Source organism: Schistocerca cancellata, chromosome 1 (genome assembly GCF_023864275.1).
Source record: "Schistocerca cancellata isolate TAMUIC-IGC-003103 chromosome 1, iqSchCanc2.1, whole genome shotgun sequence".
Taxonomy (NCBI): domain Eukaryota; kingdom Metazoa; phylum Arthropoda; class Insecta; order Orthoptera; family Acrididae; genus Schistocerca; species Schistocerca cancellata.
This window is the reverse complement of record NC_064626.1, coordinates 1,262,614,419-1,262,686,507: the sequence shown is the minus strand read 5'-3', so window position 1 is coordinate 1,262,686,507 and position 72,089 is coordinate 1,262,614,419.

The window sequence follows — 72,089 nt, the reverse complement described above, 5'->3', positions numbered from 1 at the left end:
TGTGTCCGTGTGTGTGAATTTCTAAGGGGCCGAACTGCTGAGGTCATCGGTCCCTAGACTTACACACTACTGAAACTAACTTATACTAGGAACAATACACACACCCATGCCCGAGGGAGGACTCGAACCTCCGGCGGGAGGGACCTCGCATTCAGTGACATGGCGCCTCTAACCGCACGGCCACTCCGCGCGGCTGAAGAGAATTTCAAGACTGGTTTGCGGCAGACTACTTGCCGTTGTTTGCATTAGGGTTGTTTCCAACGTCTTGAAACACTGATCTTTAACCACAGTACAACAGAGGGATGTAGAAAGATTTTATTTCGCAGAATTTCTGCAATTGAAGGGTGTTCTGCTAGATTATTGACCTGTTAATTGTAAACAAGGGATGAGCGGTATTTAATATTGTATTGTATGTTAACCGGGGGCCAAGAAACGACGGAGAGGCTCCGTCCTCGCCGCAGCCGCTTTGGTTCACAACCTCATGACAACTACCGCTGTCCACCCCTCCGCCGCCCCACACCGAAACACTCTTTCAGGGTTACGATATTTAATATTAGTATTAATATAACGCTGTTATTAGGCGATACCTATTAAGCAGTTAAATAGTAGAGATCTTTCTGAGTTGGGCGTTAGACGTGCGCCTGCTTAGTTGTTGCTCCTTACTGTAGAGATCTAGTGTTCTACGACTTCTACTTGAAGAGTGGGAAGCCATTCTTCTGCGGTCAGGATGGCTGGGCTGGTCCCTACCAAAACTGGAAATAGGCACGGACTGGAATCATTCAGCGAGATGCCAACAGTTTGGTTGCATTCTTTATTAAAAAAAATGGTTCAAATGGCTCTGAGCACTATGGGACTTAACATCTGAGGTCATCAGTCCCCTAGAACTTAGAACTACTTAAACCTAACTAACCTAAGGACATCACGCACAACCATGCCCGAGGCAGGATTCGAACCTGAGACTGAAGCGCCTAGAACCGCTCGGCCACAACGGCCGGCACACTCTTTATTAACCGCGGGTAGATTTGCCGAAGAAAAGTACGCGTCGTCGTCTCGCAGATGTGGTAAGCCATGGACATCTAGCTCACGAAAAGCAAGACTGTGCTGCACTTCTTGATCAGGCCAATAGCAGAAGTGAGAAAGTGGCATACGCACCCATATGCCAGACGCTGTCTATGTTAACTAGGCACTGGCTCTTCTCCGTATGCCGCAGGCAGTGGCCGTAATACTGGGCAGCTGGAAGCTCTGAACCTGGGGCCTCGACATACGAGTAGCACGTCCTGCAGAGATGGGGGATTCTAACCTCTTCATTTCACAGTAGCACTTGCTCCCTACATCTTCTATTATTGTCAAATTAATTCTGACCTCTGTCTTCCCCATAATTTTCTATACTCTAAAGCTCCCGCCAGTAATGTGCAAATTATTCCCTGGTAGCTTAATACACGTCCTATCATCCTGTCCTTCTTGTCAGCGTCTCTGCATTTTCCTTTAATCGCCTATTGTTTTGAAATTCTCATCATTCCTTGTCTTGTACATCCAAGTTTAAAAACCTGTCTATAGCACCGTTTCTAATACGCTTCGATTTTCTTCATTTCCGGTTCGTCCGCAGTCCATGATTGACTTTCACACATAGCTGTGGTGCAGATGTAAATTCACTGAATTTCTTCCTCAGGTTAACGCTGAAATTTGATACTATCCGACTACTCCTGGAATGAGATAACCTCTCTGTATGTGTCGATCTGCATTCTACAGGGTAGTCCATTGATAGAGACCGGGCCAGATATCTCACGAAATAACCGTCAAACGAAAAATCAACAAAGTACGAAACTCGTCTAGCTTGAAGGGGGAAACCAGATGGCGCTATAGTTGGCCCGCTAGATGGCGCTGGTATAGGTCAAACGGATAACAACTGCGTTTTTTTAAAATAGGAACCTAATTTTTTATTACATATTCGTGTAGTACGTAAAGAAATGTGAATGTTTTAGTTGGACCACTTTTTTCGCTTTGTAATAGATGGCGCTGCAATAGTCACAAACGTATAAGTACGTGGTATCACGTAACATTCCGCCAGTGCGTACGGTAATTGCTTCGTGATACATTACCCGTGTTAAAATGGACCGTTTACCAATTGCGAAAAAGGTCGATATCGTGTTGATGTATGGCTATTGTGATTAAAATGCCCAACGGCCTGTGCTATGTATGCTGCTCGGTATCCTGGACGACATCATCCAAGTGTCAGGACAGTTCGCCGGATAGTTGCGTTATTTAAGGAAACAGGAAGTGTTCAGCCACATGTGAAACGTCAACCACGACCTGCAACAAATGATGGTGCCCAAGTAGGTGTTTTAACTGCTGTCGCGGCTAATCCGCACATCAGTAGCAGAGAAACTGCGCGAGAATCGGGAATCTCAGAAACGTCGGTGTTGAGAATGCTACATCAGCATCGATTGCACCCGTACCATATTTCTATGCACCAGGAATTGCATGCCGACGACTTTGAACGTCGTGTACAGTTCTGCCACTGGGCACAAGAGAAATTACGGGACGATGACAGATTTTTTGCACGCGTTCTATTTAACGACAAAATGTCATTCACAAACAGCGGTAACGTTAACCGGCATAATATGCACTACGAGTATTTGGCACCGGAAAATCCACAATGGCTACGACAAGTGGAACATCAGCGACCTTGGCGGTTTAAGGTATGGAGCGACATTATGGGAGGAAGGATAATTGGCTCCTATTTTATCGATGGAAATCTAAGTGGTGCAATGTATGCTGATTTCCTACGTAATGTTCTACCGATGTTACTACAATATGTTTCACTGCGTGACAGAATGGCGATGTACTTCCAACATGATGGATGTCCGGCACATAGCTCGCGTGTAGTTGACATGGTACTGAATAGCATATTTCATGACAAGTGGATTGGTCATCGAAGCACTATACCGTGACCCGCACGTTCACCGGATCTGACGTCCCCGGATTTCTTTCTGTGGGGAAAGTTGAAGGCTATTTGCTATCGTGATCCACCGACAACGCCTGGCAACATGCGTCAGCGCATTGTCAATGCAGGTGCGAACATTACGGAAGGCGAACTACTCACTGTTGAGAGGAATGTCGTTACACTTATTGCCAAATGCATTGAGGTAGACGGACATCACTTTGAGTATTTATTGCATTAATGTGGCATTTACAGGTAATCACGCTGTAACAGATGCGTTCTCAGAAACGATAAGTTCACAAAGGTATATGTATCACATTTGAACAACCGAAATAAAATGTTCAAACGCACCTACGTTCTGTATTTTAATTTTAAAAAACCTATCTATTACCAACTGTTCGTCTAAAATTGTGAGCCATATGTTTGTGAATATTACAGGGCCATCTATCACAAAGCAAAAAAAGTGGTCCAACTAAAACATTCATATTTCTTTACGTACAACACAAATATGTAATAAATAATGGTGGTTCCTATATAAAAAGCGCAGCTGTTATCCGTTTGACCTATGGCAGTGCCATCTAGCGGGCCAACCATAGCGCCATCTGGTTTCCCCCTTCAAGCTAGACAAGTTTCGTTCTTTGTACTTTTTTCGTTTGATGCTTATTTCGTGAGATATTTGGCCCGGTCACGATCAATGGACCACCCTGTATACTCTCCTTGCTTCGTCCATCATATGTTATTTTTCTTCCAAAGTAGCAGGAATTTCTCAAATCCGTCTTTGGCTTGGTAAGCAACACCGATATTAAGTTCACCGCTAGTTTCATTCCTGCTATTCTTCGTTATTTCAGTCTTTCTTCAATTTACTCTCCACCCGTATTCTGTACTCATTAGGCTGTTTTTTTTTCATTCATTTCCCTGTAAATCTGTTTCACTTTCACATAAGATAATTATGTCATCACTGAATCCTATAACTGACGTCTTTTCATCTTGAATTTTATTCCTGCTATTGTCTATCGCTTTCATTTCCGTCATTGCTTCTTCGACGTATAGATTGAACAGTAGGAGTTAAATATTAAATCCTTATCTTACACCCTTTTTAATCCGAGTTCTTCGTTTTTTCTTCCATTCTTATTGTTTGCTTTGACGTTTTGCATTATCTGTTATGGTATACACGTCTGACATCGTCAGCGTGGGGGTTATCTTTAGTATTATGAACACTGAATAAATTTTCACCTTCGAAGATTACTAAAATAATTTATTCATGTAGACGACTACTTCTTTACCAAATTTTCCTTTATACAAAATCACAACCAATACAAGAACCCATGGCCAGTTAAAAGCTCTCTATGTACAACTAATGAGATCATATATAGGTTGATTTTAATACATCCAAGAATAGCTCGATATCGACAGGCACAGATATCTTTCATTAAGAATACGTTCAAGATGTGTACCAAAAATTCAACCATTTAATGTTTATTTTCAGTTGCCAGTTACGATGTTTATATGCGCTTATCCAAAACAACACGTCACTCGAGGTCTAGATGGAATCTTGTCCTCTGACGCCTACGTGCAATCTGATCACCTGATATCTAAGTGAACTGTCTTCCAAAGTTCAGTACAACCAATTTACAATTATTACACCATGTGACACTGCAGGTGCTCTTAAACTGAGCCTTTGATCTAACATTACCATGTCACTGTTACATGTTCCTATATTTCGTGTGGAATTATTAAGAATGTTTATGAAATGCATTCAAAAAATTCTACAATGATATAAAATTTTATGTATAAATTACGTTTTGTGAATGTTTCACTTGATTTTAGAGGCAATTTTTTCCTCTAAATACTAACTTGACTTACATTTATGATAATAACTCAGGCAAATGTGATTACATGGAATACTAGATCCATGCCTTAATGTAATAAGGTCATAGTATGGATTTGTACTACCACGGCGCCATCTGATGTACTTTGTTCTTAGATCTGTCAGCTGTTAATAAATTTGAGCACTTGCAATCGGCGCAGTAATATGTGTGTAGGTGGCCTTTAATTTAAAATTGACATGCCGACTCCTTATATAGCATACACTGTATAGTACCACTTACTGTACTGAAGAAGAAGAATGTATAATGATGTAAACATTAGTATGTTGCTGTCCCATGTATTATAAATTTTTTATATAATTATGTGTGCTGTTATATTACTTGCTGTATCGTAGCATTTTCGGTTCCATCATTTGAAGATCAAGGATGGCTACAGAGAACTGACGAAACCGGTCATCTATATGAATAGATGATTTTAGCAATCTTGTCAGATGAAAATTTATGCAGTGTTCATGTCAATTATCAGTCTTTCCTTGCATCTTACCACTGTCAGACTATTCTTAAGTGTTGCTTTCGTTATGAAAAACGGTGTTATAAGAGCTTCCCTGATGACCTTACACTTCCTCAAGGATCGTCATCTGACCGATCCTAAAATTTATTTTCCATTCTCCTGTATACTATTCTTGTCAAAAACTTGGATGTATGCGCAGTTAAGCTGATCGTGCGATGGTTCTCGCACTTTTATGTCCTTGCTATCTTCCGGAATTATGAGTCTTGTACCTGCTTCACATCGACATAAACAGTCCTTTTGTTGCCACGTTCCCCAATTATTTCGAAACATCCGAAGGAATGTTATATATCCTTTCTGCCTTATTTGATAGCAAGTCGTCCAAAGTTCTGTTAAACCCTGAGTCCACTATTTCTTCCGTATCATCTTTTATCACATCCTCTCTTAGAGACCTTCAGTGTACAGTTTCCATCGGTCCACTCACTCCACTGCACTTAGCAGTAAATTACCATTGTATTCTTAACGTTGACGCCTTTACTTTTAACTTCACCGAAGGCTGCTTTGACTTTTCAGTATAGTGAATCAGTACTTCAGGCGTGGAAGCGCGGAACGTCAGGAACGAAATGCCCTCAGTCGTTCTCGATGAGCCAAGACCCCTGGATGCAGTCTGTAATGGTTCTTTATTTACGTGACCATTACGGCACTCCAACCCCAGATCTCGATACCAGTAACATCGTACTATTTTTCTGCGAAGTAACAGGCATAATTTTGTGACAATATTCACATTTGGTTTTATTAATGTATAGGTACTCCGATGTATCGATATATTACAGTGATATGGTTCTTGTGTGTATTCATTTCTGTGAGACTGTCATAATCTTTGACTTACTTGTAACCGCACAGGGCAGTCTTTGTTTCACTTTGCAGAAGTTAAGTTGTTTTTTCGCTTTGTAAAAGAACAGTCAAGTCTTGTGTTTGGTTAAAGTGGAAATTAAATATATGAAGATTGATACAAAACTGTTTTCTTTATGATGTGACAATTAAGGAGAAGTATATGTGAATTTACAAGAAGTTTAATAAAAATGTGGATCGTGAACACCAAGTCAAAAATTATTTCTACCATACCAATATTCTGATCTGGGATTGTTTGATCATTAAGAATTTCCTGAAAAACGCATTTGTTGGGTCTTCAAATATTGCTAAAATACAGATCTGGAACTCCTAGGAGTCAAAGTGGAATCACCCTAGAATCAACAAGATGAGCCACAACAACTTCGATGAAATCTACGTGAAATCCATTCTAGATCAGTGCCAAAATTAATGACTTTTTTACAGTGACTTCATTATTTCCATTCTGACGATACCATCCACAGTCAATAACTACTTTGTTGCCGAATAAAGCGAACATATGCTGCGTGAGAAACATTATTAATCTCATTCCTAACCTACTTTGCAATTGGTAGTATTGTTAGAAGTCCTGGTGTCGGCTGAAGTCAGCCTGCAGTGGACTCTCAGCAGGAAGGGCCAAGTTTAGCTGCTGACAGTATCAATACTAGGCAAGGTTCCCAGAGCCATAACTAGTTGAGGAAGCGTCTTGTAGTACTTGAGGCTGGATGACCCCCATCCAGTCGATAGCTGGCATGGAGGAATCAGGAAAGGTTGGGCTCAAAAAGAGATTCTGCTTGATCGGACCGAGTGATATCTACAGCCACTTCTCCTGGCCCTTTCGTGACATGTTATCACATTTTGTTACATAGACCGCAAAGTCAGCTTTCCTCCAGGCCCAGGCTTGGTGTAATCCAGTGTCTGGTCTCTCGTACCATGCTACGTCGACAATGTTTCACCTCTGGCAGCAGCAGGGCTAAATCTGTGGTAAACCACTTTCTTCAGTGCCCGAATGCAGAATTTCTTCATATCAGCACAGCATCTTTCCAGGTTATGCCAGTAGAAAGTTTTTGCTGCCCGCAAGTTATGGACGCCGGTTCGGAAAGGTTATTGAGTAACACACCTTTCGGAACTTTTCATTAGATCCCTTCCGTACAACCCATCGGTCATCAATAGATCCACCCAGATAGGTTGTAACTCACTGCTGAGTGTACTCGTACAAACACAGATTACCGAATGCAGCGTACGTAGGTCCCCCTGCTCAAGCGATGCCATCGTTCCACAATGGAATCTGTGACATGTTTACAGCTCCAAGTGTTTTGACAGTCCTGTACTCGAGAACCATGCGAATGGGATGTATTACACTCAGTTAAAGGAAAGTAAAGCATAGAAATTTTCCTTCAGCATTTAGAAAGTACTGATACAGTAATGCGAAATATTTGGCTGGTTTCCATCTACATCACAGCCTTCGGAAGCTGCTACATGGCTACTAGGTTTCTGAAACCTATAAATTGGTGATAAATGAAATATTGCGATACAACGTTTCCAGAACAGTTTAGTCCATCGCTATTAAAAACCAGCCATACACAAGCTAGTGTCCACTGAAAAAATGAAGTTATTCATTTCATTATTTTATATTTTCGTGGGCGTGTTCACCATGTTCACAATGAAGCGGATCGTACTAGTAAACAACATTGGATTTTCATCTGACTGCCATTTTTTCTTAGTACAAGTTACGTTAAGAGATTCTGACATCCTCTATGCCCCCAAAAATAAATACTTTTTATATCAATGTCCTTCGCAATAAATATTGAATTATTATTGGGAAGTTTGTAACCTCCCCCTCACTTATCGACCTTAATGACAGTGAAAAATTAAACCGCGTGTACCTAATGGAAATTTGGGAAATGCAATCGTCACCGAAGTTAATCTGTCGGTAAAGAGGGAGGAAACGGTTACAACTTAATGAAAGGAAAAATCCAAATGAAACTGGTGGAAATTAATTTTGAAAAGGGGTAAAGTTAATAAAGAAAGTAAATGTGCGGCAGTTACGTTAACAATTAACTAGCGGTAATTAGACATTTGAGATTTGGGGGAAATTACGGTCGCCAGTCCTAAGGACAATTACTATAGTAACTGAAAAAGAAAGTTTATTACACATATAATTAGCACTAGAAGCGTGGCAACTGAAGGTTGACACGTGTAGTGTGAAAACTGAAAGTTTGTCAGAAGTAATAAATTTCGCTACACTCTGACTTAATTTAGCAAAAGAATTAATAAAACCGGAAAATCGAAAGTTAATTTAGTGACTGAAGTTAATAGTGAGCTTTCTTTCTCAAGCACATCGAAATTCAGTAAAATACGGTTAGTCTTGGACTACCTCAACAATCATTTCAAAAGCTACTTGAATCTACGCAATTTAGAAATAAGTGATTTAACTTTGAACTTGAATTAAATAATTCTGAACAATTAACAATAGTAAAATTTAGTACGTACCAAGCTGAGCTGCAGTCACGGGTAACCTAAAATACGGTAACAAAACTCGCACTCTTAATTTGTGCTTGTGTAATCTAAATATTGTAGCCAGCTATGAATACCTTAACTGAACTTTGAAATTAAAGCAGTGAAATCAAATGATGCTGGCGTCTGAATTTCAAGGACACTCGGGTTCATTCCGGAAAAGGAAGGGACCCTGCTTGGTAATGCAATTGGGACAATGAGCAAGGAAGGTTCATGCTAAGTTGCTGTAATTTTGTGATGCAACAATTTTAAAAGTTTGAAAAGCTGAGGTCTGCCATACAGTTCTAAAACTTTACGTGCTTCCAGTCTTCCTTGTTGGTTGATTGAGGGTTTGAAGCCGTCGATCGAGGAGGTGGCGACAGTCGCTCATTGTCGGCCGTCGCTGTTGCAGAAGCTGGATGTTGGCGCGCCTTCTTCTTGACACGGTCACCAGACGAAACGGGCTCTTCAAGTGCGCCAGCTGATGCTTCCCGTCCGCGACACCGTGTCAGAAACTATCATAGCAAGTCGAGCGCAATTACATGCTGCCAAACCCCGAAAGCGCGGCAACTCGCGGGAGCTTCACACAACACACCTGCTCCACTGCACCACCCCAGCCAGACTCTCCCTCTGCCCGCACTCCACGCGACAGAGTTAACGCTACCTACAGACCCTAAACACTTTGGTTCTCCACACGACCTATCGATGTATTCGTTCGATGGCATAGTTTTCCCTAGGCAAGACCCAGCGTAAAAATACAAATAATATTTACAAAACAAACCAATTATATATCGACATAAATGCATATATATACAAATAGTAAAACAATTACAATATACAAAGACACAGAAATGTTATATCTTCAGGTAACAAAATAAGGAAAAAAATTTAGAGTGCAATAGATGGTAATTGGAGGATATGCATTTCCGGCGTTACAAGTTTACATTAGTGATATTGGTTTAAATTAGAACAAAGAACTGCCCAACCTGCGACATCCTGGAATGTGTTTCTATGTAAATTTTTGAGAGGTTTTTGGAGATACGTATTTCATCCACTCTGTAACCCGGTGTTTTCAGGTTCTAATATCTTTAATTTCGTATTATAATAAGATACTCCATGTTATTTAACTGCTATCTGTTCAGTAATTAGAAGAGAACTGCGTAGCATGTTTTTGGATCCGGTGTCTGACGCGTGCTACGGACTAGTCTGCCACTATAAGCTGTAATCTAGATGTCGATACTGCTATAAAGTATACCGATGCACCGTCTTACTGATAGTATACAACAAATGTACTTTCTGCAGTATTTCAAACATATATTCCCGTTCTTCATTACAACGAACTTCTCACGTTAAATATTCTTTCGGTTCTTTAAAGGTGCATACTAAAATTGCGCTCATAAATATGTTGGTTTCTTGTAGCTGCTGTTAAGGTATAGCAAACGCGTCAACACTGCGATTGTATTGGTTTACTAGGGAAAAATATTCTTGGTAATCAGACAAACCACTACAACTCATGAACTCCGTTGTCCGAGAAACTGGCGGTATCGCAATCACGCAGTTCTGTCTGTAATTCCCGTACGACCGCGTCTAATCCACCAGTGGACAGAAACAATTCGCTCCCACTGTGTCCCCTACCTCTGTTCGCTTGTCTGTTCTGCGTCCCAGTAATTACCTGCACCCACTCCACTTGTCCTACCCCGCCCGAGAGGCGGTGGAGGGAACGGCGAGTGACCCCTCATTGATACTTGTTCATCAATACTCCGGAAGCTAATCAATACCTTCAGAGAAACATCGTTACTGAGCAATCTGAACCTCGCCAGGACTGTAGCGTAGAACATTTTCTATAGCAAGGACTCATTGCAGAAGTAGGAAAGTATTACTTGAATCTGCCCTTTCGACATGCAATAACCATCCTGAAAATTCCAAAGAAAACAAGTTCAGAACTACACATCAACGTGGTGGAAGCTGTTGTTTGGACCACCGGCTATGTGTTGCAAAGCATCATCATCATAATATGCAATGAATGAGAAATATTAGTTATCTATGAGGAATACCTTGGTTATGATTTTACATCTCTCTAAGTATTTTGATCTAGTGAACCATGCGCTGCTGCTATGGAAATGGAGGGCATGTAACAGCGGACATAATGGTAAATAATGCACAGATATGTATCATCGAAAATGGTGTGAAGAAAATAAACATTCAGTCTATGACTAACGTCATGACAACGGTCAATACTAGGACCATTTCCTTCATGTGTGTAAGTAACATCATAAAACCTAATTCCCATTCGTTTTCCAATTCAGATGGCATTTCTCTGCTGTTTTATTGTGATGATGACAATGAGATAACACTTTTTCAATGCATATGACTTGGGAAGCTCCTAAACATCTGGTAACCATGGCGTAAAAGCAATACCACAAAATCACAGTTAAATATTGTCGAAACAGGTAACCCACGCCACTAATGTATAAAATATATTGCTAGAGCTTCCTGCACGGGCATTCAAGTCTTATACTTGTACTTTAAGGGGGAATAAAACTTTTGCCCGAAAATGCAACGTTATTTTATTTGACTCGAGGTCAATGCTGCTCTTAGTAAAAATCAGTAATATCTACACAAATTTATTGCTACATTATTCATGACTGATCAAGTTTCCCAACATCGCTAGCAAATCTTTTGATAATGGCCGCTTTCGACAGATCTACGCTGTCATAATCGGAACATGCAAAATAATTAGATGCATTGCTTGTTACAAGATCTGATGATGGCAACGCAGATCTGTCGAAACCAGTCATAGTAATAAAAAGAATTGCTAGCGTTCTGGGCAAATTTGATTCTTCAACAATCATATAACATTCAGATCGTCCCAACGACTGACGCAATGTCAAACGTATATAAAAATTATTGCTGCCGGGCTTAACACAGGTACATAAGAACTAATCACGCGCTCTATAAGCACTAGAAGATTTTATAATAACGTACCTTAATGCACCCAGTTCAAAATAAGAAGCTGGTCTCTGTCACCAAGTCTCGACGTGCACATCGCTCAGTGAAATGATGTACTCTTAAAATGTTTCCGGGGCAATTAAGTGTCTGTACATGGTAACTACAACATTAAAAATGCTTTCATGAAACATTGAGACTGATAAAAAAATTCAATAAGAGGAATCTGTGAAAACATTCAATAAGAAAAGAATTCACAACTATGAATAAAAGATTATAAATCCATATGGTTGGTCTTAAACTCAGCGACGATAAACGATGACAGAACATTGGGTTACAATGACATGTGCATGTAATTCCTATAAGACTAATAATAATTCAATAAATAATACCTTTCTTTAACATTCTGGCAGGTGTGTAATAACCATTACCGCTGAAAACACACTCATAACCAGACTGGAATACGACGACACTGAAAGAGCAAATAATGCTTAGCAAGCTAAATAAGAAGTTAACTGAGGTCAGTCTTGTAACGACCATGAAATGAACACAAAAGTCACTCCACTGTGGTAGCAGGAAATTATAAACGATTTTGCTTTGAAATATTTCTCTCCAGATTAAGATTTCTTCAGTGTTCAACTACGGTGTAGTAAATGAAGAAGACAACTGCTAGTGTTGAACGTGAATCTGGCATCGGTGTGGCACTAGCCCGACTCTTCAGACTGCGGCGTGTTCAGGCTGAGGTTTTCCCAGATGCAATGTGGTGAGTGGGTCGCCTCCAACGGTGCCCCAAGTGTCAGAAGGCAGACAAGAAGCCGGCCGCTGTGACGAGCGGTTCTAGGCGCATCAGTACGGAACCGCGGTGCTGCTACGGTCGCAGGTTCGAATCCTTCCTCGGATGTGGATGTGTGTGATGTCCTTAGGTTAGTTAGGTTTAAGTAGTTCTAAGTCTAGGGCACTGATGACCTCAGATTTTAAGTTCCATAGTGCTTAGAGCCATTTGAACCACTTGCAGACAAGAATATCAGGCTTCAAATCCTACATAGTGAAAACATTACTATGGCTCCAATGCAGGATTTTAATCATGGCAGTTAGACTTAGGGACACTAAGCGAAAAACACACACACAGAATGAGACTGCACACACTGTGCTCTTAAATTTAGCACGTGGGCATGGCACACGTTAAAGGTACACTATAGTACTCATTGCTAGGTAACAACACGAAAAAATACAATAGAGGGAAGACTTCTATCGATAGTATATTAATGAGCCAATAAAAGGTTTGAAAAGCTTGTAAATTCTGTGTGTAACAAAGTAAGAAGACCATTTTAATTGTTTAGCCAGGCGTGCAAGATAGTATATAAGAAGATGCAGACAAATGTATACTATAGAAAATTGACATATTTACGAGTTATGAGATGAAAATGTGAAGTTTGTTATACAGTATACTGCTACTAGCATTTCCACATTTAACTTTGGAATTATGAGAAGACGCTATAGTTAGAGTCCCTTTCTTTTTATGGGCTACATTAATTTATAATTCACCGATTTTTTCACGTTTTCCACGCCGACTATTATTTGTTTGCTAGAGACTGCATTATGACCATAGTGTGCCATGCATACGTGACTGGTATAGATAGTATCTACGCTAGGCATGCCTTTGGCCCATTTCTGGGAAACCAGAAGACACTTCACCGCAAGAATGCACACGTAAACAGTGGTGAACTGGATATAATCCTGACTTCGGCTAGCCGTAAAGTGACTGACTGTTGGCAATGGCGGTTGGACGTCCAAGTTTACCAGAGACGTGCTCCTTTTTCGTCGAATTTTGTTGGAAAGCGGCGGCAGCTGAGAATTTAACTGGCGGCTGCTCAATCGTTGAAGGAAGCGTGTCTGGTTGGGGGAAACGTTGCCTGCCCAGTTTGTGACCCACGGTGAAACCGTTTGACAACAGGCATTGTCTTTCTGCATCCTTGTTCCTTTCGCGCCTTCTTCATATTTGTGTGTTTGGTCTGGTCTGGTAGAGGTGCACGTTGGTGTTGTTCAAGTAATGCACGTTTTCGAAAGTTGTCGCGAACATTCATCAAGTTTGTTGTGTACTCGCCACGTTACTGAACGACTTGCAGTGTCTTTAAGGCGCTTGTTTGTTTTCAGTCTGTTATGTCACTCTTGCCAGTTCTCTTTAAGGTGCTTGTATTTTACCGCCTAATATTTATTGTTTTGCATTTTGTAAAATAATTTGAGGTAGTCTGTCTCTGATCGCATTGTCTGTTCAGTTAAATGCTACTTAGCCCTTAATGCTGGTACAGTTGATTTTACATTTTGACGTACTGAAGCTTGTGTTTTGGCTTATACCTAAGTTGAGTGATATTTAATGCTGTTTATATGTATGTGTTGCAGATTAAGCCATTATGTAATGCGTTGTTTGCCATTGACTCCATTGTCACATTCACCAAATAGTTTCGCAATATGACTTATAAAGAAAGGTACTTAATTTTTTGGTAATTCGACGGGCCAAATGATTACATTAAGTCCACAGCCCTATTACTTGTTATTTGCTACTATGTTAAACTGGCTGTCTGAATGATACTGTTTGTTATGCCTGCATCTACCTTGCTGCCAACCATTTCTTGCCCATTCTGTTTGTAAATTTGTTCGGATACTGTTGTTGTTCGCTTCCTCACTTGAAATTGTTCAGTTGTCTAAATTCTACGTGATTATCCAACATTTTTCTTTCCTTTTGAGGAAAGAGACTCAACTTAGAGGCGAAATTAAATGTAAGTTCTACTGTCGTTTGGTTGAGCATTGTGCCGTAATCTCACTTTAGCTACTAATGGATTCTTTATTCTTTGCGTTGTAGAGCCATTTCAGGCAAATCGTAAAATGGTTTCACATATCACCAATTGTAGACTTACTTACGTGGCCACTGTCTGTTAATTCAGTAGAGGACTTCCATTTAAGATACTTTTGAAGTTCCTTATAAAAGAAATTTTAAGATTTGGTTCTGGCTAGAATTTTAGTTTCAGTATTTACGTTCTTTACTCTTTTCGGTATTCTCACTGCAACCACTTCTATTACTATGATACGCGGATAGTGCAGTTGTTAACAATAATTTTTGTTTTGTGTTGCATGTAACCTTATTATTTGCACTGTATTGTACTGTACTGTACTGTACTACACCTACTTGTAACGTAAAGCTTTTGGTTTACCTATGAAACATACCAGTAATTGGTCCTTAATTCAGTTTAGTAGTTGCTAAGTTTTTCAGACTATTTAACAGCCATTGTCGAGTAACTGTGATTTAATTGACCTTAATTTATAACTTTTTTGTACTGCAACTGTGGAAGCAATTTTTGGCCTTAGGTGTTTCTCCCTTAAGTTCTCGCGAACATAGTCCATAGCTTTTCTTCTTCTTGGTCTCATCTTCCTCTGTCACCTTCTACTACTATTTCTACTACTGCTTTACCTCCATTGCTCTCGCCCCTTCTCATGACGTGTCCGCAGCACTGAAGTCTTCTGTTTGTTTTGAACCTTCTTTGATACCTTTGTCACTTTATGCTGACTTCTAGTCTCTCATTTTTGATCCTATTGCCTCTGGTGACCCCACAAATTCTTAACATTCTCATTCCAGCCACATACACTGCTTTATAATGTGTTTTAGTTGCTGCCAATGTCTCTGCTCCATATTGTATTGCAGGTGTCATTACTGAAAAATTCCATTCCTTTAGTCTTCAAATCTATTCTTCTACCGTACAAAACACCTGACAACGCTTTCTAGTTCATCCAAGCTATCTGCACTCTCCGGGATATGACCATATCTGAATTCGAAAACCTTACGTTGTTGATACAAAGCAGTTACAGCTTTCGACTTTCCTCAAGTGTTCTCCATGCATTTGCAATGTTTCTTTCCTTCGTCCTCATGTGCACATGTACTCCGTTTTATTCCCACGGATTTTCATCCTCCTGTCTTCCTAAGATGTTCTACCTCTTTCCAATCTCGCATCCAACTCATCCGTGTTGGTACTACGTAGCATATATCATCTACGAAAATGACGCATCAAAGAGCTTGCTACCACTACCGATAATATACATCGATACTTTTGTGTGGTACCGTCCGAAAAATATTATCAGAATGGGAAGACTGTTTTATGTATGAATATTTTACTACACTGCTGGCCATTAAAAATGCTACACCACGAAGATGACGTGCTACAGACGCGAAATTTAACCGACGGGAAGAAGATGCTGTGATATGCAAATGATTATATTTTCAGAGCATTTACACAAGGTTGGCTCCGGTGGCGACACCTACAACGTGCACGCATGAGGAAAGTTTCTAAGCGATTTCTCAAACACAAACAGCAGTTGACTGGCGTTGCCTCGTGAAACGTTGTTGTGATGCCTCGTGTAAGGAGGAGAAATGCGTACCATTACGTTTCAGACTTTGATAAAGGTCGGATTGTAGCGGTTTATCGTATCGCGACATTGCTGCTCGCGTTGGTCGAGATCCAATTACTGTTAGCAGAATATGGAATCGGTGGGCTCAGGAAGGTAATACGGAACGCCGTGCTGGATCCCAACGGCGTCTTATCACTAGCAGTCGAGATGACAGGCATCTTATCCGTATGGCTGTCACGGATCATGCAGCCACGTCTCGATCTCTGAGTCAACATGTGGGGACGTCAGCAAGACAAAAACCATCTGTACGAACCGTTCGACGACATTTGCAGCAGCATGGACTATCAGCTCGGAGACCACGGCTGCGGCTACCCTTCACGCTGCATCACAGACAGGAGGGCCTGCGATGGTGTACTCAACGACGAACCTGGCTGCACGAATGGCAAAAAGTCATTTTTTCGGATGAATCCAGATTCTGTTTACAGCATCGTGATGGTCGCATCCGTGTTTGGCGACATCGCGGTGAACGCACATTGGAAGCGTGTATTCATCATCGCCAAACTGGCGTATCACTCGGCGTGATGATATGGGGTGCCATTGGTTACACGTCTCGGTCACCTCTTGTTCGCATTGACGGCACTTTGAACAGTGGACGTTACATTTCAGATGTGTTACGACCCGTGGCTCTACCCTTCATTCGATCCCTGTGAAACCCTACATTTCAGCAGGTTAATGCACGACCGCATGTTGCAGGTCCTGTACGGGCCTTTCTGGATACAGAAAAAGTTCCACTGCAGCCCTGGCCAGCACATTCTACAGATGTTTCACCAACTGAAAAGTTTGGTCAATGGTGGCCGAGCAACTGGCTCGTCACAATACGCCAGTCACTACTCTCGATGCACTGGGGTATCGTGTTGAAGTTGCATGGGCAGCTGTACCTGTACACGCCATCCAAGCTCGGTTTGACTCGATGCCCAGGCGTATCAAGGCCGTTATTACCGCCAGAGGTGGTTGTGCTGGGTACTGATTTCTCAGGATGAATGCACCCAAATTGCGTGAAAATGTAATCACATGTCAGTTCTAGTATAATATATTTGTACTATGAATACCCGTTTATCATCTGCATTTCTTCTTGGTGTCGCAATTTCTATGGCCAGTAGTGTATATTATCACTTTCCGAAACTGTTATTTCCCAGTAACTGACCAGTGCATAATGTGAAGTAATGAGACTTTTATGTTGTATTATCCTTTAAATCGGTGCACAGAAAATGTAAAGGTGTCCTCCAACAAGGAGGATTTTTAATGCAGCAGTGCTTTGTTCCAACGTCGTAAGCCCTTGTCATCTTTTTTTGAGTCTTTTCGTATTGACGTGGACTTAGGACCACAGTTTAATTTAGCATTTTTCACATTAATAAATCAACGTCAGAAGCGAACGAAGCTATTTGATCCCAAGTATGACTGTTGGTCAAACCCTAAAAGATTTACAGATGAAGTCTGCCATTTATCCACAGAATCACTTGTCATTAATTGTGATATTACCTATTTCGACTAGATACATTTATCAGCAGTTTCAGTTCCATTTGTCATGTCAGTAGGTATTTTTCCTATTCAATAAGCTCCAGAGATGATCGTAAAATGCATTTAAGGCCGGACTGTACTCAGCGTTATCTGTGATGTGTGTCCGTTCTTTATTCTCTGACCTTCGGAAAAGAAAGAAACGAGTATTTTGTGAGAATCCGTGGAGAGAGGGAGCGCATGATGTAGAAAAACTCTCAACTGAGAAGAGACGTACATGACTGACTTATCAAGAATATTGTTAAACGGCATTTGATATAATCATTTGATTTAATCTGCATTGAGTCAGTAAGTGCAAGGGAACATGTTGTTGTACTTCTACATCTACATCTACGTGGATACTCTGCAAATCAATTTAAGTGCCTGGCATAGGGTTCATCGAACCACCTTCTCAATTTCTATTATTCCAATCTCGTATAGAGCACGGAAAGAATGAACAACTATATCTTTCCGTACGAGCTCTGATTTCCCTTGTTTTATCGTGGTGATCGTTCCTCCCTATGTAGGTCAGTGCCAACAAAATATTTTCGCATTCGGAGGAGAAAGTTGGTGATTGGAATTTCGTGAGAAGATTCCGTCGCAACGAAAAACACCTTTCTTTTAATGATTTCCAGCTCAGATCCTGTATCATTTCTGTGACACTCTCTCCCACATTTCGTGATAATACAAAACGTGCCGCCTTTCTTTGAACTTTTTCGATGTACTCCGTCAGTCCTATCTGGTAAGGATCCCACACCGCGAAGCAGTATTCTAAAAGACGACAGACAAGCGTAGTGTAGGCAGTCTCCTTAGTAGGTCTGTTACACTTTATAAGTGACCTGCCACTAAATCGCCTTCCCCACAACATTTTCTATGTGTTCCTTCCAATTTAAGTTGTTTGTAATTGTAATGCCTATATATTTAGTTGAATTTACGGCTTTTAGATTAGACTGATTTACCGTGTAACCTACGATTAACGACTTCCTTTTAGCACCCATGTGGATGACCTCACACTTTTCGTTATTTAGGGTCAGTTAAAGCTATAGTAGAAATTTATTGAAAAATAAATTTCCCAAATTACGTCATTCTATGCTAAATTAAACTGAGCTTGCGATTCGGAAGATTTCTTGGTTCTTGGTGAATCAAATCAGAACCTGCACTTCGAAGCCTTGCATCGGGTAACGTTCATTACGATGCCACAGTTGCTAGTCATTATCCATCAAAATTGTAGTGCACTGCACTACGCGCCTTATTCGTCATAGCCGTACTGACGTAGGCTCTGTGTATTGAACGTATAAAATTAACGTCTACTGTTTAAGGTGATTTGCAAGATGGCTTAGGATACGGCGTGTATTTCTAATTATTATTTTGCTGATGATTTAATCTATTGACGTTGTATATAGTAATAAGTTACAATGAGGAGGACAGAGGCTTTAGAATGACTTTCACGACAGGAATGTCTACCTTACATAGTCCATTCATCTTCTTGGTCTTCAGCTTTCTGTGTCACCCTCCGCTACCAGTTGTTCCATTCTCTTACCATAGCAGTCTCTTCCCATGAACCTTCTTTAATATATTACTTTAATGCTGCCTCTTACTTGCTCGTTTACGTACTGCGTAATTGCGTGATTATGCTTGTTTTATATGCGTATTAGTAAAACCCTAGAATCATCCCTTGACGTTTGCAGCAGTAAAAGCAGAAACGGCAGCTATTGACAGCCGGCTGTAATGGAATGAATAACAGAACCGATCTCACCTCTCTTGGTGTGGAAGACTCCGATACATTTCGTGGACTGCAGAAAGGATTCTCTCACAGTTAGTGGCTGTCTGGTAGTTCTGGGGTTGTCGGGAGTTGTGCGCCCGCAATCTAATACAGCTGCCGGGGAGTCAACTGAATCTCTCAGAGGTCGTCTCAGGAAATCACATCCCCCCCCCTCCACGCCTCCTCCTGCGCTGTTGCTCTTCCAGCCCCCCCTCCCCATCTCCCCAGGGAGGACCGTTCTGAGTATTTGCCAGCGAGCTGGCTGGTATTGCGGTTTCTTCCCCTCCAATCTCGCGCGCACGCAAACGGCCTGGAATCGTTTGTCTTCGGACAAAGACATTTCCCGGCTATTAACCCAAAAGACTCGCCTTACTGACAATTACTCCAACCAGTACGCTCTAACTCTTCACGGTGATTCGTACTATAGCACTACTACATAAGACGAATCGTCCAACAAAATACATTGTGCTAGAAACCTTCTTTTGCTGCGACATTGATTTCTCGTCAGAGATTGAATTCGTAATTTATCAAACAAATTTTGAGATTTTATATGAAAACTTAGCAATCGTTTACTGAAAAAGTTTAGTATCAAACAATGCAGAGTTTAGCATTTTCTGTTAAATTATACTAATTGTGAAATGAAGAACTTGGCAAGTGGCATTCTTTAGAATTTGTGGTAGTGATATGAAACCTAACCTAGGTACAATACTGGTCGAAATCTTGATTAGTTATTTTTTGCAATATGTTGTAGCGTACCATCTCGAAGAAATGCTCGCAGAGCACCATCTCGAAAAAATGCTAACTTGCTACATTAATGAAACTGAAGCCATTAATTCCAACATAGTAGATGTATACTTTTTGCCAATGGAAGAGATACTAGTAGCAGCATATTCATCCCATGCCAGACTAATCGTTGGTAATCAGAGAAACACAAAATTTCCAACGAAGGGCTGTTTTATCGAGGCACTGACGTTCATACAGCCCAGGCCCACGATCTAGTACCTCTCATATCTACGCTTTGTGACCGTGACTTTGCCCGCATAGGTAAAAAAAAAAAAAAAAAGATACTGTTTACACACCAGATCAGTGGGCTACGATAAACCAGGAAAATGCTAGTCATATAAGCGTTGCTGACGCTGAATAATCGATCATCAAACGTCACAAAATATTCTTTACCATTTTGAAGCAACCTTCTCACAAATCAAGGAAAGCTGAAAGTGCCGACATATAAAATCACCGAGTACTCTTACAAATACACTCCTGGAAATGGAAAAAAGAACACATTGACACCGGTGTGTCAGACCCACCATACTTGCTCCGGACACTACGAGAGGGCTGTACAAGCAATGATCACACGCACGGCACAGCGGACACACCAGGAACCGCGGTGTTGGCCGTCGAATGGCGCTAGCTGCGCAGCATTTGTGCACCGCCGCCGTCAGTGTCAGCCAGTTTGCCGTGGCATACGGAGCTCCATCGCAGTCTTTAACACTGGTAGCATGCCGCGACAGCGTGGACGTGAACCGTATGTGCAGTTGACGGACTTTGAGCGAGGGCGTATAGTGGGCATGCGGGAGGCCGGGTGGACGTACCGCCGAATTGCTCAACACGTGGGGCGTGAGGTCTCCACAGTACATCGATGTTGTCGCCAGTGGTCGGCGGAAGGTGCACGTGCCCGTCGACCTGGGACCGGACCGCAGCGACGCACGGATGCACACCAAGACCGTAGGATCCTACGCAGTACCGTAGGGGACCGCACCGCCACTTCCCAGCAAATTAGGGACACTGTTGCTCCTGGGGTATCGGCGAGGACCATTCGCAACCGTCTCCATGAAGCTGGGCTACGGTCCCGCACACCGTTAGGCCGTCTTCCGCTCACGCCCCAACATCGTGCAGCCCGCCTCCAGTGGTGTCGCGACAGGCGTGAATGGAGGGACGAATGGAGACGTGTCGTCTTCAGCGACGAGAGTCGCTTCTGCCTTGGTGCCAATGATGGTCGTATGCGTGTTTGGCGCCGTGCAGGTGAGCGCCACAATCAGGACTGCATACGATCGAGGCACACACGGCCAACACCCGGCATCATGGTGTGGGTAGCGATCACCTACACTGGCCGTACACCACTGGTGATCGTCGACGGGACACTGAATAGTGCACGGTACATCCAAACCGTCATCGAACCCATCGTTCTACCATTCCTAGACCGGCAAGGGAACTTGCTGTTCCAACAGGACAATGCACGTCCGCATGTATCCCGTGCCACCCAACGTGCTCTAGAAGGTGTAAGTCAACTATCCTGGCCAGCAAGATCTCCGGATCTGTCCCCCATTGAGCATGTTTGGGACTGGATGAAGCGTCGTCTCACGTGGTCTGCAAGTGCAGCACGAACGCTGGTCCAACTGAGGCGCCAGGTGGAAATGGCATGGCAAGCCGTTCCACAGGACTACATCCAGCATCTCTACGATCGTCTCCATGGGAGAATAGCAGCCTGCATTGCTGCGAAAGGTGGATATACACTGTACTAGTGCCGACATTGTGCATGCTCTGTTGCCTGCGTCTATGTGCCTGTGGTTCTGTCAGTGTGATCATGTGATGTATCTGACCCCAGGAATGTGTCAATAAAGTTTCCCCTTCCTGGGACAATGAATTCACGGTGTTCTTATTTCAATTTCCAGGAGTGTATGTGACTGTAAACAATACTGCAAGTAGTTTGGTCGCCGATACATTTAATTTCAGAAATAAATTGATTATTAATCATCGGATACTTAAATGTGCCTATGAAAAAGACAAAGAACGTTGTGAAGTATGAGCCATCCATTGCTCCCCATCATCGCCGATGTCTTGAAGCGCTGACGCAACGGAAAAGGAGAAACATCCTGATTCGGGGAATGAGATCTGGATTGAGATTGAATGTGCGAAATTCTAAATTAGTTTGCACTCTCTTACAGCGAAGATGCAAAACGCGGTATGCAACTACATCATCATAGCAAATAATGGATTTTTAAATGTTTTTCACACTTAAACTATTCATTGGATTTGACGGACATGAAAGAATGTTAGACATACATATGTTAGTTAGCTGCACACTCGATCTAATTAAATAATTTCAGAGATATATAAAGATAATTGATTTTTTCCGAAGCAATTGTTGGTGTGCTCGTGTTCTTCTGGAAGTCATAGCATAAATAATTTTTCATGAAACGCCTCCGAGGGCGGTCTAAGGGCGGTTCGAAACGTTCAGTAGTTGTCCCACAGTTAACTTATGTCAGATTTCTTGTAGGTCATACGTTAACCTTCGCAGCTTTCCAGTTACCTTTATTTCCGCGTGTTGGATACGTTGCATCTCCAGAACTTCAGGGAAAATACTTTTATACACAGTATCGTGTCAAATGGTATCTATCACAATGTTGATGCTCAATAAAAACTTTTTAACAATAAGTGGTCTCTTGTTATTCGCGATAAAGAAGACTGGCAGACTTTACAAGAGAGGCGTTGTGCATCGCGGAGAAATTTACTATTGAAATTTCGGGGCAGCACGTTTCAGGAGGAGTCAGACAACATATTATTTCCCCCCACATACATCTCGTGTATTGGCCACGACGAGAAAATTCGAGAAATTAGAGCCAATACAGAGGCTTACCGACAATCATTCATCGAACGCGCTATTCGCGAATAGAACAGGGTTGCAGGGATCAGATACTGGTACCGAAAGTACCCTCCGCATCACACCATTAGGTGGCTTGCGGAGTACGATGTAGATGTAGATAAAAGATTTGTTACAGGGACGCAGATCAGTGGACATTTAACAGTCGCAAGACTCCTCCACGAGCTTATAAGTCAAACTATTTATGTCTACGTATCCATATATTTTATTATCATTGTCGCGCAACAAAGCTAGGAGGAAAGCAGTGAAGTGTTATTCAAAGAGAAAGCGTGATACGCTTCAAAACTAATTCGGTTCCAAGATAACTACCAAATGAATCCCCGTAGCTGTGTTGAAGGACTTAAGAAATTTCGCTTACAAACTTCTAGAACTTCCACAGGGAACTGGGTAGACAAATTTTGGAACAGGAACCCATTACTCTAACCATATAGTTCTGTTCTACTGCCTTTCCAAATCAGGCGTTTACTTCATCCGCATCGGAGGAATCTACATTGGTGACGAATGCCATTGGAACCGATGTGCACATGCAGAAGTGACGATAGTATCGTGGACACATCGTGTAAAAGTGGGTTGGCGGAGCTCTCATTTATACTCAGATGATTCATACGAAAAGGTTTCCGACGGGATCTTGGCTGCACGACGGGAATGGTAGCTGGAAGTAGACTCACGGGACATTCCATTTCAGAATTCGATGTTTGAATTCAGTATTCCGCGGTCCACAGTGTCAACAGTGTATCGAGAATACCGAATATCAGGCAATAACTCTCATCACAGACAACGCTGTGACGACAGTCTTCACTTAACGACCCAAAGCAGCGGCGTTTGCGGTAGAGTTTTCAGTTCTAACAGATAAGCAACACCGCATGAAATAACCTCAGAAACCGACCCTTCAGGACAGTGGGGCGAAATACGGCACTTATGAGCTATGGCAGCAGACAACCGATGCGAGTGCCTTTGTTAACAGCACAACATCGCCTCCAGCGCCTCTTCTGGGCTCTTGACTTTATCGGTTGGACCATAGACGATTGGAAAACCTCGTGGACTGGTGAGATGAGTCCTGATTTCAGTTGATAAGAGTCGATGGTAGGGTCAGAGTATGGCGCAGGCACGACGTAGTTGTACGCGTGTGTCAACACCGAAGTTGTCAATAAGCCACTGTGCATGCTGGTCATGGCTCAACACGGTGTAGACTGTGTAAACAAGGAATGGACTGGGTTCTCTGATCCAACTTATCCGACCGATCATTGACTGAAAATGTTCATGTTTACCTACTTCGAGACCACTTTCAGCCATTCATGGACTTCGCGTCCCCAAGCAACAATGAAATTTTTTTGGATAAAAATGCGCCATTTGACTGGGACACAGATGGTCGCGATTTGTTTGAAGAACATTCTGGACGGTTCGACTGAGTGATGTGGCCACTCAGATAGCCCGACATGAATCCCATCAAAAATTTATGGGACGTAATAGAGAAGTCAGTTCATACACAGAGTCCTGCACCGGCAACGTTTCTGCAATTGTGGACTGCTTAGTATTTCTGCAGGGGATTTCCAATGACTTCATGTCACGTCGATTTGCTGCACTATGCCAGTCAAAAGGAGATCCGACATGATATTGAGAGGGATTCCATGACTTTTTCACCTCACTGTAACTAGATGTGATTTAGTCCATTACGTATGCAACATCCAAACTGAATTACGTTCCTTTTCCAAGAAAGAACGCATTCATTTATCATTAAAACACGTTTAGCCACGGTAAAACTTTTTTTACTCTACTCTAAAGGAAAAAAGAAGCAAGTATCTCAATATTAGCACACGGGTCTCCTGCACTATAACAGCTGATCAATGTGGCAATTGCCACCGACGTCACACACATTGTACATGCGAATCAAGTACTGGTTCACTCCCTCCATCGTACCTGGTTTTCTGTCAGTCTATTTTGTGACGACCAGAACCCGTGTCAGCAGACCTTCTTTTGTCTCTGCAAGAATCTCGTACATTGCATGCTTCAGATCACCTGACAAGAAAAATGTCAAATGGAATTAAACATCTGTGGAGTGACCAGAGTACTGGATTTAAAGCAACGAATACAGTTAAGTGTATAGGGATTACGTTCTGTCGTGCTTCAATGCGCTTCGGTACGTGGGAAGTCAGTGTCCCTATCCCAAAATGCATAGGAAATCACTGGATATAGATATAGATATGAGTGAAATAGATATAGATATGAGTGAAATTTATAATGAGCTGCAACTGATCTTTTAGAAGAGGACATGTGATACCGATCTTTCACTGAATGAACAAATTCTGTACCTCATTAACCTAAGGAGGACTGTGAGTGAGGTAACTGACGAGTGGAATCGGGTTAAAGTTTTCTCCATGTACAAGATAGGCAACATAAGAGACATAAATAACTATAGAGAAATTAGCGTCCTTGATACAGAGCATAAAATAGATAGCAGTGTCTTAAATAATAGTCTATCTCCGACACAGTTTTATTAGAACAACGAATAGGCTTTAGGAAAGGACGATTCTACATTGATACTATTTTTAAAATAAACCAACTACACATCGGTCAATAACTGGGTAATAACTATACAAATCATAGAGAAGAGGAGTGAATTTAACTTAAAGAGCGTTTGTAGATTAGGATGTCAACAGACACTTACTATGGCAGATTGTGGAAGACCTATGCTGCCCAATACATCTTATTAACTCTATTAAAGCTTTTTACAAAGAGATAAAAGTTGAATAAACAGCTAACAGCAACACAGTGATTCAAACACCAATGTAGCCTTCCTCCGACTCTTTTCAATATGATCATTGATGATCAAAAGGGCTTGGAAACTTTCGGCAAAAAAAAAAAAATAAACAAAGAGAAATGTTTTAATACTCTTTACGCAGACGATCAAATAATAATTCAGTAAAAATGAAGATTATCTTCTAAGGGTCGTTTTTTCATCTCATTTTAAGCTCCCAAATATAACATGAACATCTCCACTAATAAAACAAAAGTAAAGACATTCAAGGGAAAATCCCTTACAAGATCTAAAATTGTAATAGATAAACTCTTACTGGAACAGGCAGCCCGCTTTCAGTATTTATTTCGGCTGTGCCATAAGATGAAATTTCGACAGTGAAATTGATAACGAGATAAAATTCAACGCAATCTGTGAAACAATTAGAACTCTGCAAAAATAAGCCACGAAAGAGACACGGCTGAAATTCCAAAGTCATGGCTGCACCTACTACGCTCTACGGATCTTAACTTGGGTTCCCAAGCAGCAGGATATTAGGACGATACAAGCTGCTGCTTCCTAGAAAAGATCGCTTCAGAAATACAGACATGAGGAAAGAAGCTGCTTCGATGCACAAGGAAATACATCAAACAGAAACAGTTGGCATAACATGCAGATAGAATGCACGAAAATAGACTACCAAAACAAAATCTTGACTACAGATCTAGAGCGACAAGACAGAGACAAAGAGCATGGAATAAATGGCTGGACCTCGTTGACCGTAACAGGTGAAATTACCCAAACCATGAAGGGAGAAGACGAACAATGAGATTTATGAAACTTCCTGGGAGATTAAAACTCTGTGCCGGACCGAGACTCGAAGTCGGGACCTCATCTGCCAGGAAGTTTCATATCAGCGCACACTCCGCTGCAGAGTGAAAATCTCATACTGGAATGAGATTTATAATTGTGACAGCGTCATGCAGGAAGAATGTGACCATATTGTACATGAATAAGAATAATGCACAATTCTTGTGTTGGTCACGGAGTAAGAAGCCACTATCTGCTAAACTCATGACTTTAATTGATACGTTTTGGGTAGAACCCATTATCAGAACCAGTATCTTGGTAATCAGATATATAAAGACACTATGTAACAAAGAAAACTAGTCTGCCATGAGAGCTTAGTTTGTTACATGCTTTATTTATCTATTTGATCACCAAGATGTTCATGACAAACTGATGATGGGTTCTACCAGAAATACATCAAAAAAAGTCATTAGTTTATCAGCTGATGACTTCGTATTGCGCATTGTTCAGTACTGCTATTGAATACGGAGCTGCTAGTATTAGTGGAACCTGTTAGGGTAGTAAGATACTACAGTCTTTTTGAATTAAACATCAATTGAAGTTTATTTAAAACTGAAGCTGGATTCAATTAGTCCGATCTGCAAGACATTGCACATTTCTGGTATCAAAGGACATAAGCACTTCAGAAGTGATACACCAAACCTCTGGATGAAACCCCTGAAACGCAAAAGCGATCCTCTGCGTTATGATCCAATTGCACTCTTAATGTTGTCAAGGTTATTAGATTTCATCGAAGGTTGTTTTGACTTTTCTACATGTTGAGCCCAACCCTCCTGACGATCATTTCTTTTCCAATTTCTACACTCCTTTCCTGCAGTCATCTCACCCTGGCTGCCCAGCACATCCTGTTTAATTAATTTATTTATGATTCTGTATTCCTGTCTTTCCCTGAACATTTTTATTCTTCCTGCTTCCGTCGGTGATCTGAACCTTTTCTTCTGTTAGCCAAGGTTTCTTCGCAGTCACCTTCCTTGTACCTGTGCCTGTCTGGCCAGCATCTGTGATTGCCTTTTTTATAGATTTACGCTTCTCTTCAACTGAATTGCGACTCTGGTATATCTTATCGCAGTATACACATCCTTAGCGAATTTCAAGCACCTCTCATCCTTCTTCAGTATCCCAATACCTTCCTCACCGATTCTTCCGACGACTCTCTTAAACTTCAGTGTACTCATCGCTACCAAATTGTGATCTGAGTCGGTATCTGCTCCTCGGTATGCCTTACAATCCAACATCTGATTTCTAAATCTCTGTCTGACCACGATGTAATACAGCTTGAATGTTCCCACATCTCCTGGTCTTTCCCAAATAAACCTATTTCTCTTGTGATTCTTGAACAGCGCATTTGCTGTTACCGTCTGAAATTTATTGCAGAACTCAACTAGTTTTTGCTCCTCTCTCACTCCTAATGCCAAGCCTATATTTTCCCGTAACCCTTTCTTCTATTCCTTCCACTACAACTGCGTTCCAATCTCCCCTGATTATTAGATTTCGTCCCCCTTCACGCACTATATTACCCGTTCGATATCCTCATATACTTTCTGTTTCTTTTCATAGCCTACTTGCGACGCCAGCATATATACCTGAACATTGCTGTCAGTGCTGGTTTGTTGTCGATTCTGATAACAACCCATCTCTGGACAGTAACTCACTCTTTGCCCTACCTTCCTGTTCATAATGAAAACTACTCCCGTTGTACATATTCTGCCGCTGTAATATTATCTTGTAATCGTCTAACCATAAATCCTTGTCCTCTTCCCATTTCACTTCTCTGACTCCCACTATATCTAGATCGAGCTTTTGCATTTCGCTTTTCTGATTTGCCAGCTTTCCTACCACGTTCAAACGTCCGACATTCCATGCTCCGACTCGTAGAATATTATCCCTTCGTTGGTTATTGCATCTATTTCTCACGCTTAAGTTATCGCTTGGCAGGCCCTTCCCGGAGATCCGAACGGTGGACTATTCCGGAACCTTTTGCAGCTGGAGAGATCGTCATTACACCTTTTCACTTAGGGCCTACACGCGACATGTCCTGCGGATACAAATTCTGTGTCTTTAATGCGGTGGTTTCCCTTTATTTATGCGAAACACGTCATGGAGACAGACGGTGTTTCGTCACGTGAACAAAAATCGAACGTAAAATACTGGTTCGGAAGATAAAAATCGACGTCTTTTGTAAGAACTGGTTTTAGATCTGGAAAGCAAGCCAAATTTGCGTTACAGACGACTAATGACATTTATTTCAGTAAAACGAAACACTTTTGGTGACAAATACACTCCTGGAAATGGAAAAAAGAACACATTGACACCGGTGTGTCAGACCCACCATACTTGCTCCGGACACTGCGAGAGGGCTGTACAAGCAATGATCACACGCACGGTACAGCAGACACACCAGGAACCGCGGTGTTGGCCGTCGAATGGCGCTAGCTGCGCAGCATTTGTGCACCGCCGCCGTCAGTGTCAGCCAGTTTGCCGTGGCATACGGAGCTCCATCGCAGTCTTTAACACTGGTAGCATGCCGCGACAGCGAGGACGTGAACCGTATGTGCAGTTGACGGACTTTGAGCGAGGGGGTATAGTCGGCATGCGGGAGGCCGGGTGGACGTACCGCCGAATTGCTCAAGACGTGGGGCGTGAGGTCTCCACAGTACATCGATGTTGTCGCCAGTGGTCGGCGGAAGGTGCACGTGCCCGTCGACCTGGGACCGGACCGCAGCGACGCACGGATGCACGCCAAGACCGTAGGATCCTACGCAGTGCCGTAGGGGACCGCACCGCCACTTCCCAGCAAATTAGGGACACTGTTGCTCCTGGGGTATCGGCGAGGACCATTCGCAACCGTCTCCATGAAGCTGGGCTACGGTCCCGCACACCGTTAGGCCGTCTTCCGCTCACGCCCCAACATCGTGCAGCCCGCCTCCAGTGGTGTCGCGACAGGCGTGAATGGAGGGACGAATGGAGACGTGTCGTCTTCAGCGATGAGAGTCGCTTCTGCCTTGGTGCCAATGATGGTCGTATGCGTGTTTGGCGCCGTGCAGGTGAGCGCCACAATCAGGACTGCATACGACCAAGGCACACAGGGCCAACACCCGGCATAATGGTGTGGGGAGCGATCTCCTACACTGGCCGTACACCACTGGTGATCGTCGAGGGGACACTGAATAGTGCACGGTACATCCAAACCGTCATCGAACCTATCGTTCTACCATTCCTAGACCGGCAAGGGAACTTGCTGTTCCAACAGGACAATGCACGTCCGCATGTATCCCATGCCACCCAACGTGCTCTAGAAGGTGTAAGTCAACTACCCTGGCCAGCAAGATCTCCGTATCTGTCCCCCATTGAGCATGTTTGGGACTGGATGAAGCGTCGTCTCACGCGGTCTGCACGTCCAGCACGAACGCTGGTCCAACTGAGGCGCCAGGTGGAAATGGCATGGCAAGCCGTTCCACAGGACTACATCCAGCATCTCTACGATCGTCTCCATGGGAGAATAGCAGCCTGCATTGCTGCGAAAGTTGGATATACACTGTACTAGTGCCGACATTGTTCATGCTGTGTTGCCTGTGTCTATGTGCCTGTGGTTCTGTCAGTGTGATCATGTGATGTATCTGACCCAAGGAATGTGTCAATAAAGTTTCCCCTTCCTGGGACAATGAATTCACGGTGTTCTTATTTCAATTTCCAGGAGTGTACCTTCAATAATTATAGAGCAACAACGTGCAATAAGGCACACAAATGAAGAATTTTTTATACTACATTCCAAATCTTGTGTCTTAGATTTTAGTGCACATTTTTTCACAGTAGGAGTACCGACTATAAATAGTTGAACCATTTCTTTGTATGCCCTATTTCCCACATTCTTGTTTGTACAATGCTCATGTGTCAATTTCCAGAGATTTAGTAGTACAATTGTGTAAGTTTATCGATCGGGCCATTGACCTTCTCCTTCAATATACTCGTAACAACTAAAACTCGCTACTACAACAGAACAACTCATGGGCCACAGCCCGTTACAGATATCCAAAAAAATGGTTCAAATGGTTCTGAGCACTTTGGGACTTAACATCTGAGGTCACCAGTCCCCTGAACTACTTAAACGCAACTAACCTAAGGACATCACACACACATCCATGCCCGAGGCAGGATTCGAACCTGCGACCGCAGCAGCAGCGCGGTTCCGGCCTGAATCGCCTAGAACCGCTCGGCCATCTTACAGAAATCGGCACGTGTGTGTCCAGCCGAGGCAGCCGGTCCCGAGAACTGTGACTGACAGCTTGCTGGTCATGCCTACATAAGATCCTTCGCAACTGAGCGAATATTACGTCTGTCCTCTCGGGCGCTAATCTCGTGGAACCGCTGAATTTCTGCGTGGACGTAAGTATGGCCCTACCTAACCCATCGATTTCGTATTCGCATGACAGTTGTGGGATACCAATCAAAGCGAGCAGCAGTATAGGAGAGCAATAAACTGCACGAATCATAGAACACGTTCCTACAGCTCTCGCATGCTTGCAGGTGCTGTTAAGTGTTTTCGCTTATTACACTATGACGTTGTTTGTTGTTGTGGTCTTCAGTCCTGAGACTGGTTTGATGCAGCTCTCCATGCTAATCTATCCTGTGCAAGCTCCTTCATCTCCCAGTACCTACTGCAACATACATCCTTCTGAATCTGCTTAGTGTATTCATCTCTTCGTCTCCCTCTACGACTTTTACCGTCCACACTGCCGTCCAGTGCTAAATTTGTGATCTTCTGTAGCACCACACTTCCCGACTTAATTCGACTACATTCCATTATCCTCGTTTTGCTTTAGTTGATGTTCATCTTATATCCTCCTTTCAAGACACTGACCATTCCGTTCAACTGCTCTTCCAAGTCCTTTGCTGTCTCTGACAGAATTACAATGTCATCGGCAAACCTCAAAGTTTTTATTTCTTGTCCCTGGATTTTAATACCTACTCCAAATTTTTCTTTTGTTTCCTTTACTGCTTGCTCAATATACAAATTGAATAACATCGGGGAGAGGCTACAACCCTGTCTCACTCCCTTCCCAACCACTGCTTCCCTTTCCTGCCCCTCGACTCTTATAACTGTCATCTGGTTTCTGTACAAATTGTAAATAGCCTTTCGCTCCCTGTATTTTACTCCTGCCACCTTTAGAATTTGAAAGAGAGTATTCCAATCAACATTGTCAAAAGCTTTCTCTAAGTCTACAAATGCTAGAAACATATGTTTGCCTTTCCTTAATCTTCCTTCTAAGATAAGTCGTAAGGTCAGTATTGCCTCACGTGTTCCAACATTTCTACGGAATCCAAACTGATCTTCCCCGAGGTCAGCTTCTACCAGTTTTTCCATTCGTCTGTAAAGAATTCGATTTAGTATTTTGTAGCTGTGACTTATTAAACTGATAGTTCGGTAAGTTTCACATCTGTCAACACCTGCTTTCTTTGGGATTGGAATTATTATATTCTTCTTGAAGTCTGAGGGTATTTCGCCTGTCTCGTACATCTTGCTCACCAGATGGTAGAGTTTTGTCAGGACTGGCTCTCCCAAAGCCGTCAGTAGTTCTAATGGAATGTTGTCTACTCCCGGGACCTTGTTTCGACTCAGGTCTTTCAGTGCTCTGTCAAACTCTTCACGCAGTATCGTATCTTCCATTTCTTCTTCATCTACATCCTCTTCCATTTCCATAATATTGTCCTCAAGTACATCGCCCTTGTATAGACCCTCTATATACTCCGTCCACCTTTCTGCCTTCCCTTCTTTGCTTAGAACTGGGTTTCCATCTGAGCTCTTGATATTCATACAAGTGGCTCTCTTTTCTCCAAAGGTCTCTTTAATTTTCATGTGGGCTGTATATATCTTACCCCTAGTGAAATAAGCCGCTACATCCTTACATTTGTCCTCTAGCCATGCCTGCTTAGCCATTTTGCACTTCCTGTCGATATCATTTTTGAGACGTTTGTATTCCTTTTTGTCTGCTTCATTTACTGCATTTTTATATTTTCTCCTTTCATCAAATAAATTCAATATTTCTTCCGTTACCCAAGGATTTCTACTAGCCCTCGTCTTTTTACCTACTTGATCCTCTGCTGCCTTCACTACTTCATCCCTCAGAGCTACCCATTCGTCTTCTACTGTATTTCTTTCCCCCATTCCTGTCAATTGTTCCCTTTGCTCTCCTTGAAACTCTGTACAACCTCTGGTTTAGTCAGTTTATCCAGGTCCCATCTCCTTAAATTCCCACCTTTTTGCAATTTCTTCGGTTTTAATCTACAGTTCATAACCAATAGATTGTGGTCAGAGTCCACATATGCCCCTGGAAATGTCCAACAATCTAAAACCTGGTCCCTAAATCTCTGTCTTACCATTATATAATCTATGATCTCACAATGAAATGTGGATGCTGTTACTCCTAGCTACTGTGTGCTGTTGCGTTAAAATTCTGAACATTTGCATATCCAAGGTTGAAGTACGTGCCCAGTGGATAATGTGTCGCGCGTTGCCTCTGTCGCATTTAGCCAACAAAGCATAAGGAATGACAACAAGGGGGTGTGAAATTATATGAGGGAGTTCGTGTGTGGTGTGTCGCTCGTGGAATGCGCTTTGTTGTGTCACCTCGCAGTAGCGACCTCTGCATATTCATCGCCGCTCCGAATGCGAGGCCCCGTGTGTAATGAAGAGCTATCCCATCCGCCCGAGGCATCGAGACGGGCCTCGCGCATGCTCCATGAATATGCACAACGGCGCGCAAAGCACACATCGACCACCGGAACACTATCGCCGGCGCTGTTTATGAACATGCAAATCGCTTTCAGATACGGTGCAACCCGTTCCGACGACGCCCAGATTCGAACAGTACCCATTATCGGAATCCACCTGCGTGACTACGGTGTCGTATCTTCTGTGGCTGCCTGAGCTGGTTAGTCGCAGTAGGGAACTAGTTCTGACAACAGCCTCGATTATTGCCACTAAATAAAGAGCTGAGTTGAAACATGGTACCAGCTGCAAAAGGAGTCCATTGATTCAGTCTGTAGCCGGTAATGTTCTGTAGGGACCTGACAATGAATTTCATCAGTTTCCGACATTCACGGTGGCCAAAATTAAATCAGTAAGACAAAAGTTTTTAAATGTAACTATATTTGTTGTTGTGGTGGTCTTCAGTCCTGAGACTGGTTTGATGCAGCTCTCCATGTTACTCTATCCTGTGCAAGTTTCTTCATCTCCAGTACCTGCTGCAACCTACATCCTTCTGAATCTGCTTAGTGTATTCATATCTTGGTCTCCCTCTACGATTTTTACCCTCCACGCTGCCCTCCAATACTAAATTGGTGATCCCTTGATGCCTCAGAACATGTCCTACCAACCGAGTCCTTCTTCTAGTCAAGTTGTGCCACAAACTTCTCTTCTCCCCAATCCTATTCAATACCTCCTCATTAGTTATGTGATCTACCCATCTAATCTTGAGCATTCTTGTGTAGCACCACATTTCGAAAGCTTCTATTCTCTTCTTGTCCAAACTATTTATCATCCATGTTTCACTTTCATACATGGCTACACTCCCTACGAATACTTTCAGAAATGACTTCCTGACACTTAAATCTATACTTGATGTTAACAAATTTCTCTTCTTCAGAATCGATTTCCTTGCCATTGCCAGTCTACATTTTATATCCTCTCTACTTCGACCATCATCAGTTATTTTGCTCCCCAAATAGCAAAACTCCTTTACTACTTTAAGTGTCTCATTTCCTACTCTAATTCCCTCAGCATCACCCGACTTAATTCGACTACATTCCATTATCCTCGTTTTGCTTTTGTTGATGTTCGTCTTATATCCTCCTTTCAAGACAATAATCAATTCCGTTTAACTGCTCTTCCAAGTCCTTTGCTGTCTCTGACAGAATTACAATGTCATCGGCGAACCTCAAAGTTTTTATTTCTTCTCCATGGATTTTAATATCTACTCTGAATTTTTCTTTTGTTTCCTTCACTGCTTGCTCAATATAGAGATTGAATAACATCGGCGAGAGGCTACAACCCTGTCTTACTCCCTTCCCAACCACTGCTTCCCTTTCATACCCCTCGACTCTTAGATACCTTGAGAATGCGAATAATAATCAGTGAATAAGATACTACTAAATCATACTATTTCAATACTAGCAAATTCCATCAGTTAAATTGACAAAAATTACTCTTTCTATGACTATAGTGCTCCATCATTAGTAATCATTTATCTGTAACTATCATAATTCTCCTACTGTAAAGTACAGATAATGTTACTGAGAGCCAGTTGTTGCCTAAACACTTTAATACTTCTCCAGTGTAGTTCAAGTCAATTCACAAGAAAACTAATTGATAAAATGTGCTACTGCCCTGTATCAGCAAAACAGAGGTTTAGTGTCAAATAAAGCCTACCCACATTGTATTGTATGTTAACCGGGGGCGTAGAAACGACGGAGAGGCTCCGTCCCCGCCGCAGCCGCAGTGGTCCACAGCCCTACGACGGCTACCGCAGTTCACTTCACCCCTCCCCCGCTCTACACTGAACCACTCTTTCAGGGTTATTGTGCGGTTCGGTCCCCGGTGGACGCCCCCCCTCCACCCCCACCCCCCCCAGGCAACGTCTCACACCATACGAGTGTAACCCCTATGTTTGCGTGGTAGAGTAATGGTGGTGTCGCTCCGGTCGCAGGTTCGAATCCTGCCTCGGGCATGGATGTGTGTGATGTCCTTAGGTTAGTTAGGTTTAAGTAGTTCTACGTTCTAGGGGACTGATGATCTCAGAAGTTAAGTCCCATAGTGCTCAGAACCATATGAACCATTTTTTTGAATGGTGGTGTACGCGTACGTGTACAACTTGTTTGCCCAGCAACCGCCGACACAGTGTAGCTGAGGCGGAATAAGGAGAACCACGCCGCATTCGCCGAGGCAGATGGAAAACCGCCTAAAAGCCATCCACAGACTGACCGACTCACCGAACCTCGACACAAGTCCGCCGGGCGGATTCGTGCCGGGGACCAGGCGCTCCTTCCCAGTCCGGAAAGCCGTGCGTTAGACCGATCGGCTAACCGGGCGAGCTAGCCTACCCACATAGTTAACTTTCTTTATGAATGATGCTAGTGCCGAGTACAACTTCGTTTAATTAGGCTGACGACATTAGGCTGACGACCGTTCTTGTGGCGTAATTACAGTTTGCTTGATTACTGACAGAACCTTCGTCCGATTCCCGTTTGTTTTTCTCTTGTTTCCTCTCAATAACAATCTTTACGGAATCGAAAAATAGTGTGACACGTTTCCATTACATACACTCATGGTGACAAAAATCCTTTCACAGGGGTAACATTATCGGCACAGTACTAACATAATAGCAGCCGGTAGTGCTATGGGGTGTGCGCCAGAGAGGTGTGTTGGGGCGCTTACTGTTCATGCTGTACATTAATTACCTTGCAGACAATATTGATTGTAACCTCACACTTTTTCCAGATGATGCAGTTATCTGTAATGAAGTACTCCCTGAAAGAAGCTACATAAATATTCAGTCAGATCTTTATGAGATGTCAAATTGTTTTAAATGTTCAGAAATTAAAATTGTGTACTTTAAAAAAACGAAAAAAAAAATATTTCCCTATGCCTGTAATGTCAATGAGTCACCGTTGGAATCGGTGAACTCAGATAAATTTCTGATTGTAACACCTTGACCTCAAATAACGAAAGGTGTGAGGCCATCCACATGAGTGCTAAAAGGAACGCGTTAAACTTCGGTTACACGATAAATCAGTCAAATCTAAAAGCCGTAAATTCAACTAAATACTTAGGTATTACAATAACGAACGATTTCAATTGGGAGGAGCACACAGAAAATGATGTGGGGAAGGCCAACCAAAGACTGCGTTTTATTGGCAGGACACATAGAAAATGTAACAGACCTACAAAGGAGACTGCCTACACTACGCTTGTCCGTCCACTTTTAGAATACTGTTGCGCGGTGTGGGATCCTTACCAGATAGGACTGACTGAGTACATCGAAAAACTTCAAAGGAAGGCAGCACGTTTTGTATTATCGCGAAATATGGGAGACAGTGTCACAGAAATGATACAGGATTTGGGATGGACATCGTTAAAAGAAAGGCGCTTTTCGTTGCGAAGGAATCTTCTCACGAAATTCCAATGACCAACTTACTCCTCCGAATGCGAAAATATTTTGTTGACAACGACCTACATAGAGAGGAACGATCACCAAGATAAAATAAAGGATATCAGAGCTCGTACTGAAAGATATAGGTGTTCATTATTCCCGCGCGCTATATGAGATTGGAATAATAGATAATTGCGAAGGTGGTTCGTTGAACCCTCTGCCAGGCACTTAAATGTGATTTGCAGAGCATCCATGTAGATGTAGATGTATGAAATAGTGATGGGTAAAACAGACCGGTTAAAACCGATACCTATATTTTAGTTCTGATTAACCAGTACTTTTCGGTATTTATTTGGCCTCAGTTATAATGAGTGTTCTTTATTTTTTTACTAATAACTGGGTAAAAAACGAAACATCAGTTAGCCATAGCAGCTGTTGTAAATTTTTTGCTTTTAAATAAATATTTTTTTATAAAACGAGTAATTGTTATTCATAAAATTTCCATTACTTTGAAATATTGCCATTTTGTAGAAAAGCGAAAAAGCAGTCAGTGGAATTTTAATAACAATACTAACGGAAACGAGCAACAAACACATGGGATAAGAACCGACATAGCACTGCTGAGACTATAATGCACCTGTTACCATGTGGTATTGTCTATTAGATGGTACGCGTGTACGTTTAGTCTGCAAACTTGTCCTCACCAGGTCTATATGCTAGTTTCTCACAGTAGTCGCCGCACGTCCTGTGTTTATCACAATGGCACCAACCCTAGTTTGGAAATATTTTACAACGTAACCTAGCAACGAAGTAGATCGCTTCATTTGCATTGGAAGTTTAAACATTTGCCTGTTATTTCTACGAAATAGTAGAAGAGGGTGGAAATTGTGATACCAGTAATAAATTGTAAACTTAACTGATCCGTGGTGACTGGCGATAGTTATGCTCCACTTGTGTCGCTGATACCGACACTCGTCTGTTCCTTCGACCATAGATACTAGTAGACTGGCCTTGCTGTGCAGAAGCTATAGGTCTGGTGTGGCTCCAACATAAACCACGTGACTGTTGGCAAAACGTGGCGGGATTTCAAATCAGCGGTCTGCCATCCTATGTTTGTATCGTATTTTACCCACATATCTCAATTGACTGCCAAACGCTTCCAACAAAAATTACTTTTTTTTTTTGCGAAAAATTACGTCAAAACTACATTTGACCTGGATTTCTTCACAGTGCCATTTATTAAATCTAACAAACACATCGAATCTGGTGGGCAGCGGGACGACATTACTATAAACTATCAATTAAAGTAAAATGTCGTTAAAATTCTTTTAAACAGTAAGAGTGGGCTCGTCTCAAAACTTTAAATATTGGATTCGCCGCGTTTTGAGTTCTAGTCACTTATAAAAGAAAATGGGATATGGGAATTCTGTCAACTATAGGTGCCAAAATTGTCGACTTTAGGAGCAGGTCCATTTCAGAGTATCAATTTTAGGTGCACTTCAAAGGTTCAGTTCCTACTATTTTTACAAACGTTTAAACTATCAGCTTTAAAAAATGATATTTTAGGTGAAAGGTGAGACTTTGAAGTTTCAGAAAATAATTTTGGAACCTACATTTATTTAATAGTATTAGAATGTAGAAAAAGCCGGCCGCGGTGGCCGTGCGGTTCTAGGCGCTCCAGTCCGGAGCCGCGCTGCTGCTACGGTCGCAGGTTCGAATCCTGCCTCGGGCATGGATGTGTGTGATGTCCTTAGGTTAGTTAGGTTTAAGTAGTTCTAAGTTCTAGGGCACTGATGACCACAGCAGTTGAGTCCCATAGTGCTCAGAGCCATTTTTGAATGTAGAAAAAAATTCTCTTCATGTGTCGACTATATGTGCTCTTACCTAATTATAATCTCACTTGTGTATACAAAAAGGCGCGCATGTGCAGATGGCTTAAAGTTTTTCCGTTTCAGGGCCTGTATCCAAAGCTGCCTTCGGTTTTCATTCTTAGGGAACCTATGAGTAGGAACGAGAAACAGTTATACTTACTTCTGTAACCGAATTATCACAGATACTTTCCAAAATGCAATATGAGTCTGACTTTACAGGCATCACTTTCAACACTTTAATTTACGTGATACTCTATCTCAAGTGTAAAAAACATGTAAAAGTCACTTCAGCAGATTTCAATAAACGCATCTGCACTATCATAGAAACACACGTGAAATGTAACGCCATTTCCCCCGACAGAACGCTGAGTACAGCCATTAGCGCAACACGAAACAACCATGTTTTGCTAACATTCACGTGACTTTAGCCCAGAGATGTTGGAGTCACAAAAATGACGTCAGGGCCAGTCTATTACATTTATGGTCGAAGGTCTGGTCTTGTATCTCTGGCCGTTCCGCCTTTGGTTTTCCGGCTTGGCCTGTGGCCGGGGGCGTTCAACGAGGCAACATGTTTTGAAAGCAGGCCCTCGTCTCTATCCGCTGTGTCTGGGCCATCGCCATCCTCGCCGTTTTGCCGCGTGCCGGGTGTTCGGTGCTGATCAGTCGACGCGTTTGCGTGCGAAACGGTGGCGGGTCCGTCATCTCAGGCTGGACATCTTCTCACCACGTTACTGGGAGCATTGAGTTACGCACGATTCATATGCTGCGTTTAACCTGTGAAGATTTGTGATGGTGGCACGTTGATTGCCGGAGCTCAGTTAAGGATGGTTCTGAATAATAAGAGTGTTATACTGAACGGCCTTGGGAGAGCCAGTCCTGACAAAACTCTACCACCTGGTGAGCAAAATGTATGAGACAGGCGAAATACCCTCAGGCTTCAAGAAGAATATAATAATAATTCCAGCACCAAAAAAATCAGGCGTTGACAGATGTGAAAATTACCGAACTATCAGTTTAATAAGTCACGGCTGCAAAATACTAAAGCGAATTCTTTACAGACGAATAGAAAAACTGGTACAAGCCGACCTCGGGGAAGATCAGTTTGGATTCTGTAGAAATATGGGAAGACGTGCGGCAATACTGGCCCAACGACTTATTTTAGAAACTAGATTAAGAAAAGGCAAACCTACGTTTCTAGCATTTGTAGACTTAGAGAAAGCTTATGAATGTTGACTGGAATACTCTCTTTCAAATACTGAAGGTGGCAGGTGTAGAATACAGGGAGCGAAAGGCTATTTACAATTTGTACAGAAAGCAGATGGCAGTTACAAGAGTCGAGGGACATGAAAGGGAAGCAGTGGTTGGGAACGGAGTGAGACAGGGTTGTAGCCTCTCCTCGATGCTATTCAGTCTGTACATTGAGCAAGCAGTAAAGGAAACAAAAGAAAAGTTCGGAGTAGGTATTAAAATCCATGGAGAAGAAATAAAAACTTTTAGGTTCGCCGACGACATTGTAATTCTGTCAGAAACACCAAAGGACTTGGAAGAACAGTTGAACGGAATGGACAGTGTCTTGAAAGGAGGGTATAAGATGAACATCAACAAAAGCAAATCGAGGATAATGGAATGTAGTCGAATTAAGTCGGGTGATGTTGAGGGTATTAGATTAGGAAATGAGACACTTAAAGTAGTAAAGGACTTCTGCTATTTGGGGAGCAAAATAACTGATGATGGTCGAAGTAGAGAGGATATAAAATGTAGACTGGCAATGGCAAGGAAAGCGTTTCTGAAGAAGAGAAATTTGTTAACATCGAGTATAGATTTAAGTCTCAGGAAGTCGTTTCTAAAAGTATTTGTATGAAGTGTAGCCATGTATGGAAGTGAAACATGGACGATAAATAGTTTGGACAAGATGAGAATAGAAGCTTTCGAAATGTGGTGCTACAGAAGAATGCTGAAGATTAGATGGGTAGATCACATAACTAATGAGGAGGTATTGAATAGGACTGGGGAGAAGAGCAGTTTGTGGCACAACTTGACTAGTAGAAGGGATCGGTTAGTAGGATATGTTCTGAGGCATCAAGGGATCACCAATTTAGTATTGGAGGGCAGAGTGGAGGATAAAAATCGTAGAGGGAGATCAAGAGATGAATACACTAAGCAGATTCAGAACGATGTAGGCTGCAGTACGTACTGGGAGATGAAGAAGCTTGCACAGGATAGAGTAGCATGGAGGGCTGCATCAAAACAGTCTCTGGACTGCAGACCACAACAACAACAACATACTGAACTTACGAAGGCTTCGAAGTGTTGTTTTCGCGGAGCGGAGTTTAATTATTTCGGGAAATGCAAAAGGGAATAGAGTTTTACTGCTTGTTTTAAAGGTTCCTTGCAGTGTTAATTTAATGTAGTACGTTAATTAGTGTACTCTTTGCCTGGTTTTGGTTTTAGACTTTCCTTTAATATGAAGGGCAGAGCTTTGTTAAGTCGGTGTAATTTTAGTTGTTCCTTTATTCAGTAAATGTCTCAGTTTGGTTTTCAGTTATGTTGCAGATAGTCACCTAGTTTGTAAGCGTTCCATGGTTTTGAAAAAGGTGAATCACGAGTTGAATTTGTCTGCCGCGTGAATTATTTGCTGTTGCAGAAAGGGCCTGGTATGTGGAGCAGATGGGGTTTGTCGCCTTGGCGTGCAGGCTGAGATCGTGTGTGTGTTGGGCGTGTTTTCTGCCATGGCTTGCAGCCTGATCAACTTCTAAATTGCTTAGCGGTTCCTTTATACTCGTTTGTTCAGAGTACCACCGTGTATAAGTCGCGCTCCCATCTTTTAGTTAATTACCCGGGCTGTCGGCCGGGACGGACGAGATCTTTTCATAAGTAACAGAAGGTGAATCACTAGTGTTGTCGATTTTGGTTACGTAAGCAATGAACTTAACAGTGTGCTTATGGTGGTGACTGTCTGTGATCCTTTTGCAATCAAAGCTAATTATTGTCTTTAAAATACTGTTTGTTATATTAATTCATTATCCAATGATATAGTTTTTCTAAGTTTGGGGAAAGACAAGCGTCCTAAAATTTAAAGACTTGATCTTTGGAGATTCTATTTGGATTAAAAAATGGTGGAGCGGGGGGGGTGGGGGTGGAGGGCAGACGGTTAAGTTCAGTTGTATATTCTATGAAGAGGACAAAAGCCCTATTGAAATTATTATATTTTATTCTGATTCTGTATTTATGAAATTTGTTCTTTAGTTAAAATTAAAATTCTGTACCAACCACAAGTTTGTCCATCAGCAAAGATTCTTAGCTTCCATCACTTTTGAGTATCTGTGGATAAAATGCAGTTTTGGTTTCTCTATGACGTAACTTGAGCAGTCACACAGCTCATTAACAATTCATTATTAATTTGCAATAAAAATAAAAAGTAACTGATCTACTGCTTCCCTCTACCCAGTACGTCTTTATCTTCTTGCAGCCGTTGAAAACGGACTAATTAACACGAAAAATACAAATCTTCAACCTCACTTTTCACCGTTTAACACTAACTACTCGTACTACGCAATTAGCGGCATAATCACCGATTACAATATGATTCTTGAGCAGAGTTTCCAAACAATATGAATGAATAGGAGAATACTGGTGATTTTTTGTAGTATTTAATTACTCCCCAGTATTCGAGAAGAGCAGCACACACTGGATGGATTAAGTTTTCTTTTATTTGCTTACTTAATTAAATATTTTGATTCTATGCAGCCGTGTGGGATTAGCGAGCGGTCTAAGGCGCTGCAGTCATGGACTGTGCAGCTGATCCCGGCGGAGGTTCGAGTCCTCCCTCGGGCATGGGTGTGTGTGTTCGTCCATAGGTTAATTTAGGTTGAGTAGTGTGTAAGCTTAGGGACTGATGACTTCAGCAGTTAAGTCCCATAAGATTTCACGCACATTTCAACATTTGATTCTATGTAAATTGAAATCGAGTGACTTAAAATTATTCGATCTTTATTCGATTCTTATCTTTATTACAGGAAACAATGGAAATAACATATCGAAAGCCAGTTATCTGAGAAACCGTTTACCTGGAGCGGTTTCAACATTGAGGTTAAAATGGCCTGAAAAAACGACATTACCGACAAACGGTTGTTTTAGCGGCAGTTGCCATCCTTAATATGAAGTGTAATGATCAGTCTCATTTGTGAATAAAGCTAGTGGTAGGCTTCGGTTTATTGGTTGAAAAAAATGGTTCAAATGTCTCTGAGCACTATGGGACTCAACGTCTGAGGTCATTAGTCCCCTAGAACTTAGAACTAGTTAAACCTAACTAACCTAAGGACATCACAAACATCCATGCCCGAGGCAGGATTCGAACCTGCGACCGTAGCGGTCTTGCGGTTCCAGACTGCAGCGCCTTTAACCGCACGGCCACTTCGGCCGGCGATTGGTTGAATACTGGGGACGAGCAGTCAGTCTGTGGTGGTACGCCACATAACGTGATAAAAATGATGTTGAATAACTTCGCAAATATAATAAAACTGAAGTGGTAACGAAATAAATATTATCGGAGAAAAATAACAGACTGTAATCAATTAATCTGATCTGCGAACGTAATTGCAGTCTGTTCTATTTGAAAAAGGATCGCTCTCTTTCCCTTCTGTTTCTGCGTAGTGTAAGAAGCCATTTTGAGGCGAGGCACGAAAACGTGTAAGTTACATGTAATACTTGGCCTGTATATAATCAAATATTACTTAAGTGTTGTGTTGTAAAATTTGATGTATACACTCCTGGAAATTGAAATAAGAACACCGTGAATTCATTGTCCCAGGAAGGGGAAACTTTATTGACGCATTCCTGGGGTCAGATACATCACATGATCACACTGACAAAACCACAGGCACATAGACACAGGCAACAGAGCATGCACAATGTCGGCACTAGTACAGTGTATATCCACCTTTCGCAGCAATGCAGGCTGCTATTCTCCCATGGACACGATCGTAGAAATGCTGGATGTAGTCCTGTGAAACGGCTTGCCATGCCATTTCCACCTGGTGCCTCAGTTGGACCAGCGTTCGTGTTGGACGTGCAGACCGCGTGAGACGACGCTTCATCCAGTCCCAAACATGCTCAATGGGGGACAGATCCGGAGATCTTGCTGTCCAGGGTAGTTGACTTACACCTTCTAGAGCACGTTGGGTGGCACGGGATACATGCGGACGTGCATTGTCCTGTTGGAACAGCAAGTTCCCTTGCCGGTCTACGAATGGTAGAACGATGGGTTCGATGACGGTTTGGATGTACCGTGCACTATTCAGTGTCCCCTCGACGATCACCAGTGGTGTACGGCCAGTGTAGGAGATCGCTCCCCACACCATGATGCCGGGTGTTGGCCATGTGTGCCTCGGTCGTATGCAGTCCTGATTGTGGCGCTGACCTGCACGGCGCCAAACACGCATACGACCATCATTGGCACCAAGGCAGAAGCGACTCTCATCGCTGAAGACCACACGTCTCCATCCGTCCCTCCATTCACGCCTGTCGCGACACCACTGGAGGCGGGCTGCACGATGTTGGGGCGTGAGCGGAAGACGGCCTAACGGTGTGCGGGACCGTAGCCCAGCTTCATGGAGACGGTTGCGAATGGTCCTCGCCGATACCCCAGGAGCAACAGTGTCCCTAATTTGCTGGGAAGTGGCCTACGGCATTGTGTAGGATCCTACGGTCTTGGCGTGCATCCGTGCGTCGCTGCGGTCCGGTCCCAGGTCGACGGGCACGTGCACCTTCCGCCGACCACTGGCGACAACATCGATGTACTGTGGAGACCTCACGCCCCACGTGTTGAGCAATTCGGCGGTACGTCCACCCGGCCTCCCGCATGCCCACTATACGCCCTCGCTCAAAGTCCGTCAACTGCACATACGGTTCACGTCCACGCTGTCGCGGCATGCTACCAGTGTTAAAGACTGCGATGGAGCTCCGTATGCCACGGCAAACTGGCTGACACTGACGGCGGCGGTGCACAAATGCTGCGCAGCTAGCGCCATTCGACGGCCAACACCGCGGTTCCTGGTGTGTCCGCTGTGCCGTGCGTGTGATCATTGCTTGTACAGCCCTCTCGCAGTGTCCGGAGCAAGTATGGTGGGTCTGACACACCTGTGTCAATGTGTTCTTTTTTCCATTTCCAGGAGTGTACCAACTCCTATATTCATGAGGCGGCAATAACAATCTTTTATGCAAGTTTTATGGGGGAACATTTTGGACATAAACAATTTTCCAGTTGTGAAGCAGCCAGAACACTAACTTTCCATAATACCGGGTGATCAAAAAGTCAGAATAAATTTGAAAACTTAATAAACCATGGAATAATGTAGATAGAGGTAAAAATATACACACATGCTTAGAATGACATGGGGTTTTATTAGAACCAAAAAAAAAGTATTGCTAGACGCGTGAAAGGTCTCTTGCGCGCGTCGTTTGGTGATGCTCGTGTGCTGAGCCGCCACTTTCGTCATGCTTGGCCTCCCAGGTCCCCAGACGATTATTGGCTTTGGGGTTACCTGAAGTCGCAAGTGTATCGTGATCGACCGACATCTCTAGGGATGCTGAAAGACAACATCCGACGCCAATGCCTCACCATAACTACGGACATGCTTTACAGTGCTGTTCACAACATTATTCCTCGAGTACAGCTATTGTTGAGGAATGATGGTGGACATATTGAGCATTTCCTGTAAAGAACATCATCTTTGCTTTGTCTTACTTTGTTATGCTAATTATTGCTATTCTGATAAGATGAGGCGCCATCTGTCGGACATTTTTTGAACGTTTGTATTTTTCTGGTTCTAATAAAACCCTATGTCATTCCAAGCATGTGTCAATTTGTACCTCTCTATCTCCATTATTCCGTGACTTATTCAGTTTTAAAATTTATACTGACTTTTTGATCACCCGGTATATAAAAAACCAAACATAAAAGAACCATCATAAGTTAACAAACCACTCCTGCGCCATTCTAGAATATTGCTAAAGTGTGTGTGACTCATACTAAACAGGGATAACAGGAGATAGAGAACGTACACTGAACTGGAAGGCTCTTGAAAATAGACGTAAACTATCACGCGAAAGTCTATTAACGAAGTTTGAAGAAATGGCTTTAAATTATGACTCTGCCCCTACGCATCGTTCTCACAGTGATCGTGAGAAAAAAATTAGAATAATTACAGCAGGCGCAGAGGCATTCAGATAATCATTTTCCTCCCCTTATACGTTAATGGAACGGGAAGAAACCATAACGAAGTTCCAACCATAATAACTGTTGCATTGCGACGTACCTCGCGCCATGCACTTCACTGTGCTCTGCGAATTGTAGATGTAGATGCACATGTCGAGACTTAACAGTGAAAAGGCTCGAAAACACAAGTATCCTAAGTGTTCGGAGTTGATTCTGTAGGAACACAAAATTTTCTCGCAGTCACAACTTGGATGATAAACTACACAAACGTAATCAATTTACCAGTAGTTGTTGATTAAATGTCAGTGTTTTTCACACGAAATTGAGCGTCTTTGATGATGACTCTTGAAGTACACGTGTTGTAGATAATTATTCGGTATGCTGGTTAATAATTTATACCTAATGTATCTGTAAACTGTCAATCATTACTTATATTAATCGACATCTCATGACAATATGCCTCATTAAAGTAGATATGGACATCTGCTGAACTAATACTAAGCTAAAGATAAATACAACAGTTGCTGAAAATTTCAACCACGAATAAAATAAAACTTCGTCAAATTCATGTTTGGGTAAATGATTTTTATAAATATTCTCAGTCATTGTGTATTAGCTGTTTCACGTATTACATTACCCAACTGCGTTTGACTTTTGCAATCTGCAAACTGTCAATCATTACTTACATTAATCGACATCTCATGACAATATGCCTCATTAAAGTAGATATTGACATCTGCTGAACTAATACTAAACTAAAGATAAATACAACAGTTGCTGAAAATTTCAACCACGAATAAAATAAAACTTCGTCAAATTCATGTTTGGGTAAATGATTTTTATAAATATTCTCAGTCATTGTGTATTAGCTGTTTCACGTATTACATTACCCAACTGCGTTTGACTTTTGCAATTTTACGACAAGAACTTTGTATTAACGGGATATTTTTATTATTGGCTTATGCTATTTTAATTTTATGAATTTCTGTAATAACTCTCCAACAAACTTAATATGTTAAAGAGAATTTCTGATAGTGGGACTCTCGAAGAGTGCGGAGAGCGCATCTGCGAGTACGTTTATACATCGCTACTTGAGCCAGTTTAGACGGAAAACTATTTACCGTACTGCTGCCCAACTTTACAGGAGTGATGTTGATACTGTGCGCTGCAATCTTCCCGTTGTTAGTAGTGCTACTGATAAAATATTGATGTATCAGTCTATTCTCTTGAAGGTATCGGTATACATGGACAATTTTTTTCTTTTGCGATGTATCGATATCGAAACAGCAATATCGAATGCCGGTATTTTCATTTCATATATTTTTTTCGGGATTTTGGTAACTCATTTGAAAGTGTTCTTCTGAAATTGTAATACAACATAATTTTACTTTCACTGTGTGCAGGAGTCTTTTTGAGCGTACATCACGTCAATTCTTTATCTCTGACTATGTAAAGCAAGTGCAGCTGGCAGAAAGTACTAGTCTGCACTGGGGGAGGGGGAATGGGGGTTGTGGGCGCGGGTCAACAAAAATCTATATGACAAGACTGGTCTTCGCTGTGGGCGGGGAAATGCTGAGGGGAAATGCTGGCAAACGGCGTTCTGCGATCTCAACGGATACTGCAACATATTGTTTTGACATTAGAACTGCTCGGTCGCTGGAGTTTGCGGGAATAAAAAAAAACATGGAAGTCGACGTGAAGTGTTCCGGACAAATCCGATATGTGACGAAACGGAACGGTGGATCCACACCTTTTATTGTACCACTTACACTGAGTTACCATTGGTAGCAATGTGGTTATCGCCAAGTCTGGCCGTGTATCGTTTTCCTTGCGATTCTCGCTGTAAGGGGAATAAGCAGGCTGCTATCTCTCTGATGTACAGAATATCTAATGATAAATCAACACTTACGTATACAACTGTAAGACCGGCAGTAATATGACCAGCCGATATTTACATAGGCTAGTACGTCGATATCTTTTCCGACGATATATCGTCATATTGGCACTGTTTTCACGATATATAGACGGCCGATAATGATATTTTTAAATATCGATATGTCGGATTCTCGATATTTTAAAAAACATAAACAGTGCTGGTTCAAAATGGCTCAAATGGCTCTGAGCAAAATATGGATCAAATGGCTCTGAGCACTATGGGACTTTACATCTGAGGTCGTCAGTCCCCTAGAACTTAGAACTACTTAAACCTGACTAACCGAAGGACATCACACACATCCATGCCCCAGGCAGGATTCGAACCTGCGACCGTCGCAGTCGCGCGGTTCCAGATTGAAGCGCCTTGAAGCGCTCGGCCACAGCGGCCGATAACAGTCCTAGTTATTAGTAGTGTTAGTCATGACTTGCCGTTTGGTGCCAGTGGTACAATGACGTAGGGTTGAAACCCAAGTATCTCTGTACGTCAGCCGCAAGCAGTCAGCATGGACCACGTGAGGATGACGTTACTTCTGAAGCCAATTGTGCCACAAATTGTTGCGGAGGAGCTGTTGACATGGCTGAGGCTGCTGGAAGCAATGAGCGATCATTAAGCAGTGCACGAACCGAACCCCTGACAGCGGAACATACCGTAGTCCACCATCCATAAAGTGCTGCAAACAGTTGTGAAATGGTATCCGTACGAACTTCCAGGCAGTTTTGAATGCAGATGGTCGTCACAATGAGCAACGTTTGAAATCTAGAACGTAAACCCTGTACGCAGTTAACGAATGTAAATCTCCACTATAGTCGACACAATTGTTTTAAGAGCTTCAGAAACTGTATAAATATATAAGGTAATTGTCTCCAGAATGAGATTTTCACTCTGCAGCGGAGTGTGCGCTGATATGAAACGTCCTGGCAGATTAAAACTGTGTGCCCGACCGAGACTCGAACTCGGGCCCTTTGCCTTTCGCGCGCAAGTGCTCTACCATCTGAGCTACCGAAGCACGACTCACGCCCGGTACTCACAGCTTTACTTCTGCCAGTATTTCGTCTCCCACCTTCCAAACTTTACAGAAGCTCTGCTGCGAACCTTGCAGAACTAGCATTGCTGAAAGAAGTGCTTCGGTAGCTCAGATGGCAGAGCACTTGCCCGCGAAAGGCAAAGGTCCCGAGTTCGAGTCTCGGTCGGGCATACAGATTTAATCTGCCAGGAAGTTTCAAGATAATTGTCGTTCATCGTTCCGTCTGAGTTGTAAATTTTTGATTCGTTTACTCGTTTCGATCACTCTGGATCATCCACAGATCTAAAAAATGTGAAACTAAATATGTACCATATAATACTTTGCAATAAGTTGAAAAGAAAAGAATTGTACATAAATGCAGTATCTACCTAGGTACTTGCGTCAGCGACACGTCTTGTCTACTCAGAAGCACATGTAAGACTACTGTGTTTTGCAACTATTGTCAGTGTTTTAAACAGGTATATATTGATAGTAGGGGAAGAGGGGAAAGGGGAAATGGAGTGAGGCTGACTGGGAGAGGGAAAAGGAAGCTAGAAGGTGGCGGTGGGGATATCAAGACATTAACAAGAGAGGTCGTGCTAAAGCTATTGAAAGTATAATTATGTGAAAATTCTCATTGAAACATTAATACTGTAGAATGATAGATGTAAACGGCATAATACAATGAAGTTATAAAATGGGGTAAGGGGGTTGAGAGCAGGCAAGCGAGGGCGAAGGATAGTGGCATGGATGGTATGGGTTTAAGAAACGAGGGTCTTATCCTAAAATTTAAAAAGTTAATAATGTACAAATATCATCTGTTCGGATAGCAGAATGGATGCGTAAAACTTGAAAAGGGGGATGGTTGGTTGGTTGGTTGTTTGGGGAAGGAGACCAGTCAGCGTGGTCATCGGTCTCATCGGATTAGGGAAGGATGGGGAAGGAAGTCGGCCGTGCCCTTTCAGAGGAACCATCCCGGCATTTGCCTGGAGTGATTTAGGGAAGTCACGGAAAACCTAAATCAGGATGGCCGGACGCGGGATTGAACCGTCGTCCTCCCGAAGAAAAGGGGGATGAAATAGCGATTTATAAAAGTGGAAACAATTCGTATACACATATATTTAGACTTCTAGTTAGAGACAATCATTAGATTTACTCCTGGTATAGCATACTTTTTTTACAAATAACTTATTAAATAAAGCAATGCCACATTGTTCACTCATGTCTCACTATCAGTCACTGCACACACTACACACATTGTTTCATAACACATAAGGTGATGAAGTTAAACATCTTGTGATAGACATGATAGTTTATTTCAGTAAATAGTGGTTGAAGGCAGGCCTAGAGAAGCCGCCGGAACTGAATGGGCTGCTGCCCAAGAGAGCAGGAGAGGAGAGCGTCTAACCGGGTCAGGGGCTGCCAGCAGAGGAGGACGGACGCCGTGTCGTCTCCCGGGCGGCTGGCCGCGGCGCCACCCCCGCGTGACCGCCTCCAAGCCTCCCTATCGGACAGCCAAGTTGTAGACGCGCGGTTCGCTAGCGTTACTTCGTCAGCAACACATGAGTTTAGCTGCAGATGGTTCAACACGCGAGTTTCGAAGTGGTGCTGTCCGGTATAATGTAACGTGACTTATACGAGCTGAAACAAGCCACAAGGCTGCTGGCACTGGCGAACATCAATTGAAATATAAAAAATTAAATTTTTGTAATATTACATCTGTTCAATAACGATCCCCACTGAACGTAGTATTTGAAGATATTCAATGTGTGAAACTTTGAAAGAATACAGTCAAGTTCTAAGGCCTCCGACTTTTTTTTCTCCGGACTGGAAAGAGATAGAAACATGCGCATTGTTTTAAAATGAGGCCGCGGTCATTGTCAATACGTCCCAGAGATGGCAGCACCGTACGGCAGATGGAATTTTACCGCCAGCAGCGAGAATGAGAATTGTTTTAAATACTTAAAATGGCGACGTTTTCCTTACTTTGGTAGGCGAGCAATCATTCGTTTTCTGAATTTGCGTAGTGTGAAACCAATTGAAATTCATCGACAGTTGAAGGAGACATGTGGTTATGGAGTTATGGATGTGTCGAAAGTGCGTTCATGGTTGCGACAGTTTAATGAAGGCAGAACATCGCGTGACAACAAACCGAAACAACCTCGGGCTCGTACAAGCCAGTCTGACGACATGATAGAGAAAGTGGAGAGAATTGTTTTGGGGGATCGCCGAATGACTGTTGAACACATCGCCTCCAGAGTTGGCATTTCTGTGGGTCCTGTGAACACAATCCTGCACGACGACCTGAAAATGCGAAAAGTGTCATCCAGGTGGGTGCCACGAATGCTGACGGACGACCACATGGCTGCCCGTGTGGCATGTTGCTAAGGAATGTTGACGCGCAACGACAGCATGAATGGGACTTTCTTTTCGTCGGTTGTGACAATGGATGAGACGTGGATGCCATTTTTCAATCCAGAAACAAAGCGCCAGTCAGCTCAATGGAAGCACACAGATTCACCGCCACCAAAAAAATTTCGGGTAACCGCCAGTGCTGAAAAAATGATGGTGTCCATGTTCTGGGACAGCGAGGGCGTAATCCTTACCCATTGCGTTCCAAGGGGCACTACGGTAACAGTTGCATCCTACGAAAATGTTTTGAAGAACAAATGAAAGACACTCTCCGTGGCCGCACATTCACCAGCCGTGCTGCTATTGCCTCAGCGATTTTCCAGGGGTCAAAGCAGACTCCTAAAGAAGCCTTCGCCGCTGCCATGGAATCATGGCGTCAGCGTTGTGAAAAATGTGTACGTCTGCAGGGCGATTACATCATGAAGTAACGCCAGTTTCATCGATTTCGGGTGAGTAGTTAATTAGAAAAAAGATCGTAGGCCTTAGAACTTGAATGCACCTCGTACTTTGAAACTATAAAAATAAAATTGCATAAATTTTTTTTTCCGTAAAATATTCAAGTACAGGCCCAGAATAATGGATTTACAAATAATGAAAGAAATAAAGATCGTAAAATTAAGTGGAATTATATAGAGGACCTAGAACTCACGAAGTGGCATTAAATATTACATATTTTAAAAGACATTGGAAGTGTAAGGCGGTAAAAAAAAATAAAACAATAAATTTTAAAAGTGAAACTATGTGTAGCAACTGAAGTTATTACGAACAGGTTCTCACAGTTGTGGTTAACTGCACCGCGCACAGTTTTGTAGTAAATGCAGAAGCCGGAGTACGTGCCGGTCTGCTGCTGTGACGGTGCGTGAACCGATGCTCTGCCACTGTCTCATTAAATCCTCAGAGTGATTTTATCGTCAGTGCATTTTTAGAGACTCTGAAAACCTCTTCCAACTCCCCACCTCTCCGCAGCTCACTTATACTCGATAGCCCCATTCACAGAGAAGAGAGAGCGGCTCACACACCGTCCTAGCAGCAGGTTGGCGTGCAGACTGCCTTCCGTACACATTGTGAAAGTGCGTGCCGTATAACGCCAACAATCAGAGACATATGCAGTTCATCATAATTGCTAAACCTGTTCCCTATAACTTCAGTTGATACACATAGTTCACTTTCATAATTTATTGTTTTGTACTTTTTTAATTTGAATCTTTTTAAAATTTCAGTATATTTAATGACATCTCATGCAATTCGATGTCCTCTACATAGTTCCACTCGCTTAATTTTACGATCTTTATGTCTTACACCATTTTCCTAGATCCATTGATCTAAACCTATACCTTTAATGTGTTAACGAAAAACATTTCTGTACAATTCTATTTTTACAGTTTCAGAATAAGACATTACGACTTCACACTTGCACACAGTGAATATCATCAGATACTAATTTAGATCTCACTACTTTTTGCAGTTTTATAATCCATTTTTTCTCTTACATTATCGACTTTTTGAAATTACCAGTTAGACCCTCGCTTGTTGAACCCCTCGCCCTCTCTTGCCTTCTTTTCCCGCTCTCCCCTTCCCCCCTCTCCTCCCCCCCCCCAACACCATTCGTTCCATTTTGTAATTTCATTATTTTATGTCGTTTACATTTTATACACCCGTTCTTCTACACTACTAGTTTTTCAACGGGAATTTTTACGTAATTATACGTTCTATGGTTTTAGTGCGACCTCTCTTGTTGGGCTCATGATATCCCCACCACACGTCCCTGCTTTCATTCCCCTTCCCCGATCAGCCTCTCTCCATTTCCTCTTCCTCGACCCCCCCCCCCCTTCGCCCCTCACCAACGACCAAAATGTACCGGTCTTTGAAACACTGATCACTGATAGAACTTCCAAAAAAAAGTATTCTAACATTTCGTTCTGCGTAGACAAGGCGGGTTGCTGACGCAGCTACTTAGGTAAAGCCTGCTTTTCTGTACGGTTATTTTCTTGTCTACTTATCGCAAAATATGAATGGTATTTACTTAGTATTACCTTGTCTTAAGTCTAAAGATGATCCAGAGTGATCGAAACAGGTAATCTAATTTAAAATGTGCAACTGCAGCGGAACAATAAATGAGTTTTACCCTAAACGTTAATCTCTCATATAGGAATGGCTCTGAGCACTATGGGACTTAACATCTGAGGTCATCAGTCCCCTAGAACATAGAACTACTTAAACCTAATTAGCCTAAGGACATCACACACATCCATGCCCGAGGCCATATAGGAATCAAAATATGTTTCTTTGAATGATTTATTCGTTACTTCTCTGTCTCACGCCCTCACAAATGTTGCCAAGAAGTTTCATTAGCCTACGGTCACTTATTTTTCACGGGGGCCTTCTCAGGTAGCGAAAGTTAAAATATACCCCACCTTGTTATACACCACAGTCTGATTCAGCTGGCTCTACTGCTGTCGTTTTATGCAACCCATCAATGTTATGGCAGGCCATCACAAACCACGCGCGAAATTTTCATATTCTCTCGCTTGCTACGAGCAAACTATTAGTCATACAGCAAAAGTGAGCAGAACATGTTTTTAAGAAATTTGTGTAGTTACATTTTGTACTGGGATACGTTTTCACGGCAGGACACGGTTTTCAAATAATTCAAGAGAAGTGTACCTCACTCCCACACTCATCCCACACCAGTCAGAATTTATAAACTTTTGCTTATGGTTCTTCCTCCTACCATTGTACAATAAACAGTCCCGGTATTCGACTTTTTGATTTCTATTGATTCGGCTATTGGTTCAAATGGCTCTGAACACTATGGGACTTAACATCGGAGGTTAGTAGAAACTTAGAACTACTTAAACCTAACTAACGTAAGGACATCTCACACATCCATGCCCGAGGCAGGATGTGAACCTGCGACCGTAGCAGTCGCACCGTTCCGGACTGAAGCGCCTAGAACCGCTCGGCGATTCGGCTATTACGCCAACATCATCGTCGGGTGCTCCTTTAACGTTATTAATTTAAACTTGTCCAAGAAGATAGTGAACGAAAAACGACTTCCGTAAACATTTCGCTAAAACTCATTACGTTGACAATTCGATCCTAACTTTACCCTTACAAGCACATCGGTTTCGTAGTGAGAAGGCCTGACGAATACAACGATGTAATTGTTTCTTTTATGTTGTTAAAATTCACAAAATTGTTATTTAAAATTTACACAAATATCGATTTTACAATTTTTAAGTGCGCAACTAAGCCGGTGGCGTACTATGGCTATTCAGTAAGGACCAGGAAAGGTCGAATATGGGAAATAATTCGTGCAGTCGCATGTATTTGTGCAGTGGTAGCAGGGAGTGCTAAGAACAACATACTAGAAATCCCGTCCGGTAGCGATTGACTGAGTGGCGGTGGGTTTTAAGTTCACTTTTGTACGTTTTACTTAAATAACTCGAAACCTATGATCACTAGTAAAATCATATCATATCCTAGTACAAAATTTAATTACATTAAGTTTCCTACAAAAAGGTCCCGTAAATTTTTTTATGTAGGATTAATAGATTGTGCGAAGCGAGCGAAAATCTCCCTCGTGGTTTGTGAAGGCCACCTATAACACTGCGGGTTGCATCAAAAGACAGCGGTAGGGGCATTTGAATCAGCCAGTATATGCACAGAGTCTCATTACAATAGCCAGGGGATTGTGGGAACATTATGTGCAGGCGGCGGATAGAAATCGGCTCAGCACTCACTGTCTGCGTCTGTATGCAGAATGTAGGTACTGCACGGCATGCTGTAGGCACTTAGCGTGTAACAAGGCCTGCCGCAGGCGAGCACACCCCTGCTGTCCCAGCACGAGCGTTACCAGAGGGCCATTATGCAAAGCACGGTAACTACACACACGTTTATCCCCGGGGACACGTGGTCGTACTGCAGGTTCACAGCCAGGAACAGCCAACGACAATGCTTGCTGTTTAGCACGAATGAACAGCTGCCTTCAATCTTATTTTTGTTAAGAGTAACGACTGTATCTCACAGTGGTCTTAATATTTCCTCGTTTCATATGTTCAGCACTTTAAACTATTCATGTTCTCAATGCTCGGTTTCATTAACATATTTTTCTTATTACGCAGGTCGTTCAATAAGTAAAGCCCTACATTGTTTTTCAGAACATATTTCATCTTAAGAATCAGAATTTGGTGACAATATGCATCAACATGTCTTGTCCATGTCCTATTTTTCTACGTAGTCTCCATCACGTTCTATGGTCTTATTCCAAAGTGGTGGATGATCATGTATTCCCTATTGGTAAAACCTCTTGTCCTGAAGGCGTGGCCATGTTTTCACTGCATGACTGACACCGTCGTCATCTTCAAAGTGTGATCCCCGTAGAGAACGATGCGCTGATCGGCACGAATAATGGCATTCGCACGATTCAGCATGTCTGGAGCAGTGGCTGTGGCAGGACATCCCGAGCGTGGTTGACGGCTGGTCACGGAGCTCCGTTTCTGCATTTCCTGAGACTGTAACTTCCTTTACTCGTCGCTCAACTGTACTCCTATCAACTGCAGCATCGCCATGCACTGCATACAAACGTTTATGGATGTTCACCACGATTTATTTTCCTACACACAAGAATTCAATAACTGCACGGTGCTTTTAACGTGAGTCGTATGAAGACGCCATTTTGACGCTGCACTACGGCTCTGCCATCTGCCAGAACGGTTCGAAACTTCACCGGCGCAAAGGACAAACATCAAATGTGAAGCACCGTCAAGGACGTTTGTCTGTGTATATTAATGGCTTTTTAACGACCCTCGTATATTTACTGATTTGAGAGTTCGTGGATCTTAGAACTAATCGGCGTGAGAAATAATCAACAATTTTGATTTCTTCCTGTATTATTTTCTGTCTAATTTGTATTTTATAGATTACATTAAAAACACAAGATTGTATCTTGAATTGTACAGGAATCGCATTTTGGAGAGTTCTATTAACCTCAATAGGTTTTGTTTTGCTGGCAAGTATTTGACTTACTCTTCATCTATTAATTGTACAATTTAGTGTCATTTAAGCCCAGATTAAAATAGCAATATATTCGTTATCAAGTTCCTTTCAAGCTAGTGTCCTTATTACGTAAAGATGAGCCATCTTCTTATGCTGTAACAACAAATTGGAAGTAGTAATCACAGTATGGAAGCTATATTACACGCTGTTGTTGTTATGGTCTCAGACTGGTTAGATGCAGCTCTCCATGCTAGGCTATCCGATATAAGCCTCTTCATCTCCGAATAAATACTGCGATCTACATCCTTCTCAGTCCACTTACTCTATTCATCTCTTGGTCTCGCTCTACGATTATTACCCCTCCCCCCCTCTTTAAGACTTAAATCTATATTTGATCGTAACATGTGTCTCTTCTTCAGCAATGCTTCTCTAGCCATTGCCATTCTACATTTTATACCTTTTCTAGTTCTGCCATCATAAGTTACTTTGATGCCCAAATAGCAAACGTCATCTACTACTTTAAGTTCTCGTTTCCTAATCTAATTCCCCTAGTATCACCAGATTCAATTCGGCTACAAAAACAACCGAATGAAGCCCGCGCCTCATAATCGAGTGTTGGGTGTCACATTTTGTAGAGAGAATACGATAACTTCTACAATATTATTTCAGTGGTACAGGGTGGTGCACAAAAATGGGCCCCGAGTACTAGACTGCTCATTGTCGCCCACCAATCGTCATCTGTTGTTTCGAAGTTGTAGTTTGCATTAGCTTATTTGTTATTTCTTTACTGCCTAAGTATTACACGTTTCTCTATTCTGCTCTTAGCGGTCAACAAATCGTGCGTAATTGGCGAGCCAGTCTGTACTCGGGGCCGGATTTTCGTGCGCCACCTTATATTATTTCACTGCGATCAGCCGCATAACGCTACGGTTCGCTAAACGAGAGGTTTTGCAGAATCATGAAAATTACTTCTACAAGAAAGTGAGAGTTCTGTAATGAATAAAAACTGTGTACGCCAGAGGGGATGAAAGTGTCCCCTCTTGGCGCCTTCCATCTTCAGTCACCTATGCTACTAATTTTCAATTGTTTATAATTTTTCCTCCTATCTACGTAATTCTGTAGCTCTCAATTCGTTCGAGCAATCAATCATTCATGATAGGAAACACAGTCATAGCTCAGTCACTCCAAAATGATTCTGAAATTTTACTTGCTAAAATGAAATCAGGCGATGATTCTTCTTCTCTGCAGGCTCGTGCTTTGCGGCAGTCTGCTAATCTGTACAAATAAAATGCCTCGTAATTTTGGGAGCGTTGTATAATCAGTCGGGAAACCTCAGATCAAGCGGATATTTGGCTTTGATGAAGTTTAACCTTCCGAAGAAGTAATGGAGCTCTTGGATTATTAAATGCAGGTTCGTATCCAGTCTTTCGGAAGTCCCTTCTGATTAACAACTACGCAATATATCGATAAATATCATTAATTCCCAAATGTCACATACACACCATTTTTTGAAGGAGCAATATATATATATATATATATATATATATATATATATATATATATATATATTTCCTTTTTAATCGTACAGTTCGTATCAGTTATCTTCTGTGATAAATCTCAATAATCGAATTACATTTCTTCCAAACCAAGCTCATGCTAATCGGCACGAAGACAATCTCGGAAGCTCCCTTCTTCTTTTTTTTTTTTTTTAATCAACCACCAGAGAGAGTACTACAAAGAATACTTATGCGCTCATGGCATAGCTATTATGTGAACTACTTTTCGCATGGATTCTGCGAGTATGAAGATAGAAAATTAGTAAACGTCATTAAAGGGTAGAATTGTATCAGAATAATTCATCGAATATAAAGAGATATTACATGTTCATAAGAACCATCTACCATGCACAAATCAATGGTGAGCGAGTGAAATTGAACGGTTCCCAAAAAAGAGCAATAACCAGTGAACTTGTTCCCAAGGATGAACGAGTTTGCCCATCTCTAGTATCCACCACTCCAAGTCACTCCTTCCCAAACATCCACCATCCACTGACGCCATGCTTTATACCATCTCGAGCGTCACTTGGCACTGACGAGCTGCTCGATCGTTGCACTCGGGTCTTTTTACCCTACATGCAGTCACTGTGCTAGCTGCGCCCGTAGTAGCTCTCCTGGACTAATGAGTTACTCTTTCCACTGTTTCCTTGCGATTATGTCACAACCATACTTTGCACTGATCGACGATCTTCGTCTGTCAGGATATGGGGTCTGCCTGACTGGTTTTTCTGTGGTTGTTTCTTCGCGTTTCCACTGCTCAATCACATCACCAACAGTCGACTTCGGTGACATCCAATGACTAGTTCACGTTTGAAGACACAGTGGTCCCCCGTGACCCATTCTGTTGTTTCTGCCTCTTCACTGAAAACACAACCCTCCTTGCTGCAGACCCACCCTCCTTGCTGGAGGGTGGGTCTGCAGCACGTGACATTTGGTGGTCAGTTGTGCATTTCTCAGGGGCGTCCAGGTACTGTTGATCAGATTGCATACTGGCTGTGAGTTGTTCAACGTTTTTGGCAAGCCGGTACGTTGCCTCCTATGCCGATGTGAACCGATATTCACTGTAAGCAAACTGATTTGTGGAGATTTTCTCGAGTTCCTTGTGGTGTCACCGCCAGACACCACACTTGCTAGGTGGTAGCCTTTAAATCGGCCGCGGTCCGTTAGTAGACGTCGGACCCGCGTGTCGCCACTATCAGTGATTGCAGACCGAGCGCCGCCACACGGCAGGTCTAGAGAGACTTCCTAGCACTCGCCCCAGTTGTACAACCGACTTTGCTAGCGATGGTTCACTGACAAAATACGCTCTCATTTGCCGAGACGATAGTTAGCATAGCCTTCAGCTACGTCATTTGCTACGACCTAGCAAGGCGCCATTACCAGTTACTATTGATACTGTAATCATGTACCGTCAAGAGCGACGCTCATCATTAATGGATTAAAGTTAAGTATTCCACCAGCTACGTCCGTTTTTCTAAAGTCTAATTTCCTTGTCCTGTTCCAGACCTCACGCCAGCCTCCGTGAGCTAAAACGCGTGCCTTTCGGCTTCCTCTAGTACCCGGTGTTGGCTCTCCTGCCAACCCACAACATTCTTACTTATTAATGAATATCGCACTGCAACTACGCTATGTAACGAACTGTAACAGCATCGAAACTATTCATGGACACAATTCCCATGTTACTGGAGTTTTTTTTCACCTGTGTGAACCGTATATTTCAAAGTGTTACGTTTCCATTTTTCTCTGAGAGTGTCCGCTAACATTTCTCAGAGGATGATAAGCAAACTTCCTAGATCAAGTAGCCATTCAGTTACGCTGCTCTGTGATTGTGGGTATGGGTCACTATAGCCGGTGGCTGTTTTTTTTTTCCTTTGTCTGTGCAGTACGGTGGATGCTTCCAATAGTTCATTGTGGGGCTGGATAGTGAAAGATAAGGCCTTTCGTAGGAGAGAGCAGCAGAATGGTAATCTTCTACAGGCCTAGAATGAGTTTTAGAATGCAGCCAGAGGAGCATTCACTGGGCATCCCCAAATCCTGTGCAGCGGGTGGTACCCAAGTCATAAAAAGATTCTATACAGGTATTGCCTCTCTCATCCCTCTGTAGAAAATGCCATTGAGTCCGCGGCCACGTCAGCTAATGTTTTGTTCAGCGTTTCAAGAATACAGAATTCCCATTAGTTTACCCTCTCCTTCTCAAGATTTCACGCACTTTTTACTTGCAGCCTATATGCCGGGTTTGCCATTCGTCAGTTGCAGAATTATGTCAGCGGGTGGGAGATCTTCTGGCTCTGTTTTTCTGTCTCTGATCGACTGGCCAAAAGAGAACTAGACAGATGAGATTAGGAGTTTGCGTGACTCAGTTACATGTTTCTCGTTTGTCGGAATTCGCAGCTCCGCGCTCATTGGGCAGTGAGTTCACGCTCTGGGGAAAACACAGCCGAGTTGCAGAGCATTCGCCTAGGAAAAAACACTTCGTGTTCGGATTCTGAAGTATAAACATTTCATGTTCAGCTTTTGCAGTATTTAAGACAGGAGAGAGATCTTTTGATAGATGACTGATGAGGCAAGCCCTGCTGCTAATAGGATGTCTATACTTGACCGCCAAGCACAAAGAGAAGGTTGGAAACATATTCTCCGGCCGCTACTGCCGCCAGCTTCCTTTTTCACGGTAAACGTGTTCGGCAAGATGCTCCGTCGTCGCACCCACCGATGCCATTCAGACGCAAAGTTAATTCGCTCCCTTCAGGAACAAGGCATGCAGTTTTAAAGTCACGCTTCCAGTTTTAAAATTTTGGCAGACTTGTGGTGTTCGTTCCTATCTTTCAACGTGCCTTCTACATTTAATCAAACCTTCTACATTTCAGCACCTTATTGTAAAACAGGTAGGAAAATGAGGTTGAGAGTAAGATGGAAGTGGAACAACCATGTTTTACAGTTGGTCTATCTTGTATGGACCATATTCTTAGCACCAGACAAACAAGAGAGAAGGTGTGATTTAAAGGTCAGGAAGTACACCTTACAATTGTGGATTTTAAAAAAGATTATGATTCTGTGCTCATCAACGGTCAATGGGAATCGATGGAGTATTGCAGGAACACAACAGATATCCGTAATTCAGAGAATGTACGCAGCAGTTAACGTAGGAAGAAAATTGCGTGAGACATTCCAAACATCGAAAGGACTTAGACAGGACTGCAATATGTCGCCGAACATGTTTGAAATACATATTTAGTCTATATTGGAACGGTGGGATTATTTATGTGAAAGTATAGTATTTCCTGTCCAGCGTGGTACTATCTACTCGTTATTATTTGCCAATGGTCAGATATTGATAGCACGAAGTACAAAGGATATCAACTTTATTATGAGGAAATTGATTGAACCATTTGAACGAGGCGAGCCTAGAATAAAAATGAGAAAACCAGAATATCTAGTAGTTGGAGGAGATGGAAAGGATATAGCACTGCCGCGAGGAACCATTAAAGCTGCAAGGCAGTTTAAATACTTAGGATCGATTATCTTCCCCTCGTAAAGTTGTGAAGCAGATGTGGTCGCAGGATCCAGCAAGCAGGAGCAACAATTTGGAAAGCTAAACGGGGTTCTGAGGATCCGTGCTGTATCAGAAGAAACAAAGAGGAGGATTCTGCAAACAGTAGTGGAAAGTATACTAACATATGGTACAGAAAAATGGACACTGGGGGAGCGGCAGAGAAGCAGAGTACAGACAGTGGAGATGGTTGGAATAAGGAGGGCAGCCAGCGAAGAAGAAATGTGGAAATTAATTATTTATTTTTATTTTTACTGTTTTGAAATAACTTCGATTTAAGTACAAGCTTTTTAAGATATTTTGTCTTCAATTGTTTCGGTAGGTTTACAACTTGGCTCGCTCTCGATGATGCTTTCAATTACGTACTGTCCTAGTACTGGTGCCCCATAATGCAAATGCTTGTCATTGCATGTCTGTGGCTAAAGATATTTTTCACTGAATATTCAACTAATTTTTACGATTTGAACAGCAGGTCATCTTAAACACAGTATTACCTACACAACACAGTTAAGTGGAATTTTTGTGTCTTTCCTCTTGCTTGGATATGGCTGTCCTTATGCTATATTTCTTTCAGCTGTTACACATTATTTATGATCTACTATACTGTACAAAATGATATGAGGTTATTTTTTCATCTGCTTGTTTACAGATCTGAAGAGGGTTGTTAAAACCCACCGAAATTGGTCATCATGCATTAATTGTAGAATTAAATTCGATCTAGGCAGTAAAAGTACTTTATATTAAAAAATGAACGGATTGAAGTACGTTAAGAACGCTGTCTCCTTGCTGAAAATGTCAGGCTTTACTATCTCAAAATATTCCTAAAGATACATCGACAACTCTAGTAAAACTTTGCCTAGGCAAAATCAAATTTCAGTTTCATACTCCTTTAATCAAAAGAATCGTTTGATATTCGCTACGGTAACGTTGCTTGACTTTCACAATGGCGTTTTAGTGAGTTTCTACTGTCTTGTTGTTACTAAACGTCCGTGCTGTGGATCTATGATTGGCATAAAGTTACTGAAATCATTGGAGCTCTAAGTTTTGGCTGAGACGAGAGCATGGGCCAGGGTTGAGCCTGGCGCCGGATTTCACCGAAAGGCCACGGTGGGTGGCTGCCCTGGAGGAAGGAGTTGGGAGAGTGGAAGCTGGCCTCTACCGGGGAATAGTGAAGTGAGGAAAGGACGGTTTGCTTAGGTTCAGGCACATGTATGATGGCGGTGGTTCCAAAGATGGTAGTGTTCGGACTGGAACAGTATATCGCTACATTATAATACTTCTTTATTCTGCACTAATTCAATGTGTCATGGTAGTGCAGATCCAGTCATAACAGCGTACTCATACCATCACAAAAACTACAAAAGGTACGTGATCACAGTAAACAACAATTCTTACAATAATCACTAAAAATTAACAACTGCTGAAAACATCATGTGATCTTAATAAACAGGGTACTGGCTATATGAGTGCGTGGTGTCACATTTTTTACTCGTCGCCGCTGATTCCGCGATATGCCCTGATGCAGCTGATAACAATTATCCTCTTTAACTTACATGTATTGGTTATAGCTTAGGACCCTAACTACCATCCTTGAAAGTCACAAATTTATACACATTTTATTTACTAAGTTATTACGATTCTTACATTATTTTAATTATATAAATGTCCAGATCATCGTATTCTCCACAGTTACACAGGAAGAAATGCACAAACCTTTACGTACTGTTCATTTAGAACCTAAAATGCAGTTGCGGTTCCTATTTTTGAGTGCACAAGTCGTATGTCCATGTTTATCCTACTTAACTGGTCAACGTTGTTACCAGAAAACAAATTTCTTTACCGATTTACTTCAGATTTTTACGCGATACTCTAATAAACTGTCGGATGCACATAGGTTCCATTTTTTTGAATACAGATCATGTATAATTATACATACAACAATACATAAAGCGGACATGTTGCTAGCAAAGAGGGAAACGTTCTCGACGGATTTGCTTCAGATTCTTACACAACTTTGTAGTAAACTTATTTAATATACAACGAAGCGCCAATGAAACTGGTATAGGCGTGCGTATTCAAATACAGAGACACGTAAACAGGCAGAATACGGCGCTGCTGTCAGTAACGCCTATATAAGACAAGGTCTGGTGCAGTTGATAGATCGGTTACTGCTGCTACAATGGCAGGTTATCAGGTTTAAGTTAGTTGGAACGTGGTGTTATAGTCGGCGCACGAACGATGGGACAAAGCATCTCCGAGGGAGCGGTGAAGTGGGGATTTTCCCTTACGACCATATCAATAACGTACCGCGAATATCAGTCCAGTACAACATCACATCTCCGACATCGCTGTGGCAGGAAAAAGATCCTGGAAGAACGGAACCATCGACTACTGACTAGAATCTTTCAACGTGACGGACGTGCAGTCTTTCCTCAAATTGCTGCAGATTCCAATGACGGGCCGTCAAGTGCCAGCTTGCGAACCTTTCAACGAAAACCATCGATATGGGCTTTCGGAGCCGAAGGCCTACTCGTGTACCCTTGATGTCTGCACCACACAAAGCTTTGCGCCTCGCCTGGGCCCATCAACAACGACATTGGACTGTTGATGACTGGAGACATGTTGACTGGGCGAACAAGTCTCGTTTCAAACTGTATCGAGCGGATGGACGTGTACGTGTATGGAGACAACCTATTGAAGCCGTGGACCTTGCATTTCAGCTGGGGAGTGCTGAAGCTGGTGGAGGCCCTCTGATGGTGTGGGACGTGTGCAGCTGGATTGATACAGGACCCCTGATACGTCTAGATAAAACTCTGACAGGTGACACGTACGTAAGCATCCTGTCTGATCACCTGCATCCAATCATGTCCTTTGTGCATTCCGACGGACTTGGGCAACTGCAGGGGGGAAAATGCAGCACCTCACACGCTCAGAATTGCTACAAAGCGGCTCTAGGAACACTCTTCCGAGTTGAAACACTTCCGCTGCCCACCAAACTCCCAAGGCTGTTCAGAAGAGATCCCCCCCCACCCTCCCTCGTACTCTTATGGATTTATGGACAGCCCTGCAGGATTCATGTTGTCAATTCCCTCCAGCACTACTTCAGACATTAGTGGAGTCCGTGCCACGTCATGCTACAGCACTTCTGCGTGCTTGTGGGGGCCCTGCACGATATTAGGCAGGAGTAAAAATTTCTTTGGCTCTTCACTGCATATGGTCTACAAAGTCGTATATAGGAAACCTGCAAACAACCTTACAACATGAAAATCTCCGAACTTGACTTTGGGTAAGTTTCAGATAGACCAAGTTGCTATATACACTCCTGGAAATTGAAATAAGAACACCGTGAATTCATTGTCCCAGGAAGGGGAAACTTTATTGACACATTCCTGGGGTCAGATACATCACATGATCACACTGACAGAACCACAGGCACATAGACACAGGCAACAGAGCATGCACAATGTCGGCACTAGTACAGTGTATATCCACCTTTCGCAGCAATGCAGGCTGCTATTCTCCCATGGAGACGATCGTAGAGATGCTGGATGTAGTCCTGTGGAACGGCTTGCCATGCCATTTCCACCTGGCGCCTCAGTTGGACCAGCGTTCGTGCTGGACGTGCAGACCGCGTGAGACGACGCTTCATCCAGTCCCAAACATGCTCAATGGGGGACAGATCCGGAGATCTTGCTGGCCAGGGTAGTTGACTTACACCTTCTAGAGCACGTTGGGTGGCACGGGATACATGCGGACGTGCATTGTCCTGTTGGAACAGCAAGTTCCCTTGCCGGTCTAGGAATGATAGAACGATGGGTTCGACGACGGTTTGGATGTACCGTGCACTATTCAGTGTCCCCTCGACGATCACCAGTGGTGTACGGCCAGTGTAGGAGATCGCTCCCCACACCATGATGCCGGGTGTTGGCCCTGTGTGTCTCGGTCGTATGCTGTTCTGATTGTGGCGCTCACCTGCACGGCGCCAAACACGCATACGACCATCATTGGCACCAAGGCAGAAGCGACTCTCATCGCTGAAGACGACACGTCTCCATTCGTCCCTCCATTCACGCCTGTCGCGACACCACTGGAGGCGGGCTGCACGATGTTGGGGCGTGAGCGGAAGACGGCCTAACGGTGTGCGGGACCGTAGCCCAGCTTCATGGAGACGGTTGCGAATAGTCCTCGCCGATACCCCAGGAGCAACAGTGTCCCTAATTTGCTGGGAAGTGGCGGTGCGGTCCCCTACGGCACTGCGTAGGATCCTACGGTCTTGGCGTGCATCCGTGCGTCGCTGCGGTCCGGTCCCAGGTCGACGGGCACGTGCACCTTCCGCCGACCACTGGCGACAACATCGATGTACTGTGGAGACCTCACGCCCCACGTGTTGAGCAATTCGGCGGTACGTCCACCCTGCCTCCCGCATGCCCACTATACGCCCTCGCTCAAAGTCCGTCAACTGCACATACGGTTCACGTCCACGCTGTCGCGGCATGCTACCAGTGTTAAAGACTGCGATGGAGCTCCGTATGCCACGGCAAACTGGCTGACACTGACGGCGGCGGTGCACAAATGCTGCGCAGCTAGCGCCATTCGACGGCCAACACCGCGGTTCCTGGTGTGTCCGCTGTGCCGTGCGTGTGATCATTGCTTGTACAGCCCTCTCGCAGTGTCCGGAGCAAGTATGGTGGCTCTGACACACCGGTGTCAATGTGTTCTTTTTTCCATTTCCAGGAGTGTATATAAGAATACCAAAAAGATACTCAACGTACGAACAAGAAACTAATTTTGCTTAGTCAGACCACCATTTCTTGCAAATAGAGGTTAGATTTCAACCTAACAGAAAAAGCCACAAATGAATAAAACATTCAGAATTGATCCAGAACACCCTCAACTCAACAAGAGGGAAATTCTTTGGGAAATTAGGCAATCAGACACAACAAATTGGAAGGGGCTTTGCGAAGTACCGAGAAACACGATGAGATTAGGCAAAGCCCCAAGAGAAACATAGGTGGCGGAACAGTGCTCGTTATCAATCAGTAGAAGAAAGAATAGAACTTTCAGTAACAACAAAACTTCAGGAAAATGGCAGGAATTTTTGAGAATACAGAAAATTTCATCTAAGGCAATATGAAGAGAAAAATGTTGATGAGGAATAAACCGGCTTAAAGAAATTGAACAAGAATGTATCAAGAACAATAACACAAATTTTTAAAAAAAATTAGTAGGATATCAACCACTTAAGCTGTGCTTTCGCCAGCCTATCGGTTTACTGGAAACAAACAGAAGTAATAACTGTCAAAATTTAGGTAAGTATTATCGCTCAACTGCGATCTTCCGATAGAACAATTACATATTGAAAACCCCCATACAATCCTGACTCAAATCCACCATTTCTTATAGAAGGAAAGGAAATGATCAATTCTTTGAAGAACAACAAGTCTCCCGGGGAAGACGGAGTCACAGCAGAAATGTGGAAATTAAATCACAACAATCTCACACATGCAACTCACAGAATTATATCAAACATTGGAGAAACTGAACAAATACTGGCTAAGTGGAAATATGCATTAATTCATCCTCTCGCTAAAAAAGAAACGTCGCTTTTCATGGCTAGCACTGAAACTCACTTCAGAAAAGTACTCATAACCCGTAATCCTGCAATTTAATCATCTGAACATTGACATGTAGTACAAATACTAAAATAAAACTGCAGTAAAAATTCATTAATAATAGTAGCGTTATATTCTACTGATTCTGTTTTTGAGTCACTATTCTTCTGCCTGGTCTGATGCGGCACACCACGAATTCCTTTCCAACCTTTTCATCTCAGAGTGCCACTTGGAACCTGCGTCCTCAGTGATTTGCTGAATGTATTCCAATCTCTGTCATTCTCTACAGCTTTCACCCTGTGCAACTCTCTAGTACTATGGAAGTTATTCCCTGATTTCTTAACAGGCGTCCTGCCATTTTATTCCTTCTTCTTGTTTCTGTGTTCCACATATTCTCTTCCTCGTCGATTCTACGACGAACCTCATTCCTTACCTTATGAGTTCGCATAATTTTCATCGATCTCCTGTGGTATCACATCTCAAATGCTTCGATTCACTTTTGTTCAGGTTTTCCGACAGTCTATGTAATTTTCCCTCATATTGAGGTCTACGTTTGGTACTAGTAGGCTTATCTTGGCCAGGAATCCCGTTTTTTGCAGTGTCACTCTGCTTTTTATGTTCTCCTTGCTCCGTCCAGTATGAGCTATTTTGTTGCCTAGATAGCAGAATTCCTTGACTTTGTCTACTTCGTGATCACCAATTCGTATGTAAAGCTTCTCACCATTCTCATTTCTGCTACTTCTCCAAATGGTTCAAATGGTTCTGAGCACTATGGGACTTAACTTCTGAGGTCATCAGTCGCCTAGACCTATAACTACTTAAACCTAACAAACCTAAGAACATCACACACATTCATGTCCGAGGCAACCGCGGCCGGCTGCTACTTCTCATTTGTTTCGTCTTACTTCGATATTCTCCCAGTCTGTGTTCTGCACTCATTTGACTATTCATTCCCTTCAGCAGATCCAGTCGTTCTTTTTCTCTCTCACTGAGTAAACCAATTTCATTATCGAATTTTATCATTGGCATCTATTCAGATTGAATTTTATATGCAGGGCAGGGCGAACTACGATAGAGGCGGGACGTGAGCGACCAGATATGCTAGGGAATTTCTCGAAATGAGAAACATAAGAGTTTGTGTTACATTGAGAGTTTATTTCTCCAAACCCTGTCATTAAGGACACAACGAAAGAAATAAGCTACGGCGTCTAGAGGCTACCGTAGCCAGGTTGTAGGCATGGTGCCCTGAAAGAGGAGCAAGCAAACACGTCTAACCGGGAGGGGAGCTGGTACGTAAGAGACCTACCGTATGTCCTAGACGCCTCCAGCCGGCCTGCTTACCTACTGGCTGGCAAGGTGGTGCCCCAAGCCGTCCTACTGTCAGCTACGTCTCGATTGACGAAGAGATAGGGCCATATTTTAGACATTCTGCTAATGTGTTCATACGAGCAAACCAGTAAGGTTTGGATTCAAACTGTAGTGTACAGCCGAAGCTGGAGGAGATCTGTATCAATCTGACGTGCACGGTGCAGCTCCGCAGAGAATCAACAGAAACCTGCGTTTACGCGAAAGACTTGTAACAAACTCGTTTAAAGCAAGAGTGGCTGGCATTCTGAAAGCTTCACCCTCCACTGTTGATGGAACTCGACTCCAGTCCACCATAAGCAGTGGAGGGGAAGCTTTGGTAATTCTAGCCACTCGTGCTGGCGAAACGTTAGGACAATAATCAAACAAACGTCGGCCGAAGAACCCGAGACACAAGCCAACAAGTAGTTTGTCAACAAGTGACCACGAAAGCCTAAACAATTTTCTATATAAAATGGTACGAGAATTCCAAAGTGGGATTAAAATACAGCTGTAAGTGGGCTGTTTAGGTTTTTATGTTGGTAACGCCATGTAGCGCTCTGTATGAAAATCACTGTCTGTGCTGTGTGCAGTCTGTGGCTGGTTTGCATTGTTGTTGGCTATTGTAGTGTTGGGCAGCTGGATGTGAACAGCGCGTAGCGTTGCGCAGTTGGAGGTGAGACGCCAGCAGTGGTGGATGCGGGGAGAGAAATGGCGGGGTTTTGAGAGCGGATGATCTGGACGTGTGTCCATCAGAGACAGTAAATTTGTAAGACTGGATGTCATGAACTGATATATATATATATATATATATATATATATATATATATATATATATATATATACTCCTGGAAATGGAAAAAAGAACACATTGACACCGGTGTGTCAGACCCACCATACTTGCTCCGGACACTGCGAGAGGGCTGTACAAGCAATGATCACACGCACGGCACAGCGGACACACCAGGAACCGCGGTGTTGGCCGTCGAATGGCGCTAGCTGCGCAGCATTTGTGCACCGCCGCCGTCAGTGTCAGCCAGTTTGCCGTGGCATACGGAGCTCCATCGCAGTCTTTAACACTGGTAGCATGCCGCGACAGCGTGGACGTGAACCGTATGTGCAGTTGACGGACTTTGAGCGAGGGCGTATAGTGGGCATGCGGGAGGCCGGGTGGACGTACCGCCGAATTGCTCAACACGTGGGGCGTGAGGTCTCCACAGTACATCGATGTTGTCGCCAGTGGTCGGCGGAAGGTGCACGTGCCCGTCGACCTGGGACCGGACCGCAGCGACGCACGGATGCACGCCAAGACCGTAGGATCCTACGCAGTGCCGTAGGGGACCGCACCGCCACTTCCCAGCAAATTAGGGACACTGTTGCTCCTGGGGTATCGGCGAGGACCATTCGCAACCGTCTCCATGAAGCTGGGCTACGGTCCCGCACACCGTTAGGCCGTCTTCCGCTCACGCCCCAACATCGTGCAGCCCGCCTCCAGTGGTGTCGCGACAGGCGTGAATGGAGGGACGAATGGAGACGTGTCGTCTTCAGCGATGAGAGTCGCTTCTGCCTTGGTGCCAATGATGGTCGTATGCGTGTTTGGCGCCGTGCAGGTGAGCGCCACAATCAGGACTGCATACGACCGAGGCACACAGGGCCAACACCCGGCATCATGGTGTGGGGAGCGATCTCCTACACTGGCCGTACACCACTGAATAGTGCACGGTACATCCAAACCGTCATCGAACCCATCGTTCTACCATTCCTAGACCGGCAAGGGAACTTGCTGTTCCAACAGGACAATGCACGTCCGCATGTATCCCGTGCCACCCAACGTGCTCTAGAAGGTGTAAGTCAACTACCCTGGCCAGCAAGATCTCCGGATCTGTCCCCCACTGAGCATGTTTGGGACTGGATGAAGCGTCGTCTCACGCGGTCTGCACGTCCAGCACGTACGCTGGTCCAACTGAGGCGCCAGGTGGAAATGGCATGGCAAGCCGTTCCACAGGACTACATCCAGCATCTCTACGATCGTCTCCATGGGAGAATAGCAGCCTGCATTGCTGCGAAAGGTGGATATACACTGTACTAGTGCCGACATTGTGCATGCTCTGTTGCCTGTGTCTATGTGCCTGTGGTTCTGTCAGTGTGATCATGTGATGTATCTGACCCCAGGAATGTGTCAATAAAGTTTCCCCTTCCTGGGACAATGAATTCACGGTGTTCTTATTTCAATTTCCAGGAGTGTATATATATATATATATATATATATATATATATATATATATATATATACAGGGCTACTACAAATGATTGAAGCGATTTCATAAATTCACTGTAGCTCCATTCATTGACATATGGTCACGACACACTACAGATACGTAGAAAAACTCATAAAGTTTTGTTCGGCTGATGCCGCACTTCAGGTTTCTGCCGTCAGAGCGCTCGAGAGCGCAGTGAGACAAAATGGCGACAGGAGCCGAGAAAGCGTATGTCGTGCTCGAAATGCACTCACATCAGTCAGTCATAACAGTGCAACGACACTTCAGGACGAAGTTCAACAAAGATCCACCAACTGCTAACTCCATTCGGCGATGGTATGCGCAGTTTAAAGCTTCTGGATGCCTCTGTAATGGGAAATCAACGGGTCGGCCTGCAGTGAGCGAAGAAACGGTTGAACACGTGTATCTGGACATGCTGGAAAATTGGCTCATGCCACAACTGGAGACCGACAGCGCTGACTTCATCTTTCAACAGGATGGTGCTCCACTGCACTTCCATTATGATGTTCGGCATTTCTTAAACAGGAGATTAGAAAACCGATGGATCGGTCGTGGTGGAGATCATGATCAGCAATTCATGTCATGGCCTCCACACTCTCCCGACTTAACCCCATGCGATTTCTTTCTGTGGGGTTATGTGAAAGATTCAGTGTTTAAACCTCCTCTACCAAGAAACGTGCCAGAACTGCGAGCTCGCATCAACGATGCTTTCGAACTCATTGATGGGGACATGCTGCGCCGAGTGTGGGAGGAACTTGATTATCGGCTTGACGTCTGCCGAATCACTAAAGGGGCACATATCGAACATTTGTGAATGCCTAAAAAAACTTTTTGAGTTTTTGTATGTGTGTGCAAAGCATTGTGAAAATATCTGAAATAATAAAGTTATTGTAGAGCTGTGAAATCGCTTCAATCATTTGTAATAACCCTGTATATATATATATATATATATATATATATATATATATATATAAAAGTCATTATATATATTGCCGTCTTGTTCGTTCAAGCTCGATTTGAAAGATGGGCATCATCAGTCACGCGGGTTCTACAAAACGGTCATCCCAGTAAACCTTATAAGAAGTCGAATTCAGCGAGAACACCAGACAATTCATGCGTCACAGCTAGCAAATATTGTGAAATACCTATTTCAAATGATCTGTCACCATCAAAATTAAATTTGTAGCATTCATTTTAATTAATAGCCCAATGTTCAAAAATTCTAAATGTAAAATTTGAGCTGTTCATGAGATATCGGTGCCCGATTCAGGATTCGAACCTGCGACACTCTTAATGAAGCAGCTGCTCGTCAACTTGCTTAATGGAAGACCACTTTGTTTTTTATCACCTATTTATGAAATAATTTCTTAGACCGGTTGTTATAGTGTGTGAGATAACACTTCTTTCCACCTGTCACCAGCTAGCACCGTATTTTCTGTATTGTTGGATTCAATAGATATATATAACGACTTTTGAACACTATTAAGCTAAGTACATTGTTTGTTCTTTATCAAAATCTTTCATTTGCTAACTATGCCTATCAGTAGTTAGTGCCTTCCGTAGTTTGAATCTTTTAATTAGCTGGC